Source organism: Sylvia atricapilla, chromosome 18, assembly GCF_009819655.1.
Source record: "Sylvia atricapilla isolate bSylAtr1 chromosome 18, bSylAtr1.pri, whole genome shotgun sequence".
NCBI lineage: Eukaryota > Metazoa > Chordata > Aves > Passeriformes > Sylviidae > Sylvia > Sylvia atricapilla.
Window position 1 is genome coordinate 3,376,703 of NC_089157.1, and position 70,055 is coordinate 3,446,757.

A 70,055-nucleotide genomic window follows, 5' to 3' on the forward strand; every position below is an offset into this window, starting at 1 on the left:
TCCCGGCAGTTCCCGGCCCGTTCCCCGGGCCCCGTTCCCAGCAGTTCCCGGACGATCCCGGGCCCCGCTCCCGGCAGTTCCCGGCTGTCGCCGCACGAGGGCGCTGTCCCTGGCGGGCCGTGCCCCGCGCGCCGCTCTGGCCCACGGCTGCTCTCGCTGCCCTTCCGGCCGCGCTTCCGGACCGCGTGGGGCTGAGGGACGGCCGGGGACATGGCGGGCACGGGGGCGATGAGGGACGGCCGGGGACATGGCGGGCACGGGGGCGATGAGGGAGGGCCGGGGACATGGCGGGCACGGGGGCGCTGAGGGAGGGCCGGGGACATGGCGGGCACGGGGGCGATGAGGGACGGCCGGGGACATGGCGGGCACGGGGGCGATGAGGGAGGGCCGGGGACATGGCGGGCACGGGGGCGCTGAGGGACGGCCGGGGACATGGTGGGCACGAGGGCGCTGAGGGAGGGCCGGGGACATGGCGGGCACGGGGGCGCTGAGGGAGGGCCGGGGACATGGCGGGCACGGGGGCGCTGAGGAAGGGCCGGGGACATGGCGGGCACGGGGGCGCTGAGGAAGGGCCGGGGACATGGCGGGCACGAGGGCAATGAGGGACGGCCGGGGACATGGCGGGCACGGGGGCGATGAGGGAGGGCCGGGGACATGGCGGGCACGGGGGCAATGAGGGACGGCCGGGGACATGGCGGGCACGGGGGCGATGAGGGAGGGCCGGGGACATGGCGGGCACGGGGGCAATGAGGGACGGCCGGGGACATGGCGGGCACCGGGGCGATGAGGGACGGTCTGGGATATGAGGGGCGTGATGGAAGCTGAGGATCAGTGGGGTGTTGGATGCGGGGAAGGAGCTGGGGGAGGTGGAGTGGGGGCGGATCTGGAGCGCTGGTGGTAGTGAAGGCCCGAGGGGCAGAGTGTGGGGTGCAGGAGGGGCTGCAATGGGGGCTCCGGGTAAGCGGGGGCTGGAGTGCTGGGGGCGTGCGGGGGTTTGGGATGCAGTGAAGGGGATAGTGCCGGCCTGAGGGGCAGGGTGTGGGGTTCTGTGCTGGGCTGGGGGAGGCAGCTGTGGGGTTTTGTGGGGGTGCAGGGGGGATGTTGGGGGGTAGCGAGGGCCTGGGGGTCAGTGAGGCTGCAGTGGGGACTGGGGGAGGCAGGGTTTGGCGGGCTGGAGCATTGGGGGCCGCAGGGTTTGGGGTCTCTGTGGGGGCTTTGGGACTGTGTAGGAGGTCGGTAGAAAGGCTGGGATGCTGTGGAGGGCAATCCTTGGGTGCTGCTGCTCCTTGAGGAGGTGTTGGACCCACAGCAGAGTAGGGGAGAGCTGAGTGAGGCCCGTGGGGTGTAAGGAGTGAGCCATGTGGTGAGGAGGGAGCTGCAGGGCCAGACCAGGGCTTTGTTTTTGCTGCGAGGGTCCCAGCACTTCGTGTGTCACAGGATTCCCTGCTGGGGCACAGCCCCAGATGGTGACACAGGTGGGACTCAGTGCTTCCATTCCTGAGGTGAGGGAGCCCCAGGTGAGTCGTGGGAGCCCCGTGTGCCCCTCCTGGGCAGGGCTGTGGGGTCTGTGGGCTGGGGAAGGGCTGCTGGGTGGTACCAGCCAGCCTCACCCGTGCCCGAGAGCAGCTCCCAGGTGGGCTCCGTGCTGGGCCTCACCCATGCAGTAACAGGTGTGAACATTCATGAAGCATTTTGATGGTCATGTATGATACTGCATACAACTGCTGCACTCCTGATCCAAGGAAAAACTGGTTAGATTGGGGTTTTTTGATGCATACTGAGTCTTCCTTTGAAAATGTTTTGCTAAGTCAAACTGGTGCTCTCTAGGTGTAGACATGAGAGTCTCGGTACTTGATTTATCACTAGATACTATTCGAGTTGCAACTTTGTTCTCCACGTAGTGGGGAATAGTGATAAAGTTGGTTTCTGCACTTGAGCAATTGTAAAGTCTTGTTGGAAGTTGTGTACTTTGCTCTTGTTACATGTTTAGTTTCTCTCCTGCAGCGGGGGGTTCACTTGGGGACAGCTCAGGGGACTGTGTGCCCTGGCAAGTGTGGGAAGGGACAGGGGAAGGCCTGTGCTGGGAACCTGGCACCACAGTGATCCTGGCTCCTGGGAAAAACTCCTTGCCAAAATAAGAAGTCCTTTTCCTGTTTGTTGTTGCTGGGGGATGGGTGAACTGGCTCTGGTGTGCTTTTGGGGAAGGATTTTAGGGAGAGCTGGGGTGGGATGGTGCTTCAGTTAACACTGATCCAGAGGAGATGGGTCTGTGTAGGATGGGGGGCTCTGGCTTTTAGCTGCATTCCTGGCTGAACATCCTGATTTTTTATTTTCAGGTAGCTGGACCAGGAGGTGATTCTGCAGGATGGTGAGAGCTGCTCTTGCAGTTTGGTTATACCTGTGTGGTCTCTTGGGTTATCACAGAATCAAAGAAGGGTTTGGGCTGGAAGGGACCATAAAGACCATTTCATTCCACTCCCTGCCATGGGCAGGGACACCTTCCACTCTCCCAGGTTTCCCCAAGCCCCATCCAGCCTGGCATTGAACATGTCCAGGGATGGAGCAGCCACAGCTCCTCTAGGCAACCTGTGCCAGGGCCTCCCCACCCTCACTAATTCCCTAATACCCCATCTAACCCTTCCGTGTGCCTGTTGAAACCATTCCCCCTTGTCCTGGCACCCCATGCTCTTGTAAAAAGTCTCTCTCCACCTTTTCTGTAGGTTATAGAAAGTAGTTTTGCCTAATTGGATGGTGAACATGAATAAAATTCATTTTTCAAAGTTGACTTTCTTCTCATTTAATACTTCAGTGCCTGACGACAGCAGGTAGGTGTTGAAGTGCTGCAGGTGGCTGTGCAGGCAGCAGAGACCTGCCCTGACCCCGGGGCTGTCACACCCTGCAGATGGGCAGTGCCCTGCCTGGGGCTGTCGGGGCGATGGGATCCCGAATTGAGCTCGGCGGTGCTGTGGGATTTGGGAGCATCTCGGTGAGCCGAGCTCCCACCTCCACTAGAGGGTGTGGAGCTCCGCAGAATCCTTTGTTTTCACAAAGGATGGAAATGAGAGAACTGGGAGCCTTTCTCTTATCGGCTGCGAGGCAGCGAGGCCGTGGCAGGATTACATCCCTCGGGAGATCCCTGCTCTGCACCCTGGCAGCAGCCCAGGCTGCTTGTGCATTACACAACTGCCAGCCGGGCTGGGAGCATTCCATGGGATGTCCCTGGCCGACATGCAGCCAGGAGAGCAGCTGGGGTGTGCAGGGGAGGCAGCTCTGCTGTAGCTTGGATCAGGTTGTGCCCAGCTCCTGGACAAGGTTTCCTGGATAGGTAACTTGCACATCCCAGGTTCCCTCTACTTCAGCTTGGAGAGCAAAATGTATCTAAAGAGCAGGAACAAATGTTTCACTTGCACAATAGCATGGCTCCTGGATTTCCTGGTGAAAATTTCCACTTGGTCTGCAACATTCCCAAGCCAAGCCCAACACCAGTGTGCTGTGAAATTCCATAGACCTGTGCTGCTTACTGGGCTGTGTGTGCTCCCTTGTGCTTCTAGGTGTGCTGCTCAGCTTGAGGTAGCCACATTGGCTGCTTCCCACAGGATTTCTTCCTTGCTAAATTCTGCCTCGCAGTGTCTCGTTAAGAATGAAATCCTGAGCAGAACTGGACCCAGCAGTGCTGCCTTTGCTCCAGTACTCCCAGAGGAGAGCTGGTGCCTGGATGAGTGGGTGATGCTGTGGCTGGGAATGTGGAGGAGCACAGGCTCCTCTCCTGCTGCTGGCACCATGTGGGTCTGCAGATGTTTTGGAATTGGCTCCATGTGGGAGGGGGGCAGCTCCACAGGCGGGTGGGATGTGTAGCTCTGTGGGATCAGGAGGGCCTGAGGACTCTGTGAGCTGCCAGAGATGTCCAGTCAGAGCCCAGAGCATGGGAAGAGCTAACAGGCCTATTCAGGGACTTTCTTGGAGAAATCCTATGGAAAATGTCCTAAAGGGAAAAGGGGTCCTGGAGAGCTGGTTACTCTCCAAGGATCACTTCTGCCAGACTCAATAACATCCCTTTTGACAAGGAATGGAGCAAAAGGGGCAAAAGAGCTGCAGGGATGGATATGGGACTCCGTCAGGAGAGAGAGTGTAGTTTAAGAAGGGCCAAGGCACCCAGGATGAACACAGGAATGGTGTCTGAGTGTGCTCTGGTGTGCTCATCCGTGGCCAGGAGTGCTGATGGGAGGGAGGTCAGAGACCGTGTCCCCTGGTGCCAGATCCTGGTTCAGAGCCAGCTGTGGAGCAGCAGCCAGGATCATAACCCAGCCAAACAAATCCTCCATCGGCTGAGCGTGAAATGGATATTTATGTGTTAATGAGGAGGGAGGCAGAGGTGTTCGCACAGGCACCTGTTATACCTCAACTGCAGCCAGGCCAAATCCTGAGTGCTGGGGCTGTGCTGGGATCTGGTCAGACCCTGTGGGAGGGGAGCAGGTCCTGTGTGGGCAGAGGAGATGCCCAGGCTGTGGGGAACAAGCTGAGGGCAGCTGCCAAGGCGGGGCAGGCTGCTGAGCAATGGGGAAATGCTTTGTTCTCCAAAGGACAGCTCTGGCTGTGCCTGCGGAGTCTCCCCTCTCGCTAAGCCCAGCCCCGCTCCAGGGCTGCTTTCTGCTCTCCCCTGCTCTGCTCCTGGTTTGTGCTGGGGCTGGAAGAGCTTTGAGCTCTGTGCCTGGCTGGACCTTGAGCTGGGACAGCAATCAGCTCACACTGTTGGTGTTATGTAAGGGTTTGAACTTTGCCTCGTTGGAAGCGGAAATGTCTGGCCTGCTCTGATCCCTGCAGGAATTGTGATTGTGGAGATTAGGGGCTGTGGCCACTTCTGCTGGGTAAACAGCCAGAGAACTGCCTGTTTGCCACCTTTCTTCTCTCTCCACCACCCACTGAAGATGCTCTGGCAGCTCTTTTGGAGTGTGACATCTGGGAATAGCACTGGCAACCTGAAGTGCAACCCAGACCCTTCCACTCAGCATCGCTCAGCCTTGGTGAAGGCTCAGCTCTGCTAAGAGGCTGCTTTTAGCTGTTCCCTCGAGAGCTGTTTCTAGGTCTGGCTGTAGCACTGCTCTTCCTTCAGCGGCAGCTGAAGTCCTTAGGGCACAGGCTGCAGAAAGGACATGTCTGGTGTCTCACAGCCACGACCCTGGGGAAGGATGAGGTTGGGCTGAGCACAGCCTGAGCATCCTTGGAACTCACAGCTCCCACCAGAGCCAGGTTTGCATGGCAGGAGTTGATGCCAATCACTGTGCTGTGGTGATGAATGGAGGGGGCAATCAAAGAAAGCTTAAAAATATATATATTTTTAAGGCATAGCTAAGAAATCTGCCATGGCTCCAAGTGGGTCCTTGCAGTCAGAGGTGAGCAGGCTTAATTTGACAGCTATTTCTTAAATATTTTAAAAGCTGCCTGGAATAAACTGAATGCTTCCGAGTAGTGACCTAAATTCCACTTGCTGTAAATTTCATTAGAAAGTGGATTTGTGTGCCTGCCAGGCGGCTTTGCAGCTTCATTGATCTGCCCAAACCATGTGCTGTGCAAGTGCATTCCTCAGCAGATTTTTAAAGAGCTCACTGCTGCGTGCTGCCAGCCCAAAATGTGACTCGTTTTCTTTCTTTTCTCTCCTCTCCTCTTCCTTGGTTTTTTGTTTTGTTTTGTTTCCTGGTGCAAATGCATCATTTGTTTACTAATCACGTTGCATCATTAGTTGCACAGAGTCATCCCACTGCCTGTGTGGGCACGGATGGAGCAGCTGGGAAGGAAAATGTCGCTCTCTTCAGCTCGCTTGATGTGCTTCGCTCCCAAATCCCCATCCCACGCCATGAAGGCCAAAGACTTTCACAACCCTGGGAGCTGCAAGCAGCTCTCTGCTCTCCAGCACCATCACCTGTGGTTCTGACACCCCCTGGAAAAGGCCTCCTCCCCTCCTGCTGTCCCCAAAGTGCTGTTTATCCCTGTGCAACCACGGCTTTGGATCTTGTGGAGAAGTGTGATGGTAGCACAGATGGCACAGACTGAGCCTTACCAGGGAAAATAGCCTGGGGACATGTGGGACGGCCACACCTGTGGATGCAGGAGCAACATGCACCTCTCCAGGCCTGAGCAGGGTCACACAGGTGATGCTGAGCTCCCTTCCTGTGGCAGTGTGTTTGGGGTTAAAGGGAGTAGAGGGGGGTTGTGTGCAGCACCACAGGGACACAGGGCTGGTGGAGCAATTGCCTGGTCGGGCTGAATTACTGGGTGAGGGGAAGGTGGTGTGTCCCTGCAGCTCTGAGGTTGGATACCCAGCCCTGCCTGCCCCATGGCAACCCTCTTCTGGGGCTGGCACTCTGCTCCTGGCACTTCTGCTCCCATGAGGACCCCCAGCCTGGGGAAAGGCTCCATGACAGTATGAAACCCAAGGTTTGGAAGCCCCATGGCCTTGCTGTGGTTTGGAGGGGTTGGGGAGCCTGGGCACTGTGTGTGGAGCAGGCAGACTGAGCTGGAAATAAAGGCCTGACCCACAACCCCATCCTACAAGAATGAAGTGCTGGCACCCAGCAGGAGCTCTGACAGCTCTTCCCAGTTCACAGCATGAGGCAGAGCTGGCCTTTGAAGAGGAGCTTTCCTGCTCAAGGGCAGTCCTAGCACTGCCAGGCTGGTGTGGAAAGCAGCCCTGGCAGCAAGGCCAGGGGTTGGTTTGGGCCAGGAGGGCATACTGGTGTTGAAGGGATGTGTAAGGGGATTGGTTTTCACAAAAATGATCTCCAAAGAGGGGGGTTACAAAACCTGGGTTTCCCTCAGCTGTCTCCAGATACAGAGCCTGCGCAGCTGGGAATATGGGAGGGACTGGAAATACCCCAAACCCACCCAGAGGAATGTCTAGTGTCAAGGATGGAGGTTGGAGAGAAATATCCCTCTCTTCTAATCACTGTCTATGACTGAACATTGTGAAGACACATCTGGAGGGGGGGTTGGTGCTTCTCTTGCTGTGTGGGTGATGAAAGTGGGAAGAAATCCCTGTCTTGGAGCTGTGGAACATGGGACTGTCCTGTCTTCTGATGAGCAAGGGGATTTTTTTTTGCCTCCAAGCAGCAGCAGCCTTTCCACTGCCTTCCCTTCCCCTTTAGCTGCCAGCACAGGGGATGCTGAGTGCCAGGATCCCAGCTGTCCCCTGCTCTGGGGGAGGTGTTGCTTCACTTCTGCTGTACAACTATGATTTATTTTCAGAAGTTAAACCTGAGGTCTGACAAAGACCCCACAGCTTGGGCCAGCAATATGGGCTGTCCTGGGGAGAGGGCCTTGCTGGCCGTCAGCATCCAGATTAGGGCTAAATTAATTTCCCAAAAATCTGAAATGCTCTGCCAGTTTCTCAGCTTCTCAGCATCTCTGCTGGAGTTGCCCATTACTGATTTCCCTGAGGTCTTAGATGTCCAATAGTTTTGCAGAGGTGATGACCCAATCCCATCCCCTCGTGCTGTCAGCACGCAGAGCCTTTCCTTATTCCAGCTCTTGATGAGGGGTTTCTCTTGTTGCCCCAGGTGGCTTCAGCTGTCCTCAAGCCTCATTCGTCCCCAGCTGCAGGAAAGGCTGGGAGGAAGGAGAGTTGGAGGCAAGAAGTCTCCTGGCTCTCTCCTGCTTTTTTTGGGGGCAGTGTGGGTGATCCAGCCTCTCTGAGGGGAGGCTCTGCAGGCTCACCCATCCGTGGCTGGCAGAGAGGCACCAGGATGTGCCAGCCCGGCCATGACTGGGTGCTGTGATTGCACCAGGAGCTTCCCTGTGTCATCCCCCTGTCCAGTGCAGTTAGGTTGGAGCAAGTGCAGCTGCACTTGTGAGTGCTGAGCAAAGGGCTGTTCAGGGGGGAGCTGCCAGGGACAGTTGGATTTAAATGTTGGGAGTGTCATCAAAGCAGCAGTTTCTCTCTGCAACCCATGGGGGCTTATGTGAAAAATGAAATTTCTGTCTATCTCCTTCCTTGTGCTTTCTCATCTCCGCCAACGGAGCTGAAGATGGAGAGGATTTTTTCCCTATATTTAGCTTTGGAGAAATTGCTATAACTAATCGGCTTTAGGATTCTGCATTCTCTCTTTTATTTTATCTTTTTCTGTCACTAAGACCTTGTCATGTGGCTATGGACTGCAGCTCACTGGCTCTCTGTTTGCTGGGCTTTCATGCAGTCAATTAATAACCCGTAAAAATAACACCTCCAGCTGTTCCACTTGCAGCTGCCAGGCTGGAGTCTAATTATGGGGCCTTGAATCCCAAATCCTGCTTTGCATGTAAAAGTGCCAGTGAATAGGAAGAGGCAGAGGAGATGGTAATGCAAAGAAGGAATGTGGTTTGGGGTCTATTTTTAGCCTTTTCAAGCCAAATGTAAAAAGACCCTTAGGCTGCTTGTGTCCTGCTGAATGTGATCACATGCACAATATTGTTCCCATGGTAAAGCACAGCAGCCAGGGTGGGTTGGGGCTTATTTCTGGCAATTAACTTGCCTACATTGCAAACCTCCTCCTGGGTTAGTTTGCACAGTGCCGTGTTGTGGCTCACATCCATGTGCTAATGGGTTTATTGCAATCAGCTCCAGTTCTCTCTGTGTTTCTGAATGTGCCAGTGCAGTGGTGGGGAGGGGAAGCACACAGCTGCTCACCCAGGGCATCTCACAGAGTGGCTGGTGGAAAAGGGGTGCTCAACCTCCCTCAAAAAGTCCTTTCCTGCTGACTGTGACACCAAATTAATTTAGCTGGGGCTCTGGGGAATAGGTGATGGTCTCCCTCTCATATCATCCTGTCTGTTGGGCACCCTCATCTGCTTTCCAAGCTGGATGTCATCTCTGGGTGAACTGCTGGGCAGATTTGTCCTCTGCTACTCTGGAGCCTCTGCTGGGCTGGTTCTGCCTCAACTCCCACCACTGCCATATTCACCTGCCTCTTGCTCCTCCTGGGTGCTCCAGAACACTCTCTTTTCTTGCTCCCCACAGAGGTGGTGCAGCAAAGGCCCACAAGGGTCCAGGTGCATGGGGGGTGTTAGGGATGGGGCACAAGGAAAGCATTGGGCTCATTTCCAGTCACTGTCCAGGGAGTTGTCTGTCCTTTCCATCTTGTTTAATTCAGACTCAGCCTGATTGTGACCAAAAGCGAATCAAACAGCTGTTCATTAGATAACTTAAATATTTAGTGGTCATACCTTAGTCTGTAGCCACCAGCTTGAAGCCATGGCTGCAAATAGTCTTCCTGTGCTGAAGACCATCCCCTTTGTCAAAACAAGTTATTTGGAGACTGATACTGAAGAAACCTGCCCTCAGAAAAAACTCTGACACCTCCCACTTGCACAGGGGTTGCAGAGCCACCTCTGTGACAATGCCACCTCTTCCCTGTCTCCTCTGACAATCACCAGAGCCAGGAGGTGTTAAACATCTTCTCTCTCAGCCCTTGGGGGATGGAGCCACACTCTCAGAGGATGTACCTTCAGTGGAGCTCTGCTCTGAGTTCTGTCATCCAGGGACAGAGGATGCTATCAATCCGTCCAGCCTTGCCTGGCAAAGAGATTGCAAACGTGGCTTTCCATCACGCGCTACATTAGCCAAATTAATTCCGGGACAGCCAGCCAGCGGTGCTCGAGGCCGAGCCAGATTAATGCTGCAGCCGTGTCAGAATCAGCAGAGCCGCTTGCACTGTGGCAGTCCCCGGCTGCAGCCAGCCCTCTGCTCAGCCGTGCCCTCCGCCTCACACCTCTCCGGAGCGCTGAACTCTGCAATCACTGACACAGACAATTCAATTGGAAGGAACATCTGTCTCGGAATTGTGCTCCCATTCAGGCTGCCGCGACGGGGTGACATTTTTCATGCGTCTCGCCTGCTTTCTTTAATCTCCTAAACACAGGCACGCCTGTGGAGCACAGGAAGGTTCCTCCCTCGTGAGAAGGAGAAAGAAATTAGCCAGCAGATCGAGCGTGTACAGCAAATAATGAGATTGCCTTGGATACAGGACCGGAATTCAGGCAAAGCATGATGCTGATCGGAGACGATAAGCAGCATTTCTGGGGTCTGCAAACAGCGTCACGAAACTTGTTTCTCGAGTTCTGAGACACGCAGGGACGAAGGCTGCCAGCACAGGCCTGATCCACAGACTGCAAGTTAAAAAATAAACCCTAAAATAGCAATACTGGTAGTTATTTTGGTGTGCAAGTGCCTCATAATGCCTCGTTTTCCTCCAGGCACAGGAATAAGCTGTACAGACACAGGCACTGTGATGCTGGAGGAGCAACAGTCACAAAGACAACTTGTCCTGACAGAGCTCCACTGAAAGGTGCTGTGTTTGCCCACAGGGTGCAGACCCGGCTCTAGTGGACTCAGTGTGTCCTTTAAAAGGGAATGGATTTGTGCAATACTTTTAATAGTAAGTGTTTCTTACTGCTCCTCTTGTATTTAAAAAAAAAATCCCTAATTATCAACATGTTAGAGGCAAATAAGGACAAAGTCTCTACCTGGTCAGTGACCCAGCAGCTTCATTCAGTGCTTGTTGAAGCAGCTGAGAGTATTTGTACTGTCAGATTCATTAAAAGGAGGGATGGTAAACAGCCTTTGTTTTTATTTTTATAGGAAATTAACTCATCGTTTCTGCTGAGCCTTTGGCTGAGACTCCTGTTTTTCTAAGGAATGAGTGATCAGATCCTGGCAGTGCTTTAAGTCATTTAAAGAGACAACAGGCTGTTCCCTGAGAGGCAGGTACCAGGCAGCTCCCAGGCAGTGGCACACGGACACATGGGTGGTTTCCAAAGGTAAGTAGAAAATCTGGGCATTCCAACAGCCCAGAGAACCCTTCCTCATTCACAACTCCAGCTCCCTGTATTATGAGCTTGACATATTCAGCATCAATAAAACACCTCAGCAAATTAGTTACCATCCAAGTGTTTTCCCCTTTATTTCCTTTACCTTTATTTCCTTTACTGGAAAAAAGGTCATGGGGGTGAGTTCTCTTTGACCTGTGCCACCTCCTGATGTGTGAGGGATAAAATAACCTGATGGGACCTCCAGAGGGTGCCCCCTGCTCCTCACAGTCCTCCGAGAAAATAGTGCTATCAGGCTTTTAGGTGTTACAAACATCCAACACAGGTATTGGAATAAATGTTGGATCCCATTCTTCATCCAGAATATCCACTCCACCAGCTCCTCACATTTAATTATCTGTGTAAGAGCAGCCCCCCCTGCACCACCTGCTCCCTTTTGTTTCAGCATTGCACAGCTCCCGAGCAGTGACACGGAACTCAAGGCAGGGAGCCTTGGATGGGTACAGGCTTTGCAGGGAGAGAATGGGAACAAGGGCTGGGACATGTGCCACAAGCTCATCCTGACTCATCTGTTTTATGAATCAGGACTTGGTCCTGTTTGCTAATGTTTGTCTGCGTAACCTTTGCTGTCAATGGGGCCGGTGCTCTGATGTCAGCTGCTGGACTCCGAGCACTGACAGCTGGTGTTCCCTGGCCAGCTCCCAGCCTACAATTCAATTTTCCTACCAGTCACTTGAGAAGACAGGAAAAAACATGTTTCTGCCTGTTTGTGGCATCAAGACATAAAAGGCTCCAGTCTGCGAGGTCAATTAAGGCTTTTCTATGGGAAAGCTCAGATAAATCAAATAGTGGTATAAAGTTAATACACCTTCACTTCTGGTGCAATAAACTACAGTAAACTAAGGCTGGTTTAATCCTGAATAAAAATCTCATCATGGAGTGTAACACCTTCTAGGTATCATACATTAACATCCCCTCTCTGAACAGAGGCCAGTTTGGAGATTTTTTACCCTTATCCCAATCTTGTGAATAGTGGAAAACTACTGCCAAGCTAAAAGGCAGGAATACCTGCAAATAAGGAAACCACCCAGGAAGTGAGGAGCTCTGGTCTTCTTTCTCATACTGACTTACTGTGTGACTTTTCCTATGGCATTTCGTGAGCCTCAATATTCATACTGCATATTGGCATTACTAGTATCGTCCCTGCCATTAGGAAGGGTTTTAAGATCTCCAGAGATAAGTGGAGAAATTTTTCCTCCTGTTCACTGTTTTCCCAGTACGGGCTGTCCAGGGAGCTTACAAAGATTCGTACAACTGTAATGGACGGGCACATTCAGGTCTGTGTCTGGAGGGCTGAGCTTAGGGGTCACAGTTACTTTTAAGAGAAGAGGGAAGAAGGAGTTCACACATCCTCACACCCAGCTTTATCTGTTTGTCTCTCCCTAGACTAACAAGGGAAAGCAAAAACAGTGACACATAGTGAAATACATTAAATAAAAACCGTGCAAACCAGAATCAATGTCCCCAGGGCACAACTCTGTTCCATTAACTGTTTGTCACTCATCATGCTTATTACTATTTCCATCATGCTGGCAGCATTATCATTTGGGACCATTTCCATGGCTTTAAAGGTTTAGGAAGCAGGTATTTGTTTCAATGCAGCCAGTAGTACATAAAAAATTCCACTGACTCAGACGGGACTGATTTGTTAGGGAACGGCTCTTGAAGCATTTCAGGGTGTCTGAACCCAAACTCTCATCCCTTTTCCACATATTTTAATAAATGTACGGCTTAGCAGCAAGACCTTGAGTGAACACGTTCTGTCTTGTCATGAACTGCTGACAGTCTCCTCTCTTTAGCACAACAGCTCTGAAGATGGGACTTGATGGACAGTAAGAAGTCAGGATCACTTCGCTTTTCTTCATTGCTTGGGATGCAAACAAAAGAAGCCAGAGCAAGTTCCTGCCTGTTGAAATTCCAGGAGCTTGAGCTGCATTCCAGCACGGCTGAGAGGCGTTTTGAATCTTATATGCATCAGCCCTGAACTGCTCCCAAGCAACTGCACTTTCAGTTAGTGATTATTAATAGTAAAGGATTGACTACCAATAGTTCTCATTAATTTCCATGGCAATATTGCCTGAATCAAGATAACAGTTGCTTCGAGTTGAGTAACTCAAGTTCACAACATGAAGGAATGCAATCCAGGGAAAGGGCTCAGATGGAGGGAAGTGACCGACCTTGCATAACCTCCCTAAGGCCAAACTTCCCTTCATATCTAGCAGGCTGTGTTCCTAATTTTCCCAAAATATGGAACAGTTTGCACTTTCAGCCTGTGTCCTCTGGGCTTCAGTCTCCAGCCTGCCTCACAGCTTTCCTGAAACATTTCACCCACACATTTATTCACATTATATTCCTCCTAATGATGGAAGCTGGAGCTTCGATAAGAGAAGATGTAACAGGAAAATAAACAACAGTAGAAAAATTTAAACCCATATTACTTTCCTCTTCTTCATCTATCTTGTTAAGATTGTTGTTTCTGCAGAAAACAGTTGAGAGACTATGACTGATTTAGACATTAAATTATGGATTTTCACTCTATCAATAAACTCTAAATACCTTTAAAAGTCCAAAGAAAGCTTTTCTGGTTACCTGGCCGTTTGGTGAAGTAAAATAGAGGCAATCAGTAAGAATTAAAACATTTTCAGAATCTAAAGAGGGAAATGTTATGAACAAAGAGAAATCTGAGTGGGTGTTAATTCCTCGCCCTGCTAGGCTGGTAAGATTATATCTCAGGCTTTCAGAGCAGGAAAAGGATGTTGCAGGCATAATGGCATGGAATATCAATCAGATAACTAAATCTAATTACAGTTAACTAGTTAACTCCTGCTACATGAAGGCAACTGGCCAAGTGCCACAACAGAAATGAGATTGAGAGGAACAATTTCTCAACACATCAAACAACTTCTTGTAAGGACTAGTTCAGATCAGACAAGAGGCTATGCTTGACTAACTTTAAAAGACACAAGGTTTCTATAAGAAAGAATGGTAGCTTAATCCCTCATTAGTGGCAACCACAAATTCAGCTTTCCTAGGGAAAAAAAATTACATCAAAATGTCAGGCCACAACTCTGAATTTTAGTAGATTTATATTCTGAGGGAGTGAGCCATTAATAAAAGATATTGTGGGTAAACAAAATGTCTCAATAGTGCTGCTGAAGGGAACAGAGACATAGGTTCCTATCTTTCAAGTCCTTATTTTGACAGGGTTTGTGATACTCTGGTACTGTAAAAACCACAGTTGTACTTCTTGCTTTTAGTACATCACAGTTAAGCCACACATAGTGTGAGACAGAGCTCTTTGAGGCATCCCAGACTGCAAATACCCTGAGCTGGGTGAATGCTGATTATGGAGACAGAGAGGGACAGATGCTCCAGCAGTGACCAAGGTGGATCCCTGAGCTCCATGAAGCACCATGGCCCTGGAGCACCATTCCGTGCCATTGCCCTAAGCTGACCTTGCCCCTGATGGTGCCTGAACCCCACCCAGAGCCCTCCAGGCCAGGGGCCATGAGGGGTGTGGGACCACAGGATGCTCAGGGGGCTGAGGGGACAGGAGTTCCCCTGTCCCACTGTCCATGCCCTCCTGCTCCCAGGGTGTGTGTACACGACTCTGTGTGTTTGAGGGGAACTCTGCCCCTCTGCTCCACTCAGGTGAGACCCCACCTGGAATACTCCGGGGCTCCTGCACAGAACATGGACCTGTTGGAGTGACTACAGAGGAGGAACCAAGATGTTTGGAGGGTTGGAGCAGTTCTGATATGAGGAAAGGCTGGGAGAATTGGGATTGTTCAGCCTGGAGGAGACTTTGGGATGACCAAATTGCAGCCTTCCAATATATAATCACAGAATGTGCTGAGAAGGGACCCACCAGGATCATCAAGTTGAACTCCTGGCCCTATACAGGACACTCCAAGAATCTTACCCTGTGAGAGCATTGCCCAAACACTCCTTGATCTCAAACAGGCTCGGTGCTGTGACCACCTCCCCGAGGAGCCTGTTCAGTGCTCAGCCACCCTCTGGGAGAAAAACTTCTCCTCATATCCAACCTAAACATCCCCTGAGTCAGTTTCATGCTGTTCCTGAAGGGAGCCTACAGGAAAGACAGGGAGAAGAGTATTCACCAGGACACGTCGTGACAGGACAATGGGGAATGGCTTCGCAAGGACAGAGAGGGGGTGTACATTTGTTCAGTCATCATTCCTGGAAAGTTTAAAGAAAAGACTGGATGTGGCACGTAGTGCCATGGGCCAATCGGCGAGGTGGTGTTAGGTCATTGGTTGGACTCGGTGAAAGGGTCTTTTCCACCCTAACCGATCCTGTGATTGGAGATTCGAAAGAAATTCTTTGTGAGGGTGGTGAGGTAGTGGAACGGAACAGCTGCGGCTGCCCCATCTCTGGAGTGTTCAAGGCCAAGCTGGACAGTGCTCGAAGCAGCCTGGCCTAGTGTAAGCTGTCTCTCTCCGCGGCAGGGTGTGACACCGTTCGCCCTTTCGGACCCTTTCCCACCGGAATCACCGCGGGGCCGCCTCTCCCCTCACGGCCGCCGGGCTCCCCGCGCATGCGCCGCGCGCGTCCCCGCCCCCGGCAGCGCGCAGGCGCGGGCCCGCCCCCGCCCGGCACCGCGACCGACGGGCGGCGCGCGCCCCTCCCGCGCAGGACGGCGCTGCCCCGGCGGCATGAGGGGAGAGCGCGGCCGGCTCCGAGCGGTAAGGGCGGCGCGGAGCTTCCCGGGGCTCCCGCCCGCGCCCCGCGTCCCTCAGCGCCGCCGCCCTGCCCCGCGGCAACTTTCCCATTGTCCGCCCGCTCCCCGCCGGCTCCTCAGCGCTGGCTGCGGGGAGCCCCGAGGAGCGGTCGGGGCGCTGCCCGTGGTGGAGGGGGGTGGTGGTGCTAATGATGGTGGTGGTGCTAATGATGGTGGTGCTGATGGTGGCGGTCCTCGGGCAGGTCACGGCGGCGCTGCAGCCGCTGCGCTCCGGCCGCCTCGGGCAGGCGGCTCTAGCCGGGTCCCTCCGGGGCAGCGTGGGGCTGTCACCGGTGTCCCGTCCCCTCCCGGAGTGTCGCGGAACCCTCCGGGAGTGCTCAGGGCTGTCACAGGTGTCCCCCCATCCCGTCCCCTCTCGGGGTGTCCTCCGGAGCAGCGCGGAGCTGTCACAGGTGTCCCTTCCTCTCCCGGCATGTCCTGGTCACTGCGGGGCTGTCAGCGGTGTCCCGTCCCCTCCCGGAGTGTCCCGTTCCGTCCGGGAATGCTCGGGGCTGTCACAGGTGTCCCCCCATCCCGTCCCCTCCCGGGCTGTCCCGGTTCCGCCGCGGCGGGAGGAGCGCGGAGTTTCTTTGTTGTGTAACTCTTTTTGTCCGGGGATTAGAGAGGGTTTGCGGCTGTTTGTGCTGATTCGGGTAGGTTGTTGTTTTTTTTTTTTTTTAAAAAAAAACAGGCGCGAGGTAGTCACGGGTAAATTCTTCTCCGGGCTGGGATGTCGGAGAACTTTGCTGTGGCTCGGGGTTTTGTTCCTGTGGCTCCGGGTCCCGGAGCGCTCCCGCAGCGCCCTACGGGCGGAGAAGTGAAGCCAACTTGCTGTAGCAAACCCATTTCTCGCAGAAATGAGGCTGGCTCGCAGCCCGCGATTCATAGGCGAGTGCTATTGCCAGAATTTTTCAATAAACCTAAATTGCGGTCGAGAGAGTTCGGGTCAAGCACTTTGCTGGGTAGAGCAGGCACGAAGCCTTTGGAGTGATTCCCCTCCGTGCTGCCAGTGAATCTTTTCTGGCGGCGTAGTGGAATTTCTCTCAAAGTTATTTTTCCCATCTATCTCCCAAGTTTCTCTCTCAAAAGTTTCAGTTTTTGGGGAGATGCTCAAGGAATGCCCTTGATCCATCAGTGTGCTTTAGTAATCCATTTTTTTCCTTCTTTCTGCCAACAAGCATTTTTAACACTTTTTTTTTTTTTAACTTCTGTTTGTGCTTTCTGTATTTTTTTTTGCCCCTGCCCAGTCCCTGCTCTGAGTAGGGCAGCCCACATACTGTGCTGGGGGACTGGGAAATGCTTCTCTGCCTGTCGCTGGGATGTGTCAGTGTTTGGTTCTCAGCAGCAGCACAGGAAATGTCACCATCCTGACAAAGAGTCATAAAATATGTTGAAGATTTGTTACTAAAAGTGGACTAAAAATGTGCTAATTTTATGTTGTCCTTGGAAGAAATGATAAGTCAGTTCTGACAGAAATACATATATATATATATATATAGCTTTTCAGGGCCCCTGTTGGGTCTTAAAAAAGGTTGTCAAGGAATTGTGAAGGATTTCCTGTGGAATTGCTAGCGTGGTACCACGCACAGACTAATTGTAAGAGAAAATTGAAAATGGCTTCCTACGTCTGACAGATGGTTTTGAAAATTTCTTTTGCAGGTTTGAGTTGATCTCACTAAACTGCAACCATGGTGCAGAAGTACCAGTCCCCCGTACGGGTGTATAAACACCCTTTTGAGTTAATTATGGCTGTAAGTATTCATTTTTGCTGTAATTTCCTTCTTGATAGTTCCTTGTCTTGCTGAGCACTGGCTGGGCTTGGTTTGATAGATACTGTAGAACATACAAAACTGAAAATAAGATGCAAACTGTGAGAGTTGTGTGTTTCAATGATTTCTTCTTTGCCCTGAGTGGGGTTTTTTTAACATAATGTGCTCTCTTTTTCTGCCTAAGTTTTACAGATGTATTTGAAAGTTAGAGCAAAGGTAGGATTGAAGTGTCTGGAAGTTGGTTAGTGGAGGCAGGCTCTTCTAGAACAGGAGGAAATGTCATGTATGCTGATTAAAACATTGCTATGGTTGTGTTCTCATCACTGTAGAGTTTACAGGGTTAAAGAGCGCAGAGAAAGCCATGAAAGCAAGGATATTCCTGAATGAAAAGGGGGAAAGGACACTCCAAACATTTTGAGGGAAGGGACAAGAAAGCATGGTAGGGAGGCCAGGGGGATGAACAAAAAGTCTTTTGGGTGCATGTTGCTAATTGGTGGGATAGTGGTACAAATAGTAATGAAAAGAAGGAAATTTAATTGGGTTTCTTTCCTTTTTTGACTCCCTCTCCTCCTCTCCCTCCCTTTTCTCTCCTTTTTGAAAACAGAGTGGAAGTAGGTATTTGACATTTTAAAGTATATTCCATTGAAACCACAGCTGTGGGGCTCTTATGAGTTAGAGCAATTAAGGAGCTTTTCCCTGATAAAAACAGTTAAAAGTGAACCGTAATCTACATAATAATTGTTTGATTTCACTTGCTGAAAATACTGTGTTTAATGGCTTTGGAGGAGAGTTTTAATAGTGCTCATAGTGTAAATATTTAGATAGATCACGTGGTTTGGAGTGCAGGGTTCCTTACAGAAGTGATTCTTTGCAGTCACAGGGCAAAAAAGGATTAGATCACTCTACAGGGAATACTTGCTTTTCTTTTTATCTCATTCCTAAGGCTGCCTCCAGTGTTACACATCAGGTCTTGCTCTTGCAGACACTTCAAGGCAGAGTTGTTATTTTGCTGAGCAGTGAAGAAGCCAACTGTGATATGTGTAAGGTCTTTTATGACTTCAGTAACTCTGACAGCTGGGCTTCAGGTGATCTCTGTGAAATTTGATGGTGTCTGTAACTTTAGCCTTCAGGGAAGTTATACTGGCTCTTAGATCAATCAGCCAAAATTAATTTCTTAAATTAAATTCCCTGGCTGATTGCTAGACGGATGAGTCTTTACCTTGCTGCTGAATTGAAGGCAAAAATTCTTCCCCTGAGTTATTTCTTCAAGGATATTTTGAGTCAAAATGCTGACATCAAAATTGTCCACAACACTTTGCTGGATGTAATTAAAACCGCTTCTGACTATTAGTATTAACTGAGTGTTCCCAAACTGTTCTGTGTCTTAGGGGTAATATCTGCAGAATATGTAACAAATATAAAGTCTTCCCTTACATTAAGGCTTTTTTTTTTAGAAAGCCAGAGGCTGTAGTAGGTATGCAACTAGGTTGCAAATAAAAGTTAAAAATTAAAAGGGAACTAAGAGGAGAAGAATGCTTATAAAAATAAACAGCCAAACAGGATCCTTTCTGAGGCTGGAAGTTTAGCTGAGCAATAATACATCTGATTTATTTAGTCTGCGTCAGAACAGTGGATTGTCACTTGTACTTGTTCAGAATGTGAGCGCTGGATGAACATCCTCTCCCTGCCATGTTGTTGCTGTTACTGATTTTTAAAACTTGTAAAATTCCTGCTGATGATCCATCAAAACTGTCCATGCATTTTCTGAAGTGTGTACAAGAGTCCCTGAGCCAAATTCTGTGAGGAATATAAACTGTATATGCAAGCTGGATGCTTTTTGTTACTGTTTTTCTTACTGTTTTGTTACTGTTTCCCCTTGGTTGAACAGTGATTGCATAAGTTGATGAAGAATTTCTGGAAGGAATGCTTGTGTCAAGTTCTGTGCTCCCTAAAGTGGAGGCACTATGTTGCATAGTCTTAATCAAAAAATGCTATAATGTTATTTTAACAGTGCCAGCAGCTCTTCTGAAACGAGGCGTGTACCAGGCTTGGATTTAAAGCACCCAATAAATGACTTATGTGTGGTGTTTGATTTTCCTCTGTCCCTCTCTTTTATTTGCCAAAGCCCTTGAGAGGATGTGTCCTCAAACAGAGCTTTAAACCCACACCCAGAGATACTCATCTGTCAGTAAAAAATCTCTGGAGAAAACTTTGGTCAGTGTGGCAGCAATGTTCTGTGTGCTGAATTATCTTAACAAAAATCACTGTTTCTAACCTGGCTGTTGTGTGAGATCTCATCTTTGTGTTCAGGTGCTGAGTACTTTTAAGATTTTTATTTGGCCAATTGTCCTCTCTTCCCTGGGTGTTCTGTGGAACTCCTGAGGTAATTCTTTCTCTGGAGCACTAATGAAGTTCATCAGTGTCAATGAAGCCCTTGTGCACAGGAAGATTCCCTGGATGATCACGTTGCGATTCCAAATTGGAACTCATTAAATCAAACTAATATTTAGCCTTCAGATAGAAAAATCAGCATTAATTCTTCCTTTCTAGAAGCCACTGAGTGAATGCCACTTGCAGAGTGGGTAATTTACAGTGCAAACTTCCGAGTTGCCTGTTTCCCCCTTCCTGGGTTTCCAAGAGCTACTTAAGGGAGAATGGAGCACAATCAGCATTCCATTCATGCAGCTCTAGTGCTTTCCCAGGCAACTTTGTTCTCTGGGAAGGGTGACTGCAGCTCTATATAAGACAAAACCCCTTGAATTTAATTCCACTTTGATCTAAGCCAAGATTGTAAAGAAAAAAAGTATTTGCAGGCAAGTATGATATAGAGACTTCTAAAATTGACAAGAGTAAAAATTCTTTTCCTAAGTGGAAGTCATGTTGAAAATAAGTTTTTCTGTTATGCTTCCTCTACTGACATCTAAAACTCATCTGTTAAACCCTAATATATCTCTGACAATATCCTTAAGGCACGACCCCTTATCTCCCACTGGGAATTGGTGAGGTGCTGAGGCTGGAGGGAGTGGTGGCATCCATTTCTTCAAAGCTTCCTACCTTCCCTCATCATTGAAGTCCAGCTGTGTAAAATCTAATATAAGCTATTTCCCTTGAAGATTTCCTTCCACTGGCAAATTGCAGGTTCCAGATAATGTTGAAGGTGCAAATCTTTTAATGAAACTATTTCCCAAACTTGGAAAGATTGTAGAATCATAGGCTGGAAATTACCACACTTTAGTCTGACACGCCTTACGCAGACCAGATGATTTCACCAAATAGTTTCCAAAGCTGACCTGATGGTTTTTGGCTGCTCTGTGGAATATCTGTCATAATTGACTTCTTGGAATCTCTGTGTGTTAGTGGCTATGTATTTAAAAAAGCAGCTTGCACAGCTGCTCAGGAGACTGACTAGAATGTCACTTCTCCTCCTGCTCAGCGTTTACGTAATGCTGGAAGCAGCTGAAATGTGGAAAAATGGCTGTTTACTTAGACTCACTTGTCAAGTTACCAAGGTTAAATATACTGGAGAAAAAAACTGAGAAGCTGCTTTTAGAAAACTTCTAAAGATTACAGATTCAATTTTTTTTATATTAGCTTAAAGAGGTTTACATTTAAAGTAATATAGGGACTTTGCTGAATAAGTAGTTCTTAATATTAAAAGGCAGTTAAGAACTTGAATCTTCCTTAACACACATGAAGCTAAAATTAACTTTGGAGATTTGCAGCTCATTTTCAGTCTGACATACTTTAGATAATTCCCCTTGAGTTTAATTTCCAAAGTAAATTTAAATAATGAATAATCAGTTGCAATGGCATTTCAAGGGTGGAATTTATGCAAATGGAAAATAAATAAGATGTTTGAAAAAGCACACATTGGATTGAACCATTGACCAGCGGGATTTTTCTTTTTAAGTTTCTGAAAGCTCTGTGGAAAATGTATTGCTCTTCAGCCCATTTAGAAAATGTCCTATTTACAGTCACAAATTACTTGGTTTCAGAAATAATGGGAATTAAAAAAAAAATCTATCTGACATTTTGCCACTGTTCTTTTAGAATATCTGAAGTATCTCAAGCATGAATCTTTCTTAGCAAGTATAATGTGTAGTGCCTTTGATTATATTATCATTTTAATGGTTCAAATTTGCTGCTTTTGGACATCAGGCTGACTGAGTCTCTTTGACTTTATAGATCTAAAAAACAGTTCTTAAGGTATATCTCATGAATTAAAGTATCCCTAAATTACAGGTGAGTAGTAACATTGTAAATGGGATAAAAACGCTTCATTGATAGGAGTAGATTAGGAAAAAAATTATCTGGTTTTGCAGATTGACAAAGCAAAGTACAGTCCCTTGGTCTAGATTGCAATGAGCTTCCTGATCAGCAGTACATTATTATTTCACTATAAAAGCTATTACTTTAAAAAGTAATTTAAAAAAAATTCAAACTGTATCAAGCTAAGTGCCACACCTGCTCGTAAATACTCGCCATTTTCATTCCTTCCAGTCTCATTTTGTTTTCCTGGAAAAATTGCATTTCACACATAATGTGAAGAGGGGCTGAGAGGCTGGTGAGAAAAAGGAAGCTCTTCTGCAAGTGCTTTTGAAAGCACAAAGTAGGCTTTAAATATATAGAGAAGTATTTTATTCCCTTGATTCAGTGCACTTTGCTGAGAATTTGTCTTGGATACTTAAATCCTGGGGAAGGGAATAAACTTGAGTGTCGGCTTCCAAAACCTCTGAGCTGTTTTCCCTTCTGTTGTAGAACTCCCAGAGTCTCATCTGCTTTGCTTCCTCTCTTTGTTGAAAACTTAGCTTTATTTGCTGTTAGAAATGTGTTGGTAAAGCTCTGGTGGAGCAGAGCCTTGTGTGGAATTTCTGAATTTATATTAAATGCCTGCAGTTTCATTGCTGGCTGATGGTGGTTCCTGTGTTAGCACATGGTGTAAGAACAAATCATTATTTGGCCACTTGTTTGGAATGAGCTGTGGGTAACAAATGGGAGAGTTCACTTAAGCACTAGGAGAAAATATTGACTTAGCAGCCTGCTAACAGTGCAATTTATGTTTTATTTTGTGTTATTTCATGACCTGCTTAGCTATTTGCATGCTTGGTTTCCTGGTTGTGTTTTGTTGTTTGGGTCTGGGTTTTTTTTTTGGTGGTGGGTTTTTTTGGGTTTTTTTTTTGGTGTTTGGTTTTGGTTTTGGTTTTTTTTGGGCAACACGTGACCTGACTGTAGCTGACAGCTGCAGTTCTCTTGTTAGCTGAAAGCTTTGAGTCAGTTTTTAACAAGTCCTTTGCACTTTAGAAGCTGAGCCACCACTACTGTCACACTCTGAAAGGTGTCAGAAGAAGGAAAATATGTGCCAAAACAGTTCCTGTGTTTTGTTCTGAAAGCACTCCAAGCTTTTCACTCTTTGCAGGTGTTTTAGCTCTGATGTGAAGTGCTGCTCCAGGATCTGTTGATCCAGCCAAGTGATGTTGCCTTTGAGTTAAAACTCTTAAATATGTGGGGATCTGGCAGAAAAGAAATGGTTACACATCCTGCAGTCCTGGACACTCAGGGTTCTACAGTTACAGTCTGGAGAAGGTATAACTCACGGTCTAATGTGTGCTTAGACAGAAGGGAACATGTGTAAAAGCCTTCAAAACTTTGCAGGAAGGAGATGGGTGAATTTTTTGGGGATTGATTAAAAAAACATATCCAGTGAGAGGCCAGAGGTTGCTTAGAGATCAGAATGAGGTGTTTCCATATTTCTTGGGCTGTCTGTGCTGCCCAAGGACTTCCCATAAAGCACCTTCAGTCAGAGTCCAGAAGCTGGAACCCAGAATTGAGGAGGTATTTGTTGTAACCAGGATTGCTTTTGCTGTGAGCGTCTTTTGGAGTCAGTATGTTCCTGGCAGGAGGCCAGCAATGGAATCTTTAAACTGTTCCATTCTCAATGTAGAACGAATCTTCCGAGAATAAGCAAGGAAAGCTGTTAATTAGCTCAAGTTGAAATTAATTACAGGTTGGTCTTAAATGGTCTATTTCCTTTTCTCCCAAGTGAATTAGTCTTCATGTAGTTTTTCATGTAGTTTAAAAATACTGTGCGTGTATTCTAAGTGAAGAACTAGGATGTTAAGCTGAATTATTTAACACTTTATTTCCTTTTTGAGATAGAGTTAAGACAGGTCAGGTTAGCAGCTCATGTAAATGTTCAGTAAGGCCTATTACAGGTAGTTTAATAATTCGACTTTCTCACAATCGACCTGCAGCTGGTTTCAGCCATCAGCAGTCAGTCGGTGGTGTTTGGGCTCAGCTGGTGGCAGTGTGGCTGGGAGGTCTGCCTGCCATCCCCCGGGCTCCCCTGCAGCCTGGGGCAGCACTGCCAGAGTTCAGGCCAGCAGTGAGCCATCACAACTGGAGATCAGCTCTCGAGCTCTTGCCTTTTCTCTGCATAGCTTTTGCTCGAGTCATGCTGATTGCAGCCCAGGCCAAAGAGGCTTTCAGCTTGTGGTTCACGGCCTCTGCCTTCTCAGGGTCAGAGAAATATCACCAATATGTGGTTTCCCATTGTAGCTAAGCTGATGCAGCAGGCTGCTGCTCTTGCTTTCTTGCAAAGACACGTCTGGGCCAGAGCTGTCTTGGGAAAAAGGAAGGTGAATTCCTTGTCAGCCCAGTTTCCTCACTGGGCTCCCTTAAGGCTGCTGGCCACCCCTGTGGGAGCAGGTGCTCGTCCCCCCCGTGCTGTGGGTGAGCTGCTGGCAGCTGCCTGCAAGAAAAAGGAGTCAGCAGAGCATCTGTCACTGGGGTTGCACTCTGAGAGCCCTCCATGCCGTAGGGAAATAATTAGGGATCTGCAGTTTGAAAAATGCAGAAGCCGCTTTCTCTAACAGTAAATGAAGGGGCCATTAGAAACCTGATTCAGCAGTCTTCAGGTATTATTTAGCAGTGCAAAGCACTTGCAAATTGCACTGCATGGCTTGGAGTTATGGATTCTGTGAGTTGCTTTGGCATAAAGGGGGCTCTCTCCTTGCTTCAGAAAAATGAAAATGAAAAATTTCTGTGTTGTGTGCTGGAACAAAATCACACGTGGAAGGACTGGCTGCCTGTCTTGCTTTGTATTCATGTATAAAAGTTCACATTTCTATCTTGGACTTCTCTTGGGTTTTACTTTACTATAATTAGGCTTTGGGTTCTATATATCAGCAAATATGAAAATAAAAATATCACCGGGCTACCAGCTTTAACTCTGGCAACAGCAGAGGGATCGTGGGAGGGAGCAAAGAGAAGCTACTCTTTTGCATAAGAAAATGAACTTTTATTAAACTGTTTTAATTCTTAATTATACATGTTTGGGCTTTATTAAATTATTGTTTCAAAGTTTTGTCGTGGTCAGATTGATGAAGTTAAATATCTAAATCAGTAGGGTTATGGATTACTAGATAATTACAACTGTTTTCATTTTGTTGGTGTTGATGCTCTCATAACTTGAGTATGAATGCTTTCTGGAATATATGCAGATCAATTTGTGCAGGAGTTGAAAGCTCCACTGCAAACCTCACCATCTCAGCCTGTCTGATAACTTTCTGCCGTGCCTGCTGCTGCTGTAATATTAGATCATATCACTGTGACAATAAGAGATCTCATTTTGTGAAGATGAGTATTTCCCTGGTGATGGTCAGGGTGGCACTGTGCCATTTAGAGTTGTTTATGCCACAGCAGAAGAGAGCAGCTTCCTGATGAGAGCACTTCCTTTCTTGCGTGCATTGTGTCCCTTCATTTAGTGTAAAATTCAAATGCCACAGACATTCTGTCCACTTCAGGCGTGCCAGGCAGCAGGAGCCTTTCCAGAGGATGCCTTTTTCAGGCTATTTCATTCAATGTGTAAATTATACATTATAATTTGCAAAACTCTCTTTGCTGTGCAGTTCGTTGGCTTGTAGATAAGGTCTTCATTACTGAATTCAAGGCTCTATGAAATTACTTATTTCTATTGAAGTGTTTCATCGTGTGCGTGGTTCAGCCACTGAAGTTGTAATGAACAGGATTTAAGGCAATTTCACTTGAACTTGTTTGTTCTGTGTTGACTAAACTGATTCATGCTTTTGTTTGCCTTTTTTGCTTTAAAGGAGGGTGAAGAACAAAGAAGTGATTGTCTATAATCTATGAGTTTAATTTCATTTTAGAAAAGAATCAAATTATTCTCTACTATTTTTTTGGTGATTTTGTTTTTTTTTTAATTGGCTTATCTTTTGAAGCTAGGTTGTGTTTTCTGTCTATGTTTTATTGGGGTGCACTGCAGAAGTTGTACCATGCCAGTGATGGATCTGGCACTGGTATTACCTGGTTATCGATATCTGGATGATGAATTTGGATTTTTGTTCTGTCTGTTAATGAGAAGCACAGAACTGGGTTGCACCATGAGGCCTCTCTAGCTTGTGCTGCCTTTCAGGCAGGGGCCAAGGGCAGTATCTGCCTCCAGGGGGAGGATAGGAATGAGATAAACATATGGTAACACTCTCTTAGGATACTCTCTCATCCTCCAGCAATGTGTCTTGACAGCCCTTCTGGTCCAGAATGTGCCGTTGTCAGGAATAACATCTCATGTGCTTGATTTCTTGTGCTCCCAGTTCCTTTCTGGAGCCCAGAGAACTCTGAGGTGACACTCTCCAGCAGGAGCTGGTGCTTCATGACACGGTGTGTCAAGAGATGGATCCTTTCCCTTGAGGCTGGCAGAGCTGGCTCAGCCTCACACCTCCTGCTCCTTGTGTCAGAAGAGGCAGCAGAGCCTGGCTCAGGCTCTCTGTGCTGCCTGCCCTCTTAGATCTGGCAGGTTCCTCCCTCAGGTCTGAAATGACTCATTTTCATGGTGGTGGTTGGTCTTAGTTCCGTAGTTCGATTTCACATGAGGAACTGTGGCTCTGTACTCTTGGTTTTCCACCATCATTTTTTTACCTTTTTGAGGGCTCTTGATACTTCAGACATGGATGTAAGGTGGGTTTTTGTTACACTTGCTAGCGTGAGGTAAAAAGTGAGCAGGCTCCAGACCCTACTGTGCTGCATTTTGATGGCATTCCATTGACATTAGTCATGGTCAACTTAAAATGATGGACTTAAAACTTTTTAATTGGTTTGCTTAACACAGAGTATGGCTGCTCTCTACCTGGAAGTTGATATTTTCCTGGTCCAAAAGCCAAACCAAGGCTTTGTTATTTATCTTTAATTTTGTGTTCTTCTGGGGAAGCTCACTGTGCTGATGATAGTCTTGGGAGAGTGGAATCACTGGTGCAGTGCTTAGAGGCCAGTGGCCTCTGGGCCAAATGAAAACCTGGTGGGTGAAGTCTGAGGCAATGAAGTCAAACCTGTTCCACTGAACCTTCATGGAGCTGGGGGAAAGTCTGGAGACTTTTTTCCTTGTGGTAGTACAGGTCTTGAACCTCTCAGGCAATGGTTTAATGAGGAATTCTGAGCCCACACTGTAGCAGTTCTGTAGTCATCCTGTCCTCCTCCACTCATAAATTAGATTTTGTCTGCGCAGTAATAATTTTATTTAAAATAGCCTAACATATTCCAGATGTTAAACATGTTGTAAGAGACCTTCTTATTGAAAGTGTCTGTGATTCTAAGACCAAACAAGTGACGAATACTAATTATAGGACTCATAAAAGTGAGACCTAAGCGTGGTACAATAGAGCAGCAAGGAATATTTGACTGTTCTAAAAATAGATCCTCAGTGGACACAGTGGGATTGCAGCTGAATTTTAAAAAACTGACTGCAGAGGAACCAGACACGCAATTTTGTTAACTGGAAAAGGAAAAGGGAAGCCAAGCACCAAATTCTGCTTTCAGTGTGACAATACCCCGTGCCTGTGAAATGCCTGTTGGCGACACAGAGCGTGCTTGTGATTGTTCAGCTGCTGTAAGACAAGGAATGGTAATTAGAAGGAACGGTAGGACAAGCTTAATGATTTACTCTTGGTTTTATGTGCGTCTCTAAAAAAATTCGCAGGAAGATATGTTCCTGTGTTATGTAAAGGGCTGTGTATTGCCAGCGTTGCAGAGAAATAGGAAGTGCTTGGGAATAGCTCACATTCCTCAGTAATCACATGTCGGTCTCCAGGCATTTCAGCTTTCCCTGGCCTGTCGCCAGCCTTTGCTGTGATGCTCTTTTGGAGGTCAGCCTCTTCTCCAGAGTGCTTTAACCTTGAGCCAAAACAGTCGTGTCCTGTGCAGTTGGGGTCAGAAGCCAAGTTTCCTCTCGCAGGAACTACTGAAGTTGACTTTAATTGCAGGGCACATTCTGTCAGACAAAGTGTTGTGCCCGGAGCTACGTGGCTTCTGGGCCAGACTGATTTCCATCTGTCTTGCTTGGAACACGGGCAGGGCAGGCATTTTTCTCTCAATGTAGAATAGTGTTGCAAATGCCTTTGATATAAACAAGTTAGAGTGACATTGCAAGTCCATCTGGTATTGCTGTTACTCCCACGAGGCCAGGTAAGATCTGTGTATGTTGAAGAGCAACTTGGAGCAGCACAGCTGTAAAGTCTGTCCTCGGTGTTCCACCTTCAGTCTAGACCAGAGCAATGCCAAGAGCAATTTGATCTTGGTCTCACAGTCATAAGCCACCCTAACCTGAATGATCAGGCTTTCTTACCTTACTCCAAAGGAAAGGAAGGTTAAAATTATTTGCATTCAGCATGGTTGTTGGGTTTTCTCTCCTTAACCTTTTGTTTTTCTTGAGGAAGGAGTGGTACTTGCCCAGCTTCTCTATTCCAGCATCTCATTTCGTGTCTCAAGATTGTACAGAGGCTGCAGTTGAAGTTTGGCTTGCTCACTCTTTAGTGGAGTGGCACTTGGTCACTTTGGGCTCTCCCAAAGGGAGGAAGAGAATTAGTGATTCTCCTGTGTGTGCCTGGAAGGCAGAGCAGGTGTAACTCAAACTCCTACACAGGCTGTCCTGCCTACACTTTCTCCTCTGTCCTGCCCTCATATTAAGGTGTCCTCTGAAGATGGACATTTAGGCTCCCACACAAGGATCAATTATTACACAATTGCACCTGGGCAAATTTATTTAAGCAAACCACAGATGACTCAGATCCATCTTGAAGTAACCACTCTTCAAATTAAAGTTGTGTTGAGGCATGTCTGTGGTTCTTGAAGATTGTCTTTTACAGATAGAAGATAGAATGTCAGCCCTTGTCTTCAGGTCGCATCCTTTATCCCCAGTTTGTTCTACCTGCTGAATTGGTGTACCTTTTGTCATCAACACTTTGAATAAAATCACATTAAATCATCAATTTTTTTTTTTTTTTTATTTTTTTTTCTGGAAGAAGCTGGAATCTCTGTGTGTAGCAGAGTGGTTCTTAGGTAGTTATGAGCCAGTTCCCTTTAAGTGTCATTCCATGCAACATCAGGCCACTGTCATTTTGCTGTTAAAACTTCTCTCTGAGCACTTTTCTGAAATGAAAATGCCCAGGTTTTGCATGGAAGGGTGCACTGAGGGGGATGGAGTAGTGATCTTTGTAGAAAGAGCTCGCATGGGTGGATTGACTGGTCACAACCCTGATGATAATTAAGGTTTCTGGGTCTGGCTGTTCCTTTCTGGTGCAGAAAGAGGCTCTTTGCTTTGGTAAGTTGGTGACCACAGTTGAATAACTCAGCAGTGAACTACCAGTAAAATTCCACTTATCTAGAAGATTGCTTCATAACCTGTTCTGAATCTCCTGCTTTATTTATAAGGCCTAAATTATTTTAATTAAATATTAAAGTATTAAAGTAATTTTATGCATGCTTGAAAACCCTGAACTCCGGGGCTGAGATTCCTTTGCTCTGTAGCCAACATATTTGTGCTGTCATACAGAGGAAGTTTGCTGCAGACCTTCCTGTCCCCCAGAAACTTATTTTTTTTTGCTCTTGCTTTTTGACTTTTCTTCTATCCCCTTCATTGCTTTTGGGCAGTCTTAAGTGAAGCTATGCTTTTTTTAGTACAACTCAGATTTGTCAAGAATGCTTAATGAATATTGTCCAGTATTTCCCTGGATAAACCGAGAGTTTTACTGATATTTAGTTGCAGGTGCTGTCTAAACGAAGCATTCTTTCAATAAGCTGCCTGTGAAATCCTTTTGATTTCTGATTTATGTGCTGGTAGAAAACCAAACACTTCTTTGCTTTGTGTTTACTTTGCAGAGAATGTAATCTAAAACTCTGAAATGCATGTAAACTTTTTACATCACTACAAGGATTTTTTTGTCCCCCCCTGAAATTGTTACTATTTTTTTGATAGTAGGCAGGGTTTGATGTCTGCTGAAACTTAACAGCAATAGAAAATTAGTTTTAAATTCTGTCCATGAAAGTGATACTAACATGCATAATCCTATCTAATTGATTCTTAGCCTGAATTTCTCCAAAGGCTTCTGTGCAACAGCTACCAGAGCTGAATTTGTTGCAGTGTCCTTTGACTGACAACTGAGATAAAACAGATAATGTTCCAAAGGCCACGTGGTTTGGAGTCATGTTTTGTGCAGTAAGAATGTCTTGGTTTTGGTAGGACTCCTGATGCTTTCTGTCTGATGATGACCTCAAAGGAAAGAAGTTTAGACACAAACAAGACAAACTAAAATTGGTACCAAAGTTTGGGAAGATGGTGTGGATGCTGTGCTGAGTTTCCTTGGAGATCTGTCTGGTTTCAGTGACATTTTGCAGTGACCTGGGGCATGTAATGAGTAGTGTGGTATTTTCAGGGGTGGACTGGGCAGTGCTGGGTTAATGTTGGGCTCAATGATCTTAACAGTCTGTTTCAACCAGAATGAGTTAATGATTCCAAGTGCGTTCCACCTCACGGGACTCCAAGCCAGCTTACAAGAACTGGCTGCAGGGTTGCCTTTAGGACTGGTTAAAACACCAAGCTGTGCATTTGGTCTGGATTTGTAGTGTAATTAAAGCCAATAAGTGATCAACACTGTAACCATGGAAATGCTGCCTGAACCACAGAGAGGAGCAGAAATGTCGGTGTTTGTGTGTTGATGCAGTTGCTTTCGCATGGAAGTGCTTTGTGGCAGTTTAACACATGAAAGGTGCTGCTGTCAGAAAGCCAAGGTGGTGTGTGATGTGCTGTGGAAGCAGCACTCTGTGAGCTCCAGTTTCCTTTACAACACCATGTCAGTGGTATTTCATGATTTTTGTGATTGGCTGTGTGCATCAACTATGGTTGTGCCTGAAATTTTAACACGAAGCCGTTGCTTTTGCGCTGCAGAAGACTTGGGAGAGGTTGAATAGGTGTGAAGTAGCCTGGATTGTGTCTGCAGAGCTGCGTGGAGATAAAGCTCTGTTCTCTGTTGTGAAAGGTTGTTTTGCTTCCTCATGCACATCCCTGCTGTTCTGGATGAGTGGTGGTGAGTGCTGTTTGAAGCCAGGAACCAAGAAAAAATTGCCTCTAAATTTTTATGGTCTCAGAGTAACTTAGTGGAGCCAAAGCACAAGAATAACTTCTCTGCTGTTTCCTGTCTCCATAGAGATTTTTAATTTACTGAATCAAAGCCCTTCATACAAGATCACAAAGCAGTTATTAAATTTGAGATGGGTCTGTATACAGGGTTATTTTGTAGTGGTTATGAGCAATGTCCTCATTGTTTTCAGGAATTTGCAGAATGGATGTGAAGCTGGGACGTTTCTTGCTGGGTTTCTAGGATTCGAGCAGCAAATTGCCTGCTTGGCATGTGGCAGGGCTGTTAACCTATTTGGTAGAACAAATAGGTATTGTTTGTTCAGCAGTGACATCCACTGAAGACAAGATCACTTTAACAGGCAGAGTCTATTTGAAATGTGCAAGAAACTTAACTGGGTATTTACTTAACTTGAAAGTACTGTGGGCTTCTAATACAGCTAGATGTAAAAATGGACAGAGCAGTCTTGCCCTCTTCTTTTTATAGGAAGCAATAAAATCTGAGGCTTTATATAGTTAAGCTAGGGGTGAATTTAAATGTGTTGGAATAAATCTGCTCATCCTTTCTTCCTCTTTCTTTATAGACTTTTGCAAGGCACAAGTGGGTTTTTCATGGCAGTGTAGAGCCTGAAATCCTTTTCAGGGAAACCTGACTAAATCAAGAGAACTCCTTAAACAAGGATAGGCACCAAGAGAAGACAAGGACGAGCGGGGATTATGCACTTCTGTACACTTAATAAAACCTTTTCTTATGCAGGACTCCTGAGTGACAGAGGAGCTGTTGAGGGCAAGAATAAATGGCTTTGGTAAATGCCAGGAAAAGAAATGTTTTCTTATTCACTTCTGCTTACAGATGGCTTCATTTTCCTCAACTCCTGCTTTCATATCATAGAGAATTTCTCAGGAATTTTATTTCCATTCCAGAGAAGGAGGGGTGAGCTGAGGAAGCTCAGTTTGCTGGCTGCTAAGCCGGTTATGCTTTCAGATGCTTTCTTGAGAGAAGGACACTGAAAAGAACAAGTCCGTGTATCACTCCATGATTGAACAAGGCCCAGGGAAGGCCTGGTGGTGTTAATGAAAAGGTTTCTGCAGTGACCTTCAGTGTTTGTAGTGTGTAAGGGCAGCTTAGAGCACGGTTATTTACCAGCTGTGGGTGTTGGAAGCCCAGGGAGTGCCCAGGGACCATGCAGGGTCCTGTAATGTCTGGACCCATCCAGTGTAGGGAGTCTCTCCTGGATCTTCTGAGAAGAGATGTAAACCTGGGCTGTATATTTGAGCACCACTTCAGTGCAGTATCATAAATAAAGCATTTGAAGAATCTGAATATCATGCTGCAGTAAGTTTTTGAACCACTGACAATTTCTCTTCCCAGATACTCTACCTGAAAGCTCTGATCTCTGTCTTGGAGAACATCCAAAGTTGTTTTTCAAGATTGCTTCTCTTGCTGTTTGAGAAATAATTAACCTTCAATTACAACTCCTGAACAACATCTGTGCAAAGTAGATTCTTGTTAGGACTTGTCTGATTTGTATAATAATGTGTTTATGTGGTCTATTAAAAAAAAAAAAAAAAAAAAAAAAGAAGACAAACCCCAGAACTTCAAAAACAAAAAAGCCATTGTAGTCCGAGGATTTGATGCATAATTACATAAAACTTTCACAGCCTCTTTATGAAAATTTTAGACTAACTCCATTGTTTATGAACTTTAAGGTGGGATTGTATTTCTGCAAAGTAGAAGAAATTGGGCCATTTTGGACAATTATTTGGGAATGCTTTACTTTGGAAGACTGAGTATGAACAGTACTCTAAACTTACACTCTTAATGCACTAAAGATCATTTCATTAGAAAGTTCCAGGTCACTTCTTACACTCCTGTTTACAGCAGGAACTCTTTAGTCTCTAAAATGGAGCAAAATGTTTGTCTTACGGATATCGACTCGTCCTATTGATTTTTTGGTGTAACTTACAGAAGGGTTATTTATTTTATCTTGGATACACTTAATGGCCATCATTAATACTTAGATTGCCAAATTTCATTGTACCAGGGAACAGAGAGTGAAGACAATCTATTGTGTTTCAGAATGACTACTGCCACTCCAGGGTAAAATGCTTTTTTGGACTGTAGTGGAGGGAGGACACAAGAGGGACAAATAAAATAAGGTCAGGATGCAGTTGTAGGGAAGTGTGATGGGGAGAAAGGAGAATGGTGCAAATTATTTTTCTCTGTAGCTTAGAGTAAGGGAGCATTTGGCAGATGAATATCAGCTCTCATTTTGGGAATACATCTATTGGGAATCCTTGGGAATGCATCCCAGCATCATGCCCTCAGAGCTGCCTGCACGGCTGGATAGAGCCAGCTCTGCTCCTCACACCCTGCCCAAGTACAGCTTGGCTTGGAAAGGCAGGATTTTCCTCTCTTCCGTGGAATTCTGCTCTGTGTGGAGTGGAAGAGCTTTTTCCTCTTGCAAAATGAATGTATTTAAACCAAGGTGTATTTGAATGTGGGGCATTGTGATTTAGTTTGTTTTTTTTTAACAAACCAAGATGAAACAGAGCCTTCCTTTTTAATGAATGCTTGCTGCCTGCTTCATTTGTCTTAATTCTTAAAATCTCTGCAGTAGCTCTCTTTCAGGTGAAGGGTTATAATTTTTAATTCAAATTGCTTCTGCGCAAGGTATTTCCTGATGAACTTTCTAATTGCTTAATCCAGTTCAGTGATAAATTGTTAAGCAAACATTTTGTTTGTTGATCTTGCTCTGATAGCCAGCAGGTTCACCATTGGTGAATCTGGCTGGAAAAGCTATAATGTGTTTGTTCTAGTTCTATTTGAACACTTTTAAACACTTTTTTAAAGTAGAAATTGCAACAGCAGGCTTAAACTCTTTTTTTTTTTTTTTTTTTGCTTTTAAAGTAAGTCGTAGTGTTCTTTACTCTCTGGCTAGTCGTATTTTGTTGGCATAGACTGTGCTAAGATTTACAGAGAAGTCAGAGGGCTGTTAAACAACCTCATATTTGTTGAGGACCAGAAATGGTACACAAAGGACATTTTTGTTCAGACGATACACAGCCATTCGCTGCCGGGTCTGACTCTGCCTCTCCTGCTGCCTTGTCTGTAGTCCCCACGAGCCTCAGCTGTGGTCTGGGTAACTAAAGCCTTCTCCATCTTTTCCAGAGAGAGTTCTAGAACTGAGTGCCTGCCAAGCAGCCTTTGTTTCCCAGCAATAGGAGAAGAACTCCTCTCTTTGTAAATGAGAATATTTAATGAAGTGAAAACACTGCGGAGAGAAAAAACCACTTAAACCTCCTGCGCAAAGCCAAGGGGAGCTGTGCTGCTGGGAGCAGGGTCTGCCTGGGACCCTGGATGTCCTTGGAGGTCTTGTCCTTCCAGAGCTGCCTTCACAGGGCAGCTTCTTCCCCGAGAGCTGACTACCTGCATGTTAAAGATGTTTGTGCTTCTCCAACGTGCAGTTTGCTTCACGTTCCCTCTTCCCGGTGCCTGGGAGTGTTACCTTACCATCAACCCTATTTCTGGAGCTTTTTGAGGTGTATCCACTGAAACCATCTGCTCTCTTGCACACACGCCCCCGAGCTGATCACTCCCATGTGAGCTAACATCCCTCAGAGGCACTGGCACCGAGATCACACTGCTTTGTTCAAGCCTCACGATTTTTATACCGCCTTGAACAAGTGTCATGATTTTTATACATATGTATGGATTGCAAAGGGAGCGCTGAACAGCACAATGCAGGGCATGAAAAGGTATTTGCTGATCTGTGAGAGTTCATCCAGAATTGTTTCTTTCTAAGTTCTGCTGCCAAGAATTTGAAACCTCTTGGTTACCCTGCCACGAGTCTCTGCTTTTCCAATTGATCTGCAGTGCTCCAATGCAAGGGGAGGAAGGGATGCAGTGTTCTGCAGAATGATCAGGCTGCTGGAATGCAGCCTATGGAGCCAGGGCAGCATCCTGCCTTAGTGACCCTGCTTGTTTCTTGTGTTTATGAATAATTCAGAAATCCCACACACTGGAAGTGGAGAGGGGAGCACAGTGAACTTTTGGATGCACTTGCACATTGTTACCCACACGTGGTCAGGCACTGCAGGCAGAAATTAAAGTTAGCACCGAGTGCTGCAGACAAGAGTGGACTGCCAGGATGAATCTGTTCATGGGTTCTCTTGAGGTGTCCTTGGAGAACGTGGTGCTGCTCTTGGACTGCTGCTCTGCCAGCAGTTTCAGACAGAAAACATCAAAAAGAAATAAAACATCTTAACAGCTTGATTCATGCCGTTAAGCTGTTAAAGCACTCAGTATGCTTCATTTTCCAAATGGTAATTGAAATTCCTCTGTATTTTACCAGTTAGAATTTCTGTTCGGAGGATTCACCTACTAGAACAACACAGCATAAGATTGCTTGGAATAAATTTTTTCCTCTTTTAAGTGTAGAAGTTAGTTTTGAGTTATTTAATGGACATACTAAATAATCCCTGTCCTTGAAGGCAGGAGACTGGGACTATATTAATCTGGCCAGAGAAGCTGAGTAATTTATTTGCATGCATGACTCTCCCTACTGAGGACTGAGCACATGCTTATTATCAAGGCACTTTATTAGCCCTAGGCATGGTTTGAGAAGCAAAAAGCCAGAAAACTTTGAAAACTGGGTTGGGGGTCATACCTAAGTGCTGTTTTAAAGGTGGTATTTTTAAAGGAACTTGTTATTCCTGATACTTGAATTCCAAAATCTAAGGGCCACAGCAGCAAGTACAATTCCCTTGGCTATGAGAAACGACTGCAATGGGTTTAAAATAGTCTGACTTTTGAATTGCTTTCATGTCTTCACACTCAGCTGAAATACTAGCAAGGATAAAAGTGGAATAAATCCTGTTATTTTGACTCTACTCTGAGCATGAGTTGCTAAGGGAAGCAGTTGGAAAAGAAGCTTTATTACAGTGCTATTTTGGTTGAAATTGTGCTTGTCAGTGCTCTTGCTGTTAACATGCATTAAGAAAGTTAAATTTGCGGTTCAAGCTGCTTCACCAGACTGTGTTTTTCTTGATGCACAATGCAGCTTCTAACGGATCAGAGTACACAAATGTTCCAGGGGCCCGTGGGAAATGTGGAAGTACATTATTGTGGAACTGCAGAAATGCGGACTCAAAATCACTCTTTGAAAGATGTATTGAGGTGTTGTGACCTCGTGTCACAGCCAGTAGCAGCTGCAGAGTTTTGAGGATGAGCACATCTGTGCTTTTGACTCGTACTCCCTGTGTCACACCCTGTGTTAAATGTGAAGGGGAAAACAGTAACAGTGTCCCCTTGATACACTTTATTGGGTGCATTTAATGCTACAGCAGCAGCATTTCGCTCCTGCATGGAGCCCTTCAGGATTTTCTGCAGCTGCTTGTCTTTTGAGGAACTAATTGTCTTTGATTGTATCTGTACAGTGAAATTGGAACACTGAGACCAAAGTGTGGAATATCTGATTTTATTTGTGAAGGGAGACTTATCTGTCCCAAGTTTGACCACAATGCTGTCATACAAGGAAAGAGCACCACTTTATAAAAACTCAGCTTTATCAGCCTGCTGGAGGAATACTGTATAATGCAGTTCAGTTATTTCCTGTCTGCAAAGCTGGATTTGAGACAAAAATTTCGGTTCAAAACTCTTCAATAATGCAGCAAAATCCCTTCAGTTCTCTTGAAAAATAAAAGCGGCATTTGATCTTTCTTTAATCTTCTCTGCTCCTTGAATAGCTCCAGTCTTGGCCGTGCATGTGCTGCTCTGACTCACGTGGCTCTTGCTGTGTTGTACCACAAATTACAGGTTTTGTTCCTGTGCTGTGTTGGTTCGTGGAGAAAGATGTGTCAGTGTCCTGTAGCCTTCAGCAGCTTTTCCCTGCCCACTCTGCTCTGTGAAAGGGAGCAGTTTGTCCCTTGTGGAAGACACAGCCGTGCTTGAATCAGATGAAATATATTGATGTGGCCATGGTTTGCTCTAATCACCTTTTATTCAAACTGGGCTGTGCTGAGAAATGGTGCATTACAAGGGTACACTGGCACTGGGACATAAAGAAATAAAACCAGCCTGATTTAAGAGCCCAGTAAAACCGAGTGAACAGTTTTCTGTGTGCATGTTCTTTAGGGAGAAAGGATCCTGAGTCGCTGCAAATCCCTTGGAAACCCTCAAGTACTTTGCAATGAGCATTCAGCTTGCCAGCTTTTGGCAGATAATTATTTCATTCTCTTCCAAATTGAACACATTCAGTTCAGTCTTGCCATTTAAAACAACACATTCTTCTTGGACGTTTTTTTGTTCACAGTTCAGCAAACACTCATGAGCAGGTAATGCTTTGAATTGCAAATGTTCACAGGGCAAACATGAAGTGTTTGGAGGACTAAGATGAGAAAAGTGTCAATATGTGCAATGAAGGAGAATTGCAAAAGCTTTGGCATAAAGGGGGCTGTTCAGATGGGGAAAACTTGTCATCCAAATGTAAAAAGACTTTGAAAAAAGTGAGAAAAATGTTAGATACTTACTGCCCCTGCTCTCCTGTCTATAAAATAATCGTAACATAAGGTCCTCAAAAGTATTAAACGAAGCAATCTGAAAATCAGAAATACTTCTCAATTCTGCTTCTTCTAGAAATGTTATCTTTTTCTGACTTTAACAGCATTTAACTGCAGCCATTCCAGTTAAAATAGAGATTAATTTAGAAAGAATGCTGAGACTTTTTCAGGGAGAGGGTTGAGATACTTGTGAGCAACTAAAATGTACAGCCTTCTGTCCAGAACAAGAGCCTTGTAAAAGAAATAGAACTTCTTTGCCATACCAATAGGGCAAAAGAAACTTCTTATTCCATGTTAATAGGACCCGTCCTCCCTTTGTCTCGGAGCTGTGAAAGATTTTGCTCCCCCAGTGCTGACTATTGTGTTACAACACCAATGCTCTGTCCCTGCTGTTGTGCACACATCTCTGAGCCCAGGAATTATTGCTGGTCTTCGGTCAAACCCAACCAGCTGTGCACAGATGAGGGCTGGAGCAGGGAGTGTGTGACCCCTTCTCTGGCTGCACTTCTGCCTTACAGAGCAGCTTTATGAACTCGGGACAGTCATGCTACAAAAATGGTTTAGAAATATGCACAAGAGGAAAAAAAGCTGACACTGTTTTAGTGCCTTACACCACTGTCACCATAGTAACACTGCCTTCAAACTAGGTTTGAACACTGGTCATAAACTGAAGTATTTTAATTGTTCTAAAGGGAGAATTAAGAGACCTTTTCTGTTCCAGCCCCACCATTGCATACTTTGTGCAGCTGCTGCTTGTTTTGTCCCCCACCCTCTCCCTCTTGGTGCTGCAGCCCAGCTGTTTTTCCGAGTAGTTGAAATCATCTAAAAGGACAGAGTGGATATTTTACCTCTTTTAAAGAGTTGTTTCATGATGTTCTCTCAGATTTACTTTATCTAAGCTTCTGCATTGGGACATCTTGCAAAATCCTACCTCTTCACCAGAGCAAATGGGGTTCTGAGAGTAGAGAAAATGAAGGAATTCAAAATATTGAAAGCAGGCTAAAGAATTAGTTGCTTCACTGCTACCCCATAAGAAAATAAAAAACCAAAAAGCCATAGAGAAGCACAGATATATTAGAGACTGTGAAAGAAAAGGGGGGAAAAGCTGTCTTGTATTCTCCAGCCACAGTGGTTTTAGGATCAAAATCCAACAAGTTTACTAGTGGGGATAACACCTTCTTACTTGTTTTATTGATCCCAAATCCTTAACTATCCTATGTCTGATTTAATGCCATCTTCTCTGTGTGTCAAGTATTTAAGAGATAAAGTTATTTACATGACCGTGTTCTTTAACCAAAGTCAAAGCTGTTGCTAGCTCTGCATTATTGCAAGAAGTTTTGCGTTTTCAGAAGTGTGAAATGAGCTCATTGTATTAAACTGACTGTTGTTGGACAAAACTGTGAACTGATAAACTGCAGTGAAATCATTAGGAACACTGTGCCCAGGGAGCTTGAGAGCTCTATTAGCTTAAGAAATAGCTTTTGAAATGTTTTTATTAGACCTTGGGGAGCTGTATGAAATCCCTCTAGACAGCTTGGTGAAACACCGGTAATTAGTAAGTGGTTTTTTTTTTTTAATCCAAGACATAATTGTTTTGTCTTGTGGTATTTTAGAACTGGAGGGTCTGATTTTCCTGTTATCAAGGGGGTTGTCATGGTACAGAATGAATAACTTCCTTTTCAGAGGGAGGGGAGGAATGGATTCTTTTGCATGGTTTAAGGACTGCCTTACTGGCGAGGACCATATTAATAAATGGATTGTTTGGAATGCACTGTGACTCTTTCAGCTGTAATGTGGCTGCAGGAAGGCTCAGCCCCTTCCGGGGAAGCTCTGAAGGGCATTGAGCCTCCAAACGCTGGTGATGCCAATGAAGGAACTCTGCACACCCTGAGGAATTAATGGTGGTGACTGTTTGTTCTCTTTCCACCGTGACAGGCATATGAGAGAAGGTTTCCTACGTGCCCTCTGATCCCCATGTTTGTAGCCAGTGACACTGTAAACGAGTACAAGAGTGAGGATGGGGCCATCCACGTGATCGAGCGGCGCTGCAAGCTGGACATCGATGCACCACGGCTGCTGAAAAAGGTGATGAGCTTTGGGGTGCCTGGTTTGTACTTCTGGATACCCCTTCACCTGAACACTGTACCTAAACAGAACCTGTGCCTCTTCCCCAGATTGCAGGAGTGGACTACGTCTACTTTGTCCAGAAGAACTCTCTGAACAGGCGAGAAAGGACTCTGCATATAGAAGCCTATAATGAAACCTTCTCTAACAGAGTCATCATTAATGAGCACTGCTCCTACACAGTGAGTAACAGCAGGCCTTGGCTGGGGCTGCAGATGGAGCTGAGGCAGTGCTCAGATCTCAGGACTCAAACAGAGCTCGGGGTTGTTCCTGGCTTTTGCTTTGCAAGAAAAAAATAACCAACACATGGCCCTGAGGGATTATTGTTAGTGTTAAATGTAACACGCTTGCCTCAAGAACTGAGACACGTTTGGCACCCTCTTGCTTGAGCATCTTCTCAGAGAGCAGAACACAACATAATTTGCTGTGTTTGACAGCTCTGTTTAGGCAAATCTGTGCTTTGTAGCAGCAGTGTGGGACTCGGTGAGGCTGATGACACCCTGACAGAACTGCCAGAGGAAAGTTCAGCTGATTTGCCTTCTGCTCAGTTCAGACAGAAGTTCACTGAGTCAGCTATGGTTTAACCTTTTTTTCATTGTTCTTGGTCTTCAGTGCAAATGTTGATGCAGAGGAGTCTGGTGGCAGGCCTGCTGCTCTGCTCTGGTCATGGTTGATTTCTGAATGGCTCAGCCCATCCTCATGGGCTCTTACAGCATGTGCTGTAGCAGTAGAACTTCAAATTGATGCTAAAGGTCAGATCAGAGCTAACAAATGTGACTGATTTATTTGTATTTTAGCACTCTTTTTAGGTCATAACATTTTCTGTTGTGTTTAAACTGTGGTTAAAAGATCACCGGGTACCAAACCCACCTGACACTATTATCTTTTTATAATTATTTCTGCTCTAACTTCTAGGGTAAATTTAAGAATACTCTTCCACTTAGCTTCAGTTTTTATGTGAAAACTCTGTCTAAATGGGGGAAATGCTGTACAGAAAAGTGCATGTGGTAAATATGTACAAAGCACAGTACTCCTCTATGCCCATTTGCTCTACTCAATCAAGAAATTAGGTAAATACAAACCCAGGTTTTTAATGGAAGAGTAAATTGTTTCCAAAAGCTCATTTTTATTAAAGGTAACTTATAATTGAATTTCTAAGAATACAGGAAGATTGTTAAATGCTGTTATTATGAGTTGTACTTACTGAGGCTGTACAAGCTATTCTTGTACCTCCCATTCCCTAAAGCAGAAACAGAAAATGAAGGGAAAAGAGTTTTTTTTTTTCCTGTAGTTGTCTCCTTATAGAGTGTTGATCCTGTTCTTAGCCAAATTTAGCATGTTTTGAGAGGGAAGGGAACCCTAAGGCATCAGGCCAGTTACATGCTCAGAAATCCAGCCTTTTGTGATGTTTTTATAATGACAAATTCAGAGCCTAGCCTAGAAATTTCTTGAACAAATCTATTTTAGCTGAAGAGAGTTTAAAAAACAGCTTTTTTGTAACAGTATCAGCATCAACTGTAGAATTGTTTAGATTGGAAAAGCCCTTTAAGATCCAGTCCAACTAAAAGTCTGTTTCAGGATCATGTCAGTAAAACAATAAGCAAAGAGGGAAGGTGTCAGCTGAGTGAGGAGTGTGCATTTCTCTCTGTGGCATTATCACGGGAGAACAAACTAAAACAGTTTTCATTCTACAGAATGCTGAAGTACCTCCTAGGTCAGTGAAGGAACAGTGTTTTGGCTGTCTCTTGGAAACCTGTTGGGCATGCTGCCCTTGCCCTTGCTGCAGGGCTCAGGCTGGCTGAGCTGGCCCTGAGCTATCAGCCACAGCAGACTTCTGGATATCCTTGTGGAGGCTTTTACCCTGTTCCACACACACCCTGCAGTCCCAGCCCTTATCTAGACTGAGACAGTGTAGAAATGTGCAGTCCTCTGGCTCTTGCCTGGTGCACTTGTGTTTCTCCACCCTTCCCTTTCTTGTTAAGACAAAAAAACCAAAAAACCCAAAGCAAAAAAAACAGGCCATGGGACCATGGAAGGGCTTCTCAGCTTTTTGTCCTGTGATGTTGCCTCTTCCCAACTGAAGCAAGTGAAGCAAGACACCTCAAATTCCACTTGAATGTTTTAGACTGTGTGAACCTGTAAAACAAGAAACATTTCAAATATTATAAAAGAGAAAAAACCCCTAAATGGATAGCTGAACTGTATGATCTTTTGACTTACAGGTTCATCCTGACAATGAAGATTGGACCTGCTTTGAACAGTCAGCAAGTCTGGATATCAAATCTTTTTTTGGTTTTGAAAGCACAGTGGAAAAGATTGCCATGAAGCAATACACCAGCAATATTAAAAAGGTGAGCCTGCAATTAGAAAAGATGTGCCTGGCTCTGAGTTACCAAAAGACAATGAGGCTGCTGCTAAGTAACAGGCTGCTGTGCTCAGAAAGCTGGGCTGCTTTGCTAAGGGCCTGGGGCAGTGTGTCTGTGTAGGGCTGTTTCAAGTGAAATCTTTAGAGATCTGATCACTTAATTTTCAGCCCAGTCCTTTCTGTGTCTAAATGTGTGGGTTTTTCAGTAGCTGAAGTAAATTTTCTTTTTTGAAGGGAAAAGAAATAATAGAGTACTACCTGAAGCAGCTGGAGGAAGAAGGAATAACTTTTGTCCCTCGCTGGACTCCTCCTGTTGCATGTAAATCCGAGAGCAGCACATCCCACCCAAGGAGACCAGTGTCACCTGCCATTAACATCCCAGAGTGTGCCACAAAGGAAGGCTTGAGCAACAAGGAGATCCTCAACACCTCCAGCAGCCCCTCGGAGCCCACGGCAGGAACGCCCGATGGTATGGGGGTCTGATGTGCTTTCCTGGGAAGCTTTGTACTGGAGAGGCTCTCAGCACTGGGCAGCTTCCCTTGGGCAGCTGAGGGGCTCCACGTTGGCTCCTGAGTTGGTGACATGCAGTGTTAAAGTGTGGGCTCACCAAGCAGTGACACATGGCAGAGCTCGAGCAGCTGTTACGGGCTGAGCTTGTGAGTGGAGACCAGGGATGAGCAGAAAAACTCTTTGCTGTTCGTTGGGTTGCAAATGAACAGTCTGCTCTTACCCTGAAATTCAGGGATGGGTATCACTGTAGAAATGATGGGGAGGAAACAGGTGAAACTTTCCTACTCACAGTCTTCTGGGAATTTGGGAAAATTCTTGCACTGGAAGATCAAAGCTTCTCTAAGGATTTCTAGAAGCAGCAAGCCCAGTGGTGCTGTGGGTTGATGAATCTGAGTATACTGGCAAAATGCTTTTACAAATGTCTGGTTTTGTTCCTTCCTTAGCTGCAGAGGGAGAATTTTATCTTCTTCATGAAGACGACTGTGTTTGTTGCCTTGCTCATGTTTTCATTGATTCAAAGGAACTTTATTCAGTTCTGACTGTGCTGAACACAGCGGCCACTTTGAGACAGCAGCAAATCAGATCATTTGGTGCTTGGCCTAGGTCAGGTCAGGACCACTCTGATCACCTGCAATCCCTTTTTAGATAAGCTGGATGCAGACTACATCAAGAGGTACCTGGGGGACCTGACCCCGATGCAGGAGAGCTGCCTCATCCGCCTGCGCCAGTGGCTCCAGGAGACGCACAAAGGCAAAGTGAGTTCCTGGGGGTGTCCCCTGCCTCAGGGTGTGTGACACACAAGGTGGGCCTGAGGAAACGTCTTGCCACACGCCCTGGGGCTGACTTTTTCTGCTAAGGGGCTCTTCATGATCAAAACCTAAATTTAAGCTGTGGAAATAGGAGGAGTTCATTGTGACTGTCCAGCTGACTGCAGCTGAGGTACTTCAATAATTAGCATGAAAGCCTCTCAGAATGTCAGTTAAATTCCCACCAGGGAATAACATCAGATTTGTAAGTCCTGGTTTCTACAATGACCTTATTCTTACGTTTGTTTGTTTTGGCCAAACATCAGAGTCTTAAACTCTGAAACACCGGTAGCAGTGGAGCACTGATAGCAAGGCTGGGGTTTTTCTAGTGCCTTTTGATTTGCATGTGTGTCTCAGCTTCCCCATACCTAACAATAACACAAGGTCTATGTTTTGTCTTGATTTTTTTTTAAATGGACTGGCTGGGTATGGTCATACAGGTAGGAATGATTGCATTAGAGTTCATGAAATTTTTATATCCCTTATGAGGGTAGCTGCAGTGCCTGACAGGGCTCATGATTTTGTTTCAAACAAAGGCTCATTTTCTTGAGTAACTCCCAGTGTTACACAGCATCCTCTTGCATTGGTGCAGGGCTGCGTATTTTTCAGTTTCTATTGTTTGAGTTTCTGTTCTTGTTTCAAACCTTGAATACAAAGTTTGGTTTGGTTTTGTTAATAGATCCCAAAGGATGAGCACATTTTAAGATTCCTGCGTGCCCGGGACTTCAACATTGACAAAGCAAGAGAAATCCTTTGCCAGTCCCTGACGTGGCGTAAGCAGCACCAGGTGGATTATATTCTGGACACCTGGAACCCTCCCCAGGTGCTCCAGGATTACTATGCAGGAGGCTGGCATCACCATGACAAAGGTATGGTTTCAGAACAGAATATGTACTGAACAGCCTTTTTATGTTTTGAATCAAAGGTGATAGTTGTCCTCTGTTAACTAGAGGTGGCTGTTTAGAACTTCTCAGTTGTTATGTCCTAAAGACACTTAAATTGATGGAATGTTTTGGGGTGAGAGAGAATTTAAAATATTCTTGTTCCATGTGTCTCAGAGCTAGACCAGGTTGCTCAGAGCCCTGTCCAGCTTGGCCTTGAATAGTTCTAGTGGCTTCCAGAGCTTCTCTGGGCAGCCTGTTCCAGTGCCTTTGCCAGCCCTTAACTGCTGGAGGCAGAGTCCTGGATCAGAGTCTTTCTGACTAATACTGACATACTTAAATTTGCTTTGCCAGGAGCTTAATAAAAGTGATTAATTGCACTTCCATAGTACACAGAGATGCTTAGAAGGGTGTTAGGCAAATGCTGAGTGTGCTCTTTCAGTGATTAAAAGGTGTTTGTAAATAAGTATATCTTTGTAATCAATTTATTTCTGATGTTGCATAAGTCTGCTGATGGCATAAATGAATATTTATTTGGCATTACAGTCAGCTTAATGATGAGAAGTGGATTGTTGCAAAAACATCAAATAGAGCAGGTTTGTTTAGGAAGAGAAGCAGCTTTGGCTGAATTCCCTTTGTGCTGTGAGCCACAGCCTGACACAGTCCCCTGTCCCTCTGCTTTATCGTGCACTGATCTCGTGCTAATACATACATAGAAATGAAACATGTTGGAATTTGTGGCTTGAGGCAAGCTGGGCTCTTTAGATAAGGAAATGATCTCTTACTGTGAGCGATCTGTGCTCTGATTGAGTCTTTTCCCACCAGGCACCATTGTTTCTGCTCAGCTCTTCCTTTTTCAAGCAGCATATGAAACAGGGCAGGATGCTGTCAGCAGTAGTGGCCAGGAGACAGGGAGGATGCAGCAGAAGTTTAATCACAGAGCTCGAATGGCTCTTCCCTGCTGCTCTGGATTTGACAGACCTCAAACTGAGAAAATGGAAAATGAGAATGTGCTCGTAAAGATTGTAGGGAAAAAGACCTGTTAATAAGTTCTCCCTTTCAGCCTGTTCCTTGCCTGTCCTTTGCAAAGACTTCCTCTGTCAATAGCACACAACTGGGTCCTGCCAGTGAGCAGAAAGGTGCAGAATGCATCAAAGGCTTGTTTAATGTTCTTCTGAGAAGTTCTGCAGCCTTGTGGTGAACTTCATGCCCCCTCCCTTCCCCTGCAGTTCCTTTGATCTCTCTTGCAGCATGCCCACAAGTAAAGCATGGCTTTGTCAATAATGGAAACACCACTTCAGAACTGAGCAGTTCTCTATAATTCAAAATTTTACAGTGGTAGGTTCTTTTTTTAAGCTCTCTTTTCTAGTATTGCTCCTTTCCTCCTACATATGCTAAATGTGCCAAACTTCAGCTGGCTGAATGCTGTGTGGCTTTTAGTGCTACAGCAAAGGCAGCAGTGATAATGAAACATGTTGTCTAGAATGAACTATCTGTACTAAAGAAAAGAAGTAATTATTTTGGCTTGCAATTAGCACAGATTTCTATACATCTGAATGGCTTTTATTTTGACAGAAATGCTTCAATCTAATGTCTCTTGAAAACCACAAAACTCTAATGGAATATAAATTGTATGGTGATAACAAAGCACTGTCAGCTGAGAGTCTCCTTTATGTGTCATTTGGGTGGACCAGGGTTACTGAGCTCTTAGTTTGGGTTTGAGGAATCTCTGTGAGGGAGGGAGACCTGCTATGAAGCTTAATAGCATTTTTTGTTTAGTGTTTCAAAAGCTAAACAGTACATTCCAAGATAAGTGTGTGCCGATATTAAAATAACATTTTCTTTTAGTCCACCTGATAAAACATGAAACACTGTGAACTTCCATGGGGGCAGTGTCTTTGCCAAATAAATAACTTGCCTTGACTCTGCAGATTTGGTTGTTTGTTGGTTTTTTTTTAATAGTGTGGTTTTTGCAGTTTCTCTCCTTGTGTCCCAAAGGACTTAATGATAATTTGATAACCTCTCTTGCAGCTCTTGGAGGGTCTGTCTCTGCACAGACAGCAAGACTTGAGGGAGATTTTTTTGTAGCAAGCTTCCTTTCTTCTTTTTATATTGTGTGCTAACATATTCACTTTTATAAGCTGGTGATTGTTTAGAATAGAAGAAGCAAAGCTTAACAAGTGCATCACAGCTTTAGGAGGAGCCTGGGAGCTGATTTGTACAAGTAAGAATCAGAAATGCAAACTTTGATTCTCAATTTCAGCCAACACAGTAATTCACCCTAATGCCTGAGTATCCTGCCAGTGTCAGGCTGCCCCAGTGTGCTGTCTGTGGAAAGGCAGGGCTCTAATGCAGAGGGTCCAGCTGAAGCTGATCTTTGGAGCAGAGTCTGTTCTCACCAGGCTTAACCTGCATTAGCAGGGCTGTGTGCCAGGTCTGCACAGTGTGCAGTGACAGAGCTGAGTGTGGCTCCATCCAACCAGCTCTGCAGAGGGCAGGCTCTGGGTTAACACTTGGTTTCATTAATTCCCAGATGTCAGCATGGCTGTTTTTCCAGAAAGCTTGCTGTAAACTCTCCAGAGCACTATTGCATCATGTGTGATAAAAACCTCACAGCCTTCCTTGCAGCTCTGCAGTTACAGGAAAAGCTTCAGTTCATAGGTGTACCTGAGCTGTCCTGGAAGCTAATAATAGTCTGTATCATTAATTGTGTATACCAAGGTCTGGAGTGTACTGATGTACTCACAGTCCTTTGAACTTTCCATGAAGGTCAGGGAGCTATTTCTGAATCAGGATATCTCCATTTTGCAGCTCATTTAGAGGTAATCTGTTGGTGTGGCTGCACAGAGTGATGTTTATGTTGCCGTCTGCTCCTGATTCTTCCTCTTGCAGGGGAGCTTTACCTGTTATGGTTTGTTTCCACCTGCAATGTTTGGAAGCAGCTCTCTCAAACGTGCCTTGCTGTGTGTTTGTGTCTCTGCAGACGGGCGCCCGCTGTACGTGCTGAGGCTGGGCCAGATGGACACCAAGGGCTTGGTGCGAGCGCTGGGGGAGGAGGCCCTGCTGCGCTATGTGAGTGCTCCTGACAGCCCCTAACAGCAGCAGTGCTCATTTGGGACCCTCTCTGCCCCAGCAGCCACCCCTCAGGGCATTCTGATGGGCTCCATGGCCATCAGGTTTTGGTTGGAATATATCTGAAAGCCCCTGGTAGCTGCTCCTGGTGCGTTCTGCAGGCTGGTGGAAAGGCAAGAGATCCTGGCAGCTCCTGTGGGAATTAATTGGCATTTCCACAGATTCTTCTGCACTTGTGCAGGGCTTCACACTCCAGTCAGTCCCTGCTCTTGTACAGAAGAGAAAATGCCACGCTCAGGATTTTGTCAAGCCTGTACTCCAAGGATAAGAATCATGTATTTTTAAAGAAAAAGTGCTTGCCAGTGTTTCTGCTTGCTCTAAAGGCATCACTCAGACTGTTACTGTGGGTCCCTGCTCAGCTTGCAGGCAGAAAGCTGGCAGAATTCCAGGTTTGCACTAACTTTTTTGACTCTTAATAATGACAGGAGTAGCCATAATGACTGTTAAAAACAGGGGCTGGATTTTATCTTTCTCTTGGCATTTCCAAGCAGACACAAACTCTTGTTTGCTTGCCCTAATTCTGTTTCAAGGTTGCTTTCTGTGATTCCAAAAGAGGCTTTAATTTCTGAGTAATTAAGGGTAATTGTGATTTCTAGTTCATTCCTTGGCGGGGGGAAAAGTTTATGCTGGTTTGATCTCGTAGTTTTAATTAGTCTTTGGACATAAACATATTTTCTTTATCCCACCTACTGAATTTGAGACTGTCTTCTGAACCCCACTCTTTGTTGTGCAGGTTCTTTCAATAAATGAGGAAGGGCTGAGGCGATGTGAGGAGAACACAAAAGTATTTGGCAGGCCAATAAGGTAAAGTCTGCTCCGTGGGAATTAGCTGCTTTCAGGGGCTGTGGGGAGGGATCTCAGGTAGTGGGACAGCAGAGGGTAGGCTGTGTCTCACATCAGGTGCAATCATACAGTGAATTAAGAGCCTCTCCAGTTAGTGGGGCTAGAGGAAATGTGCCTGGGGAAGCCTGAGGGACACACAACACCTGCCCCAGCAGCCTTGGTCTTGTGCTCAAAATGGTTCTGTTGGGGCTGTTGCTTTTCTGCTGGAGATCTGCAGAGCAGTGCAGCCTAACTCCCTAATCTGTTTGGGGGCTGAATTTTACAGGCAGTGGTTGCAAGCTGCCAAAAAATCGGGCCATGATAGTACCATGAGTAACATTTCCAGTAGTTTAAGGTGTGGCTCCCATGTCACTTGTTCATCCATAGTCCACTCCAAGGCTCATTACACTCAGTTCTGCTTTGCATTCTCCATTTATTATGTGTGGCTACTCAGCTGTTGATCCAAGGTGAGGTCATGAGGCTCCTATGGAATCTGGGATCTAGTTTTCCAGGTTCTGGCATGACTTCCATGTGAAGTTCAGTCAAAAGTGGTTTGCTAGCCCATGTTTAAGTCATTGTAGGGGTCACCTGTGAAAGTGGTAACTGCAAAATAAATTTAAGGGCGTGGAATGAAGGCAGAACCAGCCCTGAAAAGATGCCATGTTTCTTGGACTTTCTCCAGTTTCCTCCTCCTTCCCCTAATCTGTAAGATCCAGAGATGTGGGGTGTGCCTGCTTATCCTTTCCCTGTTACAGAACTTCCTGCCTAAGCTCTCCAAGGGAGGTCAAATCCAAGGGAGAAGTCTTGTGTGTAACAGTGGAATGCTGCTGCCTGCTGGACCTTCATTTGTAGCCATAATCCTAAAGGGCTGCATATTAAACATTTAAAGTGAAACAAAGAAGGGTTTGGAGTTTCATAGAAGCCTTATGCATAATGTAATGGTTGCTGGCTGGTGCAGCACAGCTGTAAATCTTGAATTCCTGCCCAGGCCAAGACCTGAGCTTGGAAAGAAACTGAAACACATGCTGCAGCTCAGTAGTTAGTATTAAGAACATATCTCTTCCTATAGAAAAGGCTTTCTTCACTGAGATCTGACAACAGAATTAGCTTTGATGTGTATTGGCACCATTGTGCTCTGTGTTAGAAAATCTGCACTGTGAATGTTAAATTGCTTCAGAGCAGCAGCGTGGCCACTTAATTGATCTCCCAGTAAAAGCAGTGGTTTAATGTTTGGGCTGGCTGTTGACAGGATTTTTTTTGGCTTCATATGAACTGAACTTTTATCTGGAATCTAAAATGTCTGTGGGGGAGTGTACAGAGTGATCATTGCACACCCCTTAAACTCCAGTGTTTACAGGCTGCACAAAGCAAGGAGGTAAAACAGAAGAAACCAAAACCTTCAGAGGGGCCCCGCATTTCAGTGTGTTGGGCACTTGCATAAGCAAGGAGAATTTTGATATTATTGAGACTTTTCTTTTTGTCTTTCTCAAATTCAGCTCTTGGACGTGTCTAGTAGATCTGGAAGGCTTGAACATGAGGCATTTATGGAGACCTGGTGTCAAGGCCTTGCTGAGAATCATTGAGGTGGTTGAAGCTAATTACCCTGAGACCCTGGGCCGCCTCCTTATCCTAAGAGCACCTCGAGTATTCCCAGTTCTCTGGACACTGGTATGTGTGTAATCCAAGGTGTTCCTCAGTTCTCTCAGTTTGTAAAAGCACTTGAGATGAGGCTGTATGTGCAGCAAATGTTGCCATTTGGAAGCATGTCCTTTATATAGGATTCCTGGAGTGGATTAAAAAACACCACCTAAGAACCTGATTACACTGTTGGTTGATTTGGCTTCTTTGTGGTGTGGTCTTTGCACAACCAGGATGGTAACACTCAGTGTGATCAAAATTGATTCCTTCAAAATTCACTTAAAAACAATGTAAATTGACTTGAGAAAAAGTTGAGGGCCTGATCTGTTCTGGTTTTCTTTCTTTGTAGGTTAGTCCATTCATTGATGACAACACTAGGAAGAAATTCCTTATTTATGCTGGGAATGACTACCAGGGTCCTGGAGGACTGCTGGATTACATTGATAAAGAAATTATCCCCGATTTCCTTGGTGGAGAGTGCATGGTATGAATATAAACTATTGCATATACCAACTTATTTGTGGTTTTTTTTTTTAATTATTATTTTTCCTCTCCTCTAAGCAAAGAAGTCTGTAAGCACAGAGTGATTCCTGGTGTAGTTTGGAGGTGGGGGCTATGGTGTAGGATTCCAGGCTCAGTGCTGTTTTCTGGATCCTCTTTAAAAAGAGCAGTACAATGCTTCTCTCAATGAGTATCAAATACCTTATCAAAACAGCCAAGCACACCTAAAAGCCAGAGTCTGTTCCCTGGAAAGTTCAGGCAAACATGGTAACAGACCTCTGAGCAAGAGCTGTCACCATCAGCTGATCCAGAGAGTCTGTCTCACCTAAAAAACTGATCCCATAAGTTGCCTGAGGAACATGTGGCACATCTGTGGCACATCTGCTAAGAGGGCTCAGCAGACAGCCCATTCTCCCCACTCTGAGTCTGCAGTTAACCTCAACAAACCAGAAAAGTGGTTTTACTGCAGGATACTGTAATTTCTCAGTCCCTTGTCACATGCATTGATAGTTGTTTCCTGCCAGGACATTGGGTGTCAGTTGGATCTGGCATTTTAACATCTCCCTGATAATGTAAAGTTTGTTTCATCTGTAATACTTTTGACAACACAGCCTGGGTGTGTTTTCAGCCCCTGTACACTCTCTAGATTAATTTCTGTACCATTCTTGAGAATTCATCTGTGTCAGTTCCAATAGAGTCTCAAATGCTGATGAAGTGCAGTTAGATGTGTTAGAGTAGAGCATGTGTTTATCTCCAGTGGGCTGATTTTTGTTGCAGCAGTAGCTTTCAGTGTTATCTAATTTGGAGTTGAAAGCTGGCAAAATCCACTGCTTAAGCAAGCAAAAGTGAATGTTACCAGAAAGCAAATTACTACAATACTTCCTGCCAGTTACAGGCAGTGGCAGTCTCTCTCTTCTTCTTTACTTCTGAGTATTTGAACAAAAATGACTTCTCTGAGATCTTTTCAATTCTCTGTTGTAATTCAGTTACCAAACAATTCTATTTCCCCCAGACACTTCTGTGGAACCTGTGGTCAACTTCATTGCTACAGGCTTCTTAAAACAGAAGTTTGCTTAGGGAAGTTGTGCAATCACTTCCAGTACTGAGCTGTCAGACAGCTCTAACTTCAAGACACTTAACTTTCCTGGCTGCACTGTCTTTTTACCTGCTTGGAAACTTTCTGTACCTCCTCACTATCTATGCTTAAATTTAGCTACTCCTGTTCTTTCAGGTCTCTGTAATTCTGTTTTTCAGACTTAGTCTTTATTGCCACTTCCCTCAGGATTCTGAATTGCTTCCCATCTTTCTTCAGTGTAAAGTGGTGTAAATGATAATTACAGCCTTTGTACAGTCCCTTTCTGGGGTGCTCCTGTTGTGTATGTACAAGATCTGTTCCCCTGGTGTGCAGTTCTGCAAACGCCTCACCCAGATCATTGTAAAAAATAATTACATATGTATCATGTACAAGCTACAAAATCCTTTCAGACTGTTCTCTTCTCCAGAGTATTGCTGAATGTTTGTTTCTGAAGCTGGAAGGCAGAGAACATAATGGATGGTCACAGGAGATAATTTGAACGATTTTCTTTGTTTTAGTGTGAAGTACCAGAGGGTGGGCTGGTTCCCAAGTCCCTCTACCGGACAGCAGAAGAGTTGGAAAATGAAGACATCAAGCTTTGGACTGAAACAATCTACCAGTCTGCAAGTGTCTTCAAAGGAGCTCCACATGAGGTACAGCTCCAGCTGCCCTTTGCTTTCATTGTCATCTCAGCCCTCTGCTCCTTGGTCTCTTGGCCTAGGAATGGTTTATTACTTGTTTATTTAGTTCCTGTGCTTCCCCCTTCTGGAGCTGGTGCATGGTGATGCTTTAGTAGCTGAAGTTTGTGATTGTTCCTCCTGTTATTTTCTTGCCATTTAGAAAGTATCACTGGTTTTCATCCTATTCAAAACTCTATTATTCTAAGCAAAGCAAGCAAAATTCTCAGAAGCTGCTGGAAACCTTCTGAAGTCTTGTATTAGAATAGACACCCCGTCAGGGGGGAATTTGTATCTGCAATGCCTTTTTTTTACTATTAAAAAGCCTTTTTAAGAGTAGAAACTAAGCCCAGCAACAAAAAAGCTCTGGTTTTGTGCTTTTTTTCTGTAGGAATTTGCCTTTACTGAGCAGATTGCTGTTGTCTAATGTGTCTCTCCTGTCCCAGGTTCTCATCCAGATCGTGGACGCCTCGTCTGTGATCACGTGGGATTTTGACGTGTGCAAGGGCGACATTGTTTTTAACATCTTCCACTCCAAAAGAGCCCCACAGCCTCCCAAAAAGGACTCTCTGGGAGCTCACAGTATTACATCTCCTGGTGGGAACAACGTCCAGCTGATAGACAAAGTCTGGCAGTTGGGGCGTGACTACAGCATGGTGGAGTCTCCCCTGATCTGCAAAGAAGGGGAGAGTGTGCAGGTGAGGCAGGCAGAGCCTCCGTGGGGGCAGATGGAGCCCAAAGTGCCTGTTCTTACTCACAGCACTGACGACTGAGTGGTGACTCAGTGCTGGGCTGGCTGCTTGCTTTGGGCCAGCATTTCAGCTGCTGTTCCAGGCTGGCTGCTGCAGGGAGCAGGGATGGGATTTACATGGGATCTGCTGGGAGGGGAAGTTTGCATCAGTGCCTAGTGACTGAGATGGATCAGCAAGGAAGATGGGGAGGCCACCTAAAATGCACATGCAGAAAGTAAAAATCATGCTTTGAGCTGTAATTCTGACAGTCATTTACTGGAGCAAATATTCTGTGTTTGAGGAACATCACTGTGCATGCTCTCAATAATAAGAGAAGGCTGGAAATCAAGTCTGAGTTCTATGTGTTTGCCCTCTAATAGGCAATGTAAGAGCTCCTGGTGCCCAAAGCTCCTGAAGGTTTTTTTTATACCATTTACAACCTGTCCTTTAATTCCAAGTTTGATATAACATGCAGCATGGTTATAGTCACATACAGCCACTGCTGTTCCTGTGGACTTGGAATGAGTCAAACAGCCTCTGAAAAAGCAGCTCCTTAAGTCACTGAGATGGGAGTGTTATACTGGAAATATGGACAGTGACCTCTTGAAGTGTGAGGCAGAAGCCTTGACTGCTCTTTTCATGGTCTCAAAGGACAGCTGGGAATGAAAGAAATGGAAAATTGGATATTGTTTTAAAGCAGAACTTGTCCTTTCAGCATATTAAATCCTAGCCCCTTGACACTGTTGAAAAGCTGGAGGAACTGCTGGTGTTCCATCCCAGATTTGATAAAGATGTTGTGTGGGGAGAGTCTCCCAGCACTGCCATTTGGCTGAGGAGCTGAAATATTGGCATTGGGCAAAAATTCTGGGCATGTGGGCACTTCTTCTGAACTTGGAAAAGAAATGTCAAGCCTATAAAATCTCTGTTAACCAAGTTAATTTTTGGTTTTTGTTGTGTCTGCTTGCAGGGCTCCCATGTGACCAGGTGGCCTGGCTTCTACATTTTACAGTGGAAATTCCACAGCATGCCTGCCTGTGCTACAACCAACCTGCCTCGTGTGGATGATGTGCTGGCATCTCTACAGGTGTCCTCTCACAAATGTAAAGTGATGTACTACACAGAAGTGATAGGATCTGAAGATTTCAGGTATGTCTGGCCAAGGGCAGCCAATGTCAAACCTTCCTGGTTATTTGGATGATCAAGTCAATGTCAACTGCACTTAAATACAAGTAAATTGTGAGGGTCTTAAAAAGTTGCACTGAGGGCAAGTAATGTATAAAAGGGGTTAATTAGTTCTCTCCTGGTAATATCACTGGTCACTTGGCTCTGCTTTGAGACCTGCTTGGGCTTGGCAGGTTGTTCTGTAGAAGGGAGTGCAGTTCGAATTCCTGTTGTTGAATTTTGTTTTATGTCAGTGGATAAACTTGTCTGAAATTAAATCTCTGTCTCTTTGAACAGCATCTGGTTTTGGAAGGGATGTTGTCCTCATTACTTTATGTGGTGAGACAGAAAAGCTTCTAAGTATCTGCATCAAAGCTGTTACTTGCTTTTTATTCAGTGTGCAAACAAATACAATATAAATACTGAGCAGAAATCAAAATCTTTATGTGTTCTGAAGCTTAAAACTGCATTACTCTTTTTTTGTTTTTCTGCAGGGGATCCATGACCAGCCTTGAATCAAGCCACAGTGGATTCTCCCAGCTCAGTGCTGCCACCACCTCCTCTAGCCAGTCCCATTCCAGCTCCATGATTTCCAGGTAGTGCCACAACAGCTGAAAAGCAAATGGAAGTGATGGCTGGACCCTCGCCCGTGGCAGCTGACTGCAATACAGCATATTCAACTGGCAATTGTGCAAAAAACCCCACCCCAAAAAGCCTTTTATAGATAGTAAAGTAGCTGTTTGAATTTTACACTTAGTGTTTTTGGTCTTTGTTAGATCCAACAGCTTGTCTCTTAACTTTAACCCTTTTTCCTAACTCAGCCATAAATATTTTTGCAAGTGTTCTTGCACAAATCCTAACTCTGAACACAAGGGCTCTTACTGAAAAGGAAAAACAACCAGTGCATCAGTTAAGAACGATTTTTTTTTAAACTGTGTAGATGTTAAAAAAGCAAAAAAGAAAAACCCTACCAAAAATACTCCGTAGTGCATTAGAGATCAACTGCAAGTCTCCCATCAGGACATTCCTTGCCATCCTGAGAAATCCCCTGTGATCTTCCAGTGCTGCAAGCTGTTCTCCCATTGCCACTAATGATGTCCAACACAAAGAACAGCAGTTGCTGGATACTTGACTTTGTGAGTCCATTTTTTTCAAAGCATGCCCACAGAGCTGTGGCCAGGCTGTAACACTGAATATACCTTTTGTATGAGCACATTTCTGGGGAAACTGAGCTCTGGGTCTTGCTGGGTTAAAGCAATTTGTTCTTTCCTTGGATTTGCGTGTGGAGCATTGCAGAGAGAGAGGCAGAGAGCAGGCTCTCCCTCACTGGGTCACACTGGGCTCATCCAGAGCTGCTCTGAGCTTTTGTTCCCAGCTCTGTGCTGCAGCTTCACTCTGCTCCCTTAGTGCATTCCAAGCAAATGGATTTTACTGAGATTCTCTTCTTGTCAGGAATTTATGCAGAGCTTCAGCTTGCTGCTTGAACCAGTCTGAAGGAGGTATGGCTTCCATCCTTCCTGAGCACTTCTCCCTCCCTGGGGCCTCCTGTTCTTCCCTGTGCCTGGCAGAAATAGAGCACCTCAGTTCTGGTCAGCCTTTGTGTGGGCAGGGAGCACAGGGATCTTCCCTCTGAGTGATGTATGAGAAGATACTCTAAGGATTTTCTCCATTTTCACTACTGCCACTGCCAGAGGTGATCTGCCATTTGGGATTCTGTCCCTGCTTGCCAGACCCATGTTGGACCCTTGCTGAACTCTGTTCAGGTGTTCTTCCTTCTCGAGCCCTCTCTCTATGCACAGCAAAAGGCTCCAAAGACTGAACTGTCAGACAAATCCAGACCACACCTAGCAGTGGAGCAGAGAAGATTTTGGTCTGAAAATCGTGCAGCAGGATTTGCACAGTTAGGTCTTTGATCTTTCCTTACCCTTGGCAGAGCTAAATTGTCCACACAGGCACAAGGAGCTTCTGTGCTGGCTACAGTCCCTGCTAGGAAGTGGGGTAGGGTCTGGCTCAGGTAAGTGGTGGAGGAGCTTACAGAGGTGTTGCACTTGGAAAGCAGAACTCACTCGAGCTTCTGGATGCCCTGCCTGAGGAAAGCTGGTTCTGAACTCAGAGTGAGGCTTTTTTATGCCTGCAGAGCTCTGGAGAGGCAGGTACCAGCCCCTGACAGCAGCTCTGCTGCAGCCCCGTTCTGGCTGTGGCACGTGGCAGAGCTGACAAGATATTTTAGTAACAGGTGTTTAGAGACCAGCCTCCTTCAACTGAACCAAACTGGTCTGTTCTGGAGCTCTTTTAGGACTCAGAAGCTGAAGGTTAGGCTGTTACTTAGGCTGCCTGAGTGACACAGGTCACTGCTTTTGTGTCACACAGCTCCCACCCAGTGTCTGCACAGCAGCCTGCAGACTGTGGCTCCGGGGCTGCTTCCTGGAGCTCTGCCCGAATTCCTGACACCAGGAGCCAGGACTCCCAGCACAGAGAGTGCAGCTGGAGCACAGTGAGGTTCACCTGCTGACTCATGGCATTTCTTCCCATTCACCAGGCTCTAAGGGCTGAAGGTGGTCCCTTTCTCTCTCTCTCTCAGATGGCGATTTTGCTGACAACTGTAAAGAATCTGCTCCATTCAACACTCCACATCTGTCCAGGTGTCTGGCTTTGTAGACCTTTTTGGGTTGCAGTCCTTTTCAAGTCTGAAGATCTATCTTTTCTGTTTTTCACTTGAGCTGGCTCAAAAGTGGCACTTTGAGTTTTTCCTTCTGTTGATCTTAACACACCTTTTAGAGCTCAAAGCACATGACAGCACAAACAGCTGAGGAGATAAAAATTCCAGAAAATCAAGAGTTAATCTTCCTCTAAGCAAAGTGCTGTGGCAATATGACTTGATCACTGCAGTCTAATTAATTTCCCATACCCTGGTCTTTCTTTGTGTGATACTGCTCTTCCTTCTCTCAGTGACTCTTCTGTTGGCACCTTTCCTGTTAACAGTGTCCTTCACTTCCCTGTCCCTCCTCATGAACTGCATATCAAAATCTGTAAATGTTTTGTATACATGATACCTCATTCTTGGTAATAAAATACAGATAGTCTTTAAAAGATTTTTTTTATCGTTATCAATAAATGTGAACTGTTTGGAAAAAAAAAAAAGCAAAAGGCAGTCTGTTTATTTCATTCATCTGCTGCAAAGCTTCCAGGGTATTTTATGTGCTGGATTCAGGTCTGCCAGTGCTGGCTGAGGGAGGGGCTCTTTGGCTGCCCCCACCACTGACACCTCAGGCAGGAGGCTGAGACAGTCACACTCAGGAAATGATGGGTTTTAATTAGTAGAAGTAGACTAAGCTTCAGCTATTTTAAAAACAGGAGCCAATAAATGTCAAACTGTGGGTTTTGTAACTCCTGGGGCAGCAGCTACAACGTGTTTACGGTTGGTCCTTCAAATTTGACCCAAGCTGTGAAGTTTCTCTAAATGACAATCTCTAACCGTGGTTGTGGAGGTCTGTCAGCAAGACCAGATGGCTGCCTGACCTACTTCAAGCTTTAACATGTGGTCAATATTTCTATGCCAGCACTTAATAATGGACCGGCTCTCTGCTGCTCAGGACCTTGCTGAGTGCAGCAGTCCTTGAGAAGCTGTTGTGCAAGGAGGTGGCTTTGCTGGTCAGCTGGGCTGTGCCTGGAGACGTGGGGGAGCTGCCTTTGTGGCCAGTGCCCCTCTCTGAAATGGGAATTAAACAAACCCGAGCCTCAGCCCCTGCTTGAGCTGGGCGGGTGATAATAGTGCAGGCCAGGGCTGCATCAAAGAGCTCCTCTGGGAGAGGTGGCAGGCTGGTTGAAATGTGTGGTTAAGGTTTATTTGGTTGTTTTTTATTGGTCTTTTGAATGTGGATTTTTATGAGACAAAGCAAAATTCCTGGAAGAAATTTCAGAATTTCACCTGGTTTTTTTTTTTTTTTTTTTTTTTTTTTCCCCCACCAGCATCCCCTGTCTCCCCACAAAGCGGAGGGCTCCCTGTTGTGCAAATGTCTACATTTGCGACCTCGGCTTGGCAGCGAGCCTGTCAATTCCCACGGAAGGCTGGTGACCTGCCATTCCCGAGTCTCTCCCGCTGGAGCAGGAGCTCCCCCGGCTCGCTGGCCAACAGCAGCAGCCGGTCCTTGCAGGGCTCTCTGCTCCTCCAGCCCTTCGCTGGCTGAGCCGATTCCATGCTCACCACAGGCAGGGAAGTGGAAATGGTGATGGAAAGAAGAATTGGGTGATGGAGTGTCCGGGCAGTGCAGGGTCAGGGGAGCCCCATCCTGCATCCCCACAGCCCCGGGGGAAGCTGCCACTCCAGCACAGCATCCTTGGAAATTGCTTCCCAGGGCGGTGGCTGCTTAATGCTGCCGGGAGAGACAAACCCTTAGGTGGAAGAGTTAGGTTTTGGCTGGCTTTCCACAGTCATCAGCAGCCAGCTCTATTATATAGGCTCAAAAAAAAAAAAAAAAAAAAAAAAAAAAAAAAAAAAAAATTGCCATCTCCTGGGTTTTCTTGGAAGGGTAGGAGGGCACTTATTTTATTTCGCTAACTCATGCTGGTGTAAGAGTTTGGATGCTGAGAAATAAAAGGTCAGGATTTTGCAACTTGTTTTATTCTCACTGACCACTGCTGAGCTCTTCCCACTTTGTGCCATCAGCTTTGGTCCCCTGTGGTCCCCTGGCAGCCACAGGCCAAGGGGAGCAGGGAAAGGAACCTGGATTTGGGGCCCTTTCCCCTGTGCACAGGAGGGGAACCAGGGGCTAAGAGACACAGAGCTGGGCCTCCCCCAACCCTCCTCCTAACCTGACAAACCCACAAATAAATAAATGTCAAGTTTTTCTTGGTGCTGGTGGAGCCTTCCCTTGTGGGGTGACCTTAGTGGGGCAGTTCTCCCTGGTTGGGCAGCCTGAGGGGAGTCCTGGATCCCAACATCCCTCAGCTGGGGCTTGGCATTTGTGGTCACCCCAGCACTGCCCCACCCCTGGGGACGGTGCTCTGAACTGTTTGCAAAGAAAAGGAGAAATGGAGGAGAGGAAGGAGGAGATGAATGAGTAGGAGAAAGAAGGAGAAGGGGAGGAAAAAGGGAAAGAAAAAAGGAGAAAGGAGTTAATGTCATCACACACCCTGCAACAAAAAAGGTGCAGCCCAGCTCCAGCCTCCAGCTCTGCCCCAGGCCCTGGTTTGCACACTCTCACTCTTAATGGCATTTTGTGCAGGAAACATCCAACTGGGTGTTGAAGAGCAAGTGCAGAGAGTGTGACCCCCCAGTCCAGGCTGTGCTGGGGAAGATCCACGGCCCAGGATCGGGGTCTGGGTCCCCTGGGTGGGGGCAGTGGCTCACCCAGATGTCACCCCACAGCCCAGTGTCCCCCATTGACCCCATGGGGTGAACAGGGTGAGGCCAGGGCAATGCTGAGCCAGTGCAGGGAGGTCCCACCTCTGCAGGCAGCCCCTGTGCCCCCAAATCCACCGTCTGTCACCTCTGGGACCGTGCAGCACCCACCGTGATGCCACCAGCATCACATCACCAGCGCCCACCCGGTGTGATGTACCAGCACAAAGCCACCCACCCAGCCCGGGGTGCAGTATTGAGGGTAAGGGGCTGGGGGACATTCCCCAGGGGGGATCCGGGGCCGTGCTGGTGGCCCAGGGACAGGGCAGGGACACGGGTGGCCGCGGCACGGCCGGTCCCCGCACAAACCCCGCTAGATGGTGCCAGCAGCCCGCGCACGGCCACGGGCACCCGCGCTGCCGGGGGACACTGTCCCCGCTGTCCCTGCTGCCACTGGGGACACTTCCCGGCTGCCAGGGGGACACTGTGCCCGCTGTCCCTGCTGCCAGGGGGACACTGTCCCCGCTGTCCCTGCTGCCACTGGGGACACTGTCCCTGCTGCCACTGGGGACACTGTCCCCGCTGTCCCTGCTGCCAGGGGGACACTTCCCGGTTGCCAGGGGGACACTGTCCCTGCTGCCACTGGGGACACTGTCCCTGCTGCCACTGGGGACACTTCCCGGCTGCCAGGGGGACACTGTCCCCGCTGTCCCTGCTGCCACTGGAGACGCTGTCCCTACTTCACTGTCCTTGTGCCACAGGCTGGGCGTGAAGCTGTGGCTGGAGCACTGGGCGGTACTGGGAGCCACACACAGGGCAGGGGACCCCCGTGTGACACCCCGTCCCTCCAGCAGGGACATTGCTCATGGAGCAGGCACCACTGCAGACGGCCGGGGTGGCCGGGCCGGGACACCCCCAAACCCCCCCAAACCCCCCCAGCGCCTCTCCCCGTGCCCTGAGGATGCTGCACTGACCTCCAGGCACCATCCTGGCCGTGGGTTCGCCCTCCCACTGCTGAGAATCTTCCTGAACACTCACCATCTCCCGAGAGTCCTGAGAAACATAATCACCACTGGAAAAACCCCTTGAGGATCTGCTGGGAGAAAAGCTGTAGAAGTGGAAGAAAAAAAAAAATCCTGCCTATTTCTTGGCTCCAGTATGGATTGGCCCAGGAGCTGCAGTTTGGGCTGTGTCCAAACATTGAATTTTAATTATGAGGAGGATTTCACCAGGGACAGGGAGATGAGAAGAGGAATAGGCCAGTGAAAAAGATAGAAACTGAAAAATGCAAGTTCTCCCCCCTCCAAAAAAAAAAAAAGCCTTGAAGCTCTTCTTTGAAGCCTTTGTTCAGCAAAACAAAATACATCTCAAGCATTTTTGCCTTTGCCTAGTTATTTATTATAGTAATATTTATTGTTATAACCGACTGCCTCTTCTTGGAGGTGCTGGCACAGCAGCAAAGGGATGGGAGGACCCTCAGGTCCAAAATGTGTGTGGCAGAGCAGGGAGGGCAGGACCTGCTCCTGTCCCCAAGGCTGGCACTGGCAGTGCCAGGTCCCAGGGGTTTTTCCAGCCCTGAGGAGCCATGGGCTGGTCAGTGCATCCCTCCTTGGAGTTTCTGCAATTCTCTCCAGCTTGGAGAGATCACACAGCTCCATCCCACCAGACCTGCAAAGCCCATGTGGCCCCATATGCAGGACAGGGGCTGTGAATGCTCCAGGGACTCCCCTGAAGTCCCTCACCAGGAACTGATGGATAACAGCTCCCAAAGACCTTCTCCCACCACAGTTTGTGCCAGGGGAGCATTGCCAGGCTCCCCACAGCCAGCTGTGTGTGCAGCCCCTGCCCGGCTCCAGAGCTCGCTGTGCCCAGGGCCGAGGCTCCCCAGGAACCTGCCAGGACAAGGCTCCCAGGCCAGGCTGCGTCGATGTCACTTGGCCACTGGCATCAGCCCAATGCCACGGGCTCACCCTGGGCTCAGCTGGCACATCTGGGGGTGGGGGCCCTGCAGGAGCCCAGCACCCATCGACACCCAGAGCAGACCCAAGCAAAGCAGCCTGAAGATTTTTCCTGCTGGATGTGAGTCAGTCTGGGCATGAAGGCTCCCAGGGCTCCTGACCCCACAGAGGAGCCAGCTGCAGATGGAGGCTGCCCTCCACAAGGTTTCCCCTAAAAAAGCCTATTTCCTGAGCAAGGGAGGGCCCATTTCTCCATCAGCCATCCCAGCCCTGCCTGATCCCTCCCCCAGGAGCAGCCAGGACACAGCAGCACAGTGACACCGCTGCCTGAGCCCGCCTTGGGCAGCCACACACCCGCTGTTTATTCACCCTTCACAAGGACTCGAAAAGAAAAGAAGCAGGGAAGGATCATGTGAGCTCCCTTCGAGGAGGGAAGTGCCCAGCACTGTCAGGGACAGTGCCCAGGGCAAGGTCACAGAGCCCCTCCAGCCCACCCAGTAACTGTCCCCTGCTCAGCACAACAGAGCTGCAGCTCTGGGGCCCCACACAACCATCAGCATCCAGGGAGTGCAGCTGCCTGAACAATTATCTTTGAAGATATTTGATGCTGTGCTGTGCTCAGAGAGGAGGGGGCCTGTTCTGCACCTGCCTCTGCAGCTCTGCTGGGCCCTGGATGCTGCTGAGAGGAGCTGCAGAGAACTGAGGAGGAATAGGAATGGCAGATCCCTTCACTGGGACAAGGAGACCTTTCCAGATCCAAGCAGCAGCTTTGCCCACCTGGAATGAGGCAGGAGCTTGGTAAGCAGTGGCTGGAGCTGCTGCCCAGGACTCAGCAAGAGGCTGGAGCTGGAGCATCCCAATCCCCCGTGGTGGCCCTGTGGCTGGCGCTCAGGGAGACCCATCCCACACTGGGACCAGCAGGGCACTGGTGTGAGGGCAGACACACCAGCCTGGCCCTGACACCCCTCCTGGCACCCTGGCAGTTGTCCTGCAGGACTTGGCACTCCCATCTCCAGGCCCTTTCCCTGGGGGACACTGAGCAGCGACACCAATCTGTGAGCACATGCCCCAAGCCCCACTGAGCCCTGTGCCAGTCCCTCGTGGGCCATTGGTGCTGCTGGGGAGGGATCCCAGAGCATTCCACTGGATCCCAGAGCGTGAGCATCAGCACTGCTGGGGCTTTGCCTGCCAAAGAAGAACAGACTGGTTCAGGGTCAAGGGCTGTGATGCTGTTCCAGGTGTGTTTTGTTTCACCCACTGAGGCTGTCCTGGCTGGGGGCAGAGGAGCCCATGGGAGTGAGTTAGAGTTGTGGGTCTGGAATAACATTCCTGGGAATGGTGCTGGGCTGTTGTACTGCACCCCCAAAACCAGGGAGATGTTTTCTGTTTAAGGAAAAGGGTTTCAGTTTAACCCCAAGACTTTTAAAGGGAAAACGCCAGAAACTTCTATGCCCTTCTGGCAGTAATTGTCTCAATGCCAACACAAAAACACTGGTCTCTTTAGGTGTCTTTAGCTGTTCCTCTGAAATGTAACTATTTCCTATGGGGCTGCTTGCCAAAACCCCCACCAAATCGTTCAATACTTAAGGAAGAGCACGAGGCTTCCTGGCACATTTTCTCTGTGTTGTAGCAGGTGTATGGGACCTTTCGCTACACTCTGCGTGGGGTTTGTTCTTTTGATTTGTATTATTTTCTTCTTTAATTAAAACGTTTTTGCTTTTTCAAGACACATTCGATCATGCTGTCTCGTGAATTATTTTTAGCCATTTCCGTGAAGTGCTGGACACCCTCAGAGTGTACTGAACCCTCATGGAGCTAAAACCATCTGGCTCAATAAGAATTTCAATACTGGGCTCCTCCTGGGGGAGCAGGACTCTGCCCCGGGGGCCAGGGATGGATTGCTGGGACCTGCACAGAGCCTGGCACAGGACCTGGTGTGGAGCTCCGGATAACGAGGAGGGGAGGGGTGTTAATTAGTGAGGGAGACTGGGAGTGAGGCAAGTCAGGGGAAAAAGCACAGCACCAGGTTCTTACACAGCTGCTGGGGTTTGTGTGATGTTGGGGAGCTGGCGGTGCCTGCAGCCACGCCAGGGCTGTGGAGCGTGGTCAGGAGACACCATCACCCCCTGCCCCAGCCCTGCCCCAAGAGCAGCACGAACCCACCCCCGAGGATGAACGGCCTGGGTGAGGAACCAGTCCAAGGAGCCCATTGGGGATGAAGAGGAAGGCCGTGGGGACCTGCAGTGACATCCAGCGGGGCCTCAGGGCTCTGAGTCAGGCCAGGGATGTCACAAGCTGCCTGTCCTGCAGTGCCCCAGAGAGTCCCCACGGCAGCCCCGGGATGCTGCCGGGTCACTGATCCCTGGGAGAGGCTGAGGGAAAACTGCTGGGCACGACCTGCAGAGCCCAAAGCCAGCAGAGCAAGGGGAAAGGCTGCTGCCTTCATCCCACTGGTTTTGGTCTCCTCATTCAGGGAGGGCAAAGTCGTACATTTCAACTGTCTGTGATCTGCAGCTCCATGGGAATCGCTTCCAAAAAAAGTGTTTTCAGCTTGGAGCTTAGGACAGAAGGATGCTGGAGCTGAACCAGTGCCAGGCTGCAGCAGGACTGATTGGGGTAACCCCTTGAAAATGTGAGTGCTTTTCCTGCGCTGCTTCATTAGGAATTTTGCAAGGACTTAATGTTTTCTAGAGTGCAGGTTCCCAGGGGCTCAGGCAGCGAGGTCCCACCAGCCTTGGAGCAGCATCCCTCCCTGGGCAGAGCATCTTTCCCTGGGTAGAACATCCCTCCCCAGCCCTGCACCCAGGCTGCCTCCTCTGTGCTGCCGGGGGGAGGACAGCAGCCACATCTTCAAACATGAGCTTGGCAGAGTCCCTGTATCTGCCCCATGGATTTATGTAGCGGGAAAATAGAGGCAGTGGGCTTTAGGATGGAGCAGGACGGAGCAGCAGTAGTGAAGGGTGGCTGGAAGCTGGCTGGAGGACATCCCTGCAGCCCGACCTCAGCAGGGTACCTTGCCCTGCCTTTGCTCAGCGCTGGCCCCGTGGCTTTGCCATCCCGGTTTTATTCTGCAAACCCTGTGCACGAACACCCCGCCGTGTGTGCAAAGCCCTCACTCCCGGGTGAGCAGAGCCCCGAAAGCCCCCTTCATCCCAGCCCGCCTGGAGGCAGGAGCAGACGCCAGCCCCTGCCCGAGGCTCCCCCCGCAGCCGAGCCCCCTGCCCGGCACCGGGGCACGCAGCCTGTGCCATCTGGAGCGTGACACGGCGGCAGCAAGGCCGATTTATGAGCCAGAGGATTGCCAAACACATCTGGCTGTGTCGGGTCACCCCGCACCGCTGGCGCTGTCACACGGATCCGGGACAAAGCCTCGCCTTTGTTTGCTGCGGTTCGGGCATCACGAGCGTCCTGGGCACTGGGGGCTGGCAGCTCGGGAGCATGAGCTCACCGTAGGCTCGGTTTGTCTTCGTGTAAACCCTTCCTGGAGATGTCAGCTGCCAGAACATGTCATTTCTGCTTCATGGCGCTGCCTCAGCGCCGCACGGATGTGACAGAGTGACAAACAGCAGCATCCTTGAAGGAACGGCTCGGTCTGCACGGCTCTTCTCTAAAACCACTGTGAGCCGGGCTGGGCTGAGCCAGTCACCGTGACTCTGCAGGAGCCGCGGCTGCCCGTGGAGGTGGCCGTGGTGATGGGGACCTGCTGTGAGCTTTCCTGACACAGCCTCGGTCACTGGGACGTGCTCCTGAATCCCAAAGCAAGGCTGGGGCTGTCACAGCTCGGGCATCAAACCCGGCAAGTGTGGCGGGATCCTGCCCTGCCGCCCTCCAGGGATGCTCCCTGTCCTCCTCCACACCCCGGGATGCTCCCTGTCCTCCTCCACACCCCGGAATGCTGCCTGTCCCCTCCCGGGCTCCAGTGACTCACAGCACATCGCCCGGGGACACAGGATGATACTGGAAGGAGCTGGGTTGCTCCTCTCCGTGCCATGGGCAGGCTGGAACGGCAGAGTCAGCTCTGAGAAATGAAATCCTGGGGGTTTCTGCCCCTTGTATCTGTATTTATTTTGCTCATGGGGTTCTTTCTCCCCCTCCATACCAAGAAAGTGCTTCACCAGTGTGAGCCTGACCCCAGCGACCCAAACACAGCCCCTGTTTCTGGAATCACAGACTGGTTTGGGTGGGAAGGAATCTTCAAGTTCATCTAGATCCACTGCCAAGGGCAGGGACACCTGCCACAGACCAGGTTACTCACAGGTTACTCCTGGAATTTGTCTCTCTGATCCTTCCCAAGCTGGGACAGACTTCCCAGAGGTGCCAGTGCCGAATGTGGACCAGGGCACCAGTACAGAGCTGGTCCAGCAGGCCACCCCTGCTCCCCCCAGCAGGTCAAGGGATGTTGGGAGGCAGTGGGGAGCACCGAGGGGCAGTGGGGTCCATCCTGGGGACATCTCTCCACTGCAGCCCACAAAACAGTTGCCATTTTGCAGCTTTGCACTTTTATTTTGACCTTCAGAGAAGCTGCTCCAGTGGAGGGGGACACAGCGGTGCTTCACCCTCCTCGCCTCAGTTTACCTTGTGAAAACAAATCTCAGCTCTCTGCCCATGCTGAGGTTTGCCCTTGCTCCTGCAGGTGTTTTTAGCAGCTCCCTGCTCAGCCTGCAGCACTCGGCCAGAGGGGTGGAGCTGAGGAACTGGAGCTGTGGATTGAAGGCTGGGATTTTCCCACCCCACATTCCTGCTGTGAGAGCAGAAGGAACTTGGCCAGCGCCAGCACAAGGAGCCACATCCATCAGCGCTGGGTAAATAGAGCCAATTGTTCCCAGCAGTGCAGACAGGGACAGGAGGGGAGCACAGGAACACCCACATGGGTCACTGCACCAGGAAAACACAGCCAGGGGCACTGGGAGGGCCTGGCTGACCCGTGGCCCTGCCTGGGAGGTGGGAAGAGGTATCCAGTCCTGGTGTTAGAGCAGCATCTCCTCCCCTCGTGGTGCCACTGGGGCCACGCTGGCCTTGACAGAAATGAGACCTCAGTTTGAGCACAAAGGTAACTCACCCCAGCCAGGGTAACTCACCCCAGCCAGGGTAACTCACCCCTGCCCAGGGTAACTCACCCCAGCCAGGGTAACTCACCCCTGCCCAGGGTAACTCTCCCCAGCCAGCTTCTCTCTGTTTCCCTCCGTTGCTGGAGAAGGCTGATGGAAGTGCACACCATTGCCCATCTTCAGAGCCAGGGAAGAGCCACAGAGCTGTGCTCAGGCTCTTGGGAACAGTTCCAATGCCAGGAGCCACCGCAGCTGGCAGCCATTCCCTCCAGCCCTGCAGGGAGGGGACACTGAGCCCCCTTTTCCTGCAATGTCCCCAGGATGGCAATGTCCCCTGCCGTCTAGTCCCCTCCTGCAAATGTGACTTTGGGTTCCTCATCTTTTAGTCCCAGAAGGTCACCTGCACACACTGATCTAGTGGGTGGCCAGCAGGAGGTTGGAACGAGATGGTCTGTAAGGTTCCTACCTGCCCAGCCCATTCTGTGACCTCATGGTTCCATGGTTCTGTGATTCTGTGGTCACTCCTCCTGGCTCAGCTGGCAGCCTGTCCTGCTGGGGACAGTCCCCAGTGTCTCTGCTCACAGAGGGACACCCTTGCTCAGCTTCAGGAGGGGACTGGAGCAGGTCTGCAGGTGACAGCAGTGTCCTGAGACATGGCACAGCTCATCCTTCAGGGGGCCAGCCCCAGCACAGCAGACTCCAACTCAGGCAGCCAGGACAAGGAGCTCTTTGTGGCTCACCACCACTTTGATTCCTCCCAAGCACAAAACCCGGGCAAACCCAAAGCTCAGGAGCTGTGTGGACGCCAGAAGTCGGGAGCCAGCTTGGAGCCGGGCGTGCAGGGGCTCAGCAGGGCAGTGCCCCGGGGCACGGCCGGGCCTGGCTGCTGCTGATCCTCCCCGACAGGGAACATGTCACCAACGTGAGGTGTCCTGACAGGCGGCGGCTGCCCCGGGCCCCCGGCAGAGGCTGCGGAGCGCTGCCCGGGCGGGGCTGTCAGGAGCTCTTAGGGTGACAGTGGCTCCGGAGAGGGGCTGGCAGGGACTGGGGGTGGGCAGAGGTTTCCTCCTCTGAGCCCAAAAGATGAGAGGTTTTGGGGGCAGCCAGCCCGAAATGCTGACACTCCACAGCTGAAGGCTCGGCCAAGGAGCTGCCACCCCATGCCCCAGCTCACAGGTCAGGCAGCCCACACTGTGGGGCCTGGCACAGTCACAGGGAGCATCAAACTCCCCTGTAAAATGAATGAATCTCGTTCAAACCGCATTTTATTTTAACCTTGCTTTTGGCTAGGTCTGTCCTTTGCTCCTGCCCTGGGAAGGAAGGAGCAGTTTGACCATAAATGTGTCTACGGCAGTAATCAGCTCAGACCCAGGATAACACTGAGGTCACTTCTGCCCCATCATGTGAAGTTTATTTGGTTATTTAAGGACAAGAAGTCACTGGGGAAAGAGTTGGGAACTGTGGCATGAAAGCCCATGGAGTTAAGGCCATGCAGCGAGGGGAAGGGCCCCACGGGCGGTGACAGGCAGAGCACTGCGGGGTGTTTACAAAATGACATTTTCATACACTCTGGAAAGGAAAAGAGGAAAAGCAGCAGTTTGTTTTCAGGGTGACAGCATCATGCCTGCCTGGCTTTGCATGGCATGGAGCAGTGCTCCCAGCAGGATATGGGCAGGGGAGGCTTGGCTGCCAGCTCTGCTGCAGGCAGGAGCACAGCCCGGCTGCTGAGAGCTGAGCTGAGCTGTGATGACGGGCACAATGTCCCTGGCAGCCTCGGTGACAGCCTGGCAGAGAGGGAGCCTGGCTCAGTCTGGCCTGCAGGAGCACCTTGGATGGATGATGAACCTCTTCTGTGCTCCTCTCACCCAAACCTGGGGTGTCAGGCATCTCCTGCCAGCACCAGACCCCCCTGCACTTCGTGTCAGTGCTGTGGATCTGCTGAAGATCCTGTCTTCTTCTGACACTGCCATGAGAAGCCACACACCCACCCCTGCCCCCCCCAAATCCCTCCAGCCATCCTCAGGGGTGCCAGGATTTCTTACCTAACTTCCCATTTTTCTCTCCTGGAAATCCCTTGCCTTTAGGACTTGTGTCAGCCACCCAGAGATGCGCAGCCAAGTGCATCCTGCAACCCTGTCCTGGTGAATGCTCTTACACTTTGTACCATTTCTTTTTATGCCTCTTTCACATTCAGCCCCACTGATCCATCAGCATCCCTGTTCCCCTGTCTGCTCCTGGCTCCTCTCCCTCCCCTTTCCACACTCCTACCCTGAAGCCAGGACAGCAAGGTCTTGATTTGGGCTTTTCACGCCTACAGCAGCATCAGCCAGACAGCCCAGAGCCTCCTGTCCCTGTCTGCACTGATTTCATCTCAGTGCCAAGGGTGAATGCAGGAGTGTACCATTGCCTTGGGGCTGCAGCCCCACGAGAGGAGGAGGTGGCTCAACCCCACTTGTAGGAGGCTCAGGGTTCAGTCACACATGGAGGAGGCTCATTCCAGCTTGGATCAGAGTGCAGAAAATCTGCTAAAACTGGCTGTCCGTGTACCTGTTAACACGCCATCAGCCTTTACTGGCTTTACTGGCCCTCCAAGCAGATCAGGACTAATATTTAGCCCTATTCTGTGTCTAGAGAGGTTAAGGTATTTGCCAGGTCTGGGTTTCCCTCCTCGAGGCCACTGCAGTGGGCAAAGCCAGGCAGAGCCAGGCACTGGGACCAGTGCAGCCTGCTGCAGAATGGGTTGGGCTGGGGCTCTGCAGGAGACCTCAGCATCACCCATTTCCTCTCCTGATGACCTGAGAGCTCTGCTGTGTCACCCCGTGTCACCCAAGGAAACGCCGTGCAGGTGGCCCGAAGAGCGGTGAGCTCTTTGCTCCAGCCAATAATCCAGCCAGGGCAAGATAAGAGATGTTATAGAAACTCCTCTGAGCCCGAGAACAGCTACACTAAATCCCTTTAGTCCCTGGTGAGATATTTGTTTACGGGGAGAAGTGGATTTGGTTACCCGAGGTGGCTCAGTACAGGCTGTCCGTGGTTCCCCCGGGGGGAACAGGAAACGGGCCTGGGGTCAGGGAAGGGTCCCAAACCCCAGACGATCCCTTTGGCATGGAAGAGGTCGTCTGGAGGATGGATGAGGAGGAGAGCACCCATTCCAGGGTCAGCTCCCAGTGCTCCTATGCCTAAAATGGGGCGCCACAGCCGTGACCCCGGGGCTGGTGGCAGCCCAGGGGACACTGGTTTCCGTGAGCCCCGCCAGCAGGATGTGCCATGAGGATGCAGTTCCCCTGAAGGGCTGAGTGATGGCAGCGGGGATCTCCTCCAGAGGCGCTGGGGGACCCCAAAGCCGGCTCCCCTCTCCTGCCCCAGCCCGGGGCTCTGCGCAAAGCTCAGCCCTCACCTCTCACAGCCAGCTCCTGCCTCCGAGCCCAGCCGGCACTGGGGGCCACCAGCAGGACTCTGTGTGACCTCCCTGGGGCCAGCACCCCCGGTACCCCCCAAGCCGGGCTCTGCCCCTCGGGGTGACCCCAGCGGGCCGGGAACAGGATCCAGACGGGAGCAGCACCAATGGCTCATCCATGCACACAGCCGGGAGCGCTGCAGCCCCTCCGAAGGGCGCTGGCAGCTTTAGGGCTCGGATTTCGCCTCTCACCTGCCGCTAAATCAAAGGCCATTTGGATTTAATCTCCGGGAGAGGCAGGTTTAACCCTCTTGTCCCCACGCCGTGAGGAGCTGCCTCGCTGACCCCTGTCTCACACAGCCAGGCTGGCCCTTTACTCTGCCCACACTCGGCAGCAGCTTCTCCTCCCTCTCCTGTTTCCACCCGGCCTCATTCCGGGCTGGAGAGGTCCTGAGCAGCCCCACGAGGCTGTTTCTTGGCCGCTGGCAGCGGTGAGGGGCAGCAGCTGGGACACTGCAGAGAGTGACCATGGGGCTCCTCATC

At 47.9% G+C, this 70,055-nt stretch overlaps 1 protein-coding gene, 1 long non-coding RNA gene and 1 other non-coding gene across 4 annotated transcripts; all 3 read left to right on the plus strand.

Moving 5' to 3' along the window:
• The first annotated feature begins 1,195 nt into the window (after nt 1-1,195).
• LOC136369315 (uncharacterized) lies at nt 1,196-2,785 on the plus strand. The gene is made up of 2 exons (XR_010745004.1): nt 1,196-1,517; nt 2,337-2,785. It is a non-coding gene; the product is annotated as an uncharacterized lncRNA (long non-coding RNA).
• Nucleotides 1,568-1,723, plus strand: LOC136369559 (small Cajal body-specific RNA 16). Its single transcript, XR_010745038.1, has one exon. It is a non-coding gene; the product is annotated as a small Cajal body-specific RNA 16 (non-coding RNA).
• Nucleotides 2,786-15,443: 12,658 nt separating the features above from the next.
• Nucleotides 15,444-56,858, plus strand: SEC14L1 (SEC14 like lipid binding 1). Of its 2 annotated transcripts, XM_066332076.1 has the most exons (16): nt 15,444-15,560; nt 17,255-17,346; nt 39,281-39,430; nt 39,520-39,651; nt 41,692-41,820; nt 42,069-42,303; nt 42,990-43,099; nt 43,830-44,019; nt 47,015-47,103; nt 47,897-47,967; nt 49,482-49,653; nt 49,973-50,107; nt 51,718-51,852; nt 52,323-52,574; nt 53,575-53,753; nt 54,263-56,858. In XM_066332076.1, the coding sequence occupies exons 2-16, from the start codon at nt 17,284-17,286 to the stop codon at nt 54,366-54,368; spliced, it is 2,148 nt and encodes a 715-aa protein (XP_066188173.1). In that variant the 5' UTR covers nt 15,444-15,560; nt 17,255-17,283; the 3' UTR covers nt 54,369-56,858. The 2 variants fall into 2 exon arrangements, with proteins under 2 accessions (XP_066188173.1, XP_066188175.1); XM_066332078.1 differs by lacking the exons at nt 15,444-15,560; nt 17,255-17,346 and adding an exon at nt 22,929-22,947.
• Nucleotides 56,859-70,055: the final 13,197 nt, after the last annotated feature.

Coding starts and splice junctions, on each gene's coding strand:
- SEC14L1 (XM_066332076.1), top strand. CDS start 17,284: ATGGTGCAGAAGTACCAGTCCCCCGTACGGGTGTATAAACACCCTTTT. Junction 49,654..49,972: donor TCCCAGTTCTCTGGACACTG/GTATGTGTGTAA, acceptor CTTTCTTTGTAG/GTTAGTCCATTCATTGATGA. Junction 51,853..52,322: donor TCAAAGGAGCTCCACATGAG/GTACAGCTCCAG, acceptor CTCCTGTCCCAG/GTTCTCATCCAGATCGTGGA.